The 72,089-nt window shown below is 40.2% G+C and overlaps 1 protein-coding gene across 1 annotated transcript; it reads right to left on the reverse strand.

The window, feature by feature from the left end:
* Positions 1 to 52,358: 52,358 nt before the first annotated feature.
* SODALDRAFT_310998 (Arginase/deacetylase) lies at positions 52,359 to 56,242 on the reverse strand. The gene is made up of 2 exons (XM_028609154.1): positions 53,673 to 56,242; positions 52,359 to 53,614 (listed from the first exon to the last, which is right to left on the reverse strand). Exons 1-2 carry the CDS (start codon positions 56,088 to 56,090, stop codon positions 52,646 to 52,648), a joined length of 3,387 nt encoding a protein of 1,128 aa, XP_028467269.1. The 5' UTR covers positions 56,091 to 56,242; the 3' UTR covers positions 52,359 to 52,645.
* Positions 56,243 to 72,089: the final 15,847 nt, after the last annotated feature.

Genomic DNA, 72,089 nt, shown 5'->3' on the forward strand with positions numbered 1-72,089 from the left:
CCTTCGCCGTACTAGATAGTAATTAGGATAAGGGTAGTAGTAAGGGCTTTCTTAAGGGCGTCTATAGTGTATTATTAAGGCTCCTCCTCCTTAAAAGCAGTATTCTTCCGTAATACGTCGGTTAGGCGTTTAGCGATAATAGCGAACTTATAAATCTAGACTTAGTTAAAGGTAGCGAGACCGAGGAACGAATAAACGTTAAAGACTATACTATACCTTTCCTACTCTCGGACCTTCGCTATCTTAGCCTACGTAGAGGAATAACTATTAGTACCGTAGATATAGCCTATAATAGTAGCTGCTTTTTAATACTACTAGCTTTTAATACCTATAATAATACCTTTAGCTAGCTCTACGTTAAGAAGCACTTTATCGATATTAGCGATATACTCGGCTATAAAACAGTGAATTCCAGGTTTAATTAGAGTATTCTTATAAGTGGTTATCGGTCCTTTTACTATAATATCGTTAATAAAAAGTCTATAATACTAGCGAATAAGGTCGTAAAGGATACTGGTTAAAATACGTATAAACTAGGCCACTAAATTAGTAGCCCCCTAAGGGAGGGTATATATCCTAAAGAGTCTAATGATAGTCGTAAAGGTGGTTAGATCTTAAGACTCCTTATTAAGGGTAACCTACTCGTAGCCGGAGAAAAGGTCTAAGAGGGATATAAGCTTATAGATAGCGAAATCCTTAGAGAACTCGTCGGCCCTAAGTAGTATAAAGGTATCTTATAGGGTTACTATATTAATCTTCGTAGCCGAGTTAATAAGCTATATATTATTATCGTTTTTCTTAACTAGGAATTAGGGGTTATAGTAGGCTACGTGGCTCTCCTCGATTATACCTTTCTTAAGGCGGTCCTTTATTATCTGCACGACTATAGACTCTAGAGCCTTAGGGATAGGGATCCCCTTTACCTGCTACGCCTTATAAGGAACCGCCTAAATCTTCTATAAAGGGGCTACTCGTTTATCGAGGCGCCTATACTTAATTTAATCCCACGTAAGAACTACCTCGCGGTTTAGGAGGACCTTTATTAGGAGCTCGTATTCCTTAGGGGTTAAGTAGTCGACGGTCTTTAGGATAGCGTTAAGTCTTTCGGGTATAAGACGTGAATATGGTATAAATTTAGAAAACTTTAGTATAATTAGACTAATAAACCGCTTATATTCTAATTCTTAGTCTTCCTCTTTAATTTCTATAAGGATATTCTTCTTCTAGTAGGGGTCTTTATTAGGGATATTTCTATTAGACGGAATATCGTTAAAAGAGTGAACCTTAGGAGCCTTAGGCTTCTATATAGGAAAGACGCCTCCGGGATTAGAGGAATAATACGCTTCTTTAATAAGATCCTAGGACTTCCTCCTCTTAGGCTATTATAGCCTTTTTATTATAACCGCGGCTATACTAATAATACTATCCTCCTCTTTCTTTGAAGCCTTTAGCGCTTTTATCTAGGAATTATCTTATATTATCCTATCCTTCCGAAAATATAAGACTAAGAGGTTATTAGGGTGATTAGGCTAATAGTAGTATAGAAAAGTTAAAAAAGATAAGTGGTTAGTATAAATTAGTTATTATTATATAGTCGTAGTTATTATATAGGAAGCCTCCGCGATATACCTCTTATATCCTTAGCCCTAACTCCGTGGTATCGCCCTTAAGACTATATAAATTCTCTGTGTTAAGGGCTTTAGCTCCTCCGTAAATAGGAAGGCGACTAAAGTAGTAGTATCCTTATTATCTAAATAAAACAAAATATTGTTATCACCTTTCTATTTCTCCTCCTCCGTCTCCTCCTTCTTTTTCCGCCCTTTAGTCGGGCGAACCGCTAGTCCTATCGTTACTCGATATTAAGGTAACGGCCCCAGACTAACTATAAGGGACGCCGTCCTCCCCTTACTATCCGATACTCTAATTAATTAAATCCTCCTCCTCTCGGCGTTTCTCCTTCTTTTTAAACTTAAGCTAGCTTTATCTATAAGGGCGGTTATTAACCTATTCCCTAGTAGCGATAAGGATAATAATACGGGTATCCCCGTAGGTAAAGTCTATCTCGATTTATCGATCCTTATAAGTAAAAAAGACGTGACTATTAAGTAAGAATAATAGGCTAAGAAGTATTCTAGGTCCTATCCCCTTAATTACTATAAAATAGACTTTCCCGTACTAGTCTCTAACCTAAAGGTGCCTTTGTAGATAGCCTATATAGTTTATCCTATTTATATTATTAATTTCCTTACTCGCCATATTACTTTTCTCTATATAGCCCCGTAATCCTAACTTCTCTATGAGGTTTAGCCGGATAGTATTAAAGACGGCTTCTATATCGATAACTACGTAGAAACGATCCTTTATAAGGTAGGCCTTAGCTATTCGCTTAGTTAGGCTAACCCGTATTATTATATACTTAGTGTAAATAGTAGGAGGCTTTAGTTTATTAATCGTCGGGGCGGGCGTAATAAATAGGGTATTATTCGGCGTAGGGGCTATAGTTATAGTATTCGCAAACTATATAGGGCGTTTAGGTCTAAGGGGTAAGGAGTCTATAAAAAAGGCCTTTTTAGGAGTTAAGCGGATAACTTTACGGGGCTTTACTTAGCTACCGATTAACCTTAGTATCTCCTTATAGTCCGCGAGGATAGCTTTATTAGTGGATAGGAGGTAAACTATAGGAATCTTAACCTCTATCTCTAAAAAGTGCTTTAGGCTTTTCTCACGGAGCTTCTATATAATAGCCTCCTAGTTAAAGAAATTAAGGGTATCTTTCTAAGCTAAGGCCCGTAAGGTAGGCCAGGTAATAGTTAAAGTAATAGCGGGTCTAGATATAGAAGCTATCGAATTAGGGGCTAGTCTGTCTTTTATATCGGCGTTATTAACTATTTTTATAACCCTTTAGGAACTTTTCGGAGTCGATAAGGTCTATTAAATAGCCTAATTAAGGGAACTAGCTACTTTTAGTGTAGGTTTACTAATTCTCCCGCTTTTAGTAGTACGAAAAGCGTCTTAGGGGCCGGTTAAAGTGTGTTAAGATATAGACGTAGTATATACTCTAGTAGTAATAAAATTAATAGATCCCGTAACCTTAGTGACTCTCGAGGCTTAAGTGGCTTAGTTAGCCTAACTACTTTAACCGGCCTGCTACTTTTATACCTGCTTAAGTACGTACTTAATTATAAGCCTATTAGTTTTTTTAGTGTTATAGAGGAGGGTAGCGGGCTAGAAGGTCTTAATATAGAGGTCTATAAGCTCCCTAAATCGGCTATAAAGCTTAATAGCTAGCTAATATAGTATAAGGCGTCGGTGTAGCCAGTACTTATTAACCTATAGCTCGCTCTTTAAGTAGGCTACCTAAGTACTAGTCTAATCTATTACTAAATACTTGGGGAACTACCACTTAACTAGTTTATAGGCGTTATCGTGGATTAGGATAGGGTAGTTATCTCTCTAATACCCTTCTTAGCTATAGTAGTAGTAGCGAGCTAGTAAGGGCTAGCTATCATTCTAGGCACCTCTCTACTATCCTAGGCGGTTATCCTGTTATTAGGTCGGGAGGTTATTATTATATCGGTTATTATATCTAGGGCGGGGTCCTCCATAATGAATCTCCTCGATATACTAAGTGTTATTAGGCTAATAAGCGGCACCGTTAGCCTAATTAGGGGTAACGAAGTATACTAAAGTAGTTATCGTAGGCTAAGGGGCGTGCTTAAGGACGGTATAAAAGGCGTTCTTTAGATTAGACTTTATAACGAGGAGGGCTTAGACCTTTTCCGTGCCTATCCTCTTAAATAGGGTAAGCACTTAGGTAGTAATACCCGTAACGCCTTTAGCTCCATTATAGATAAGGGAAATAGTATACTTCTTAAGGAGATTATCGAGCTCATCTATATCCGATTAAGAGCCTATAGACTCTTAGACTATAATAGGCCGCCTTAAGATTATAGGCTAAAAAGCGGTACTATTAGGCTAATTAGACTTAGCTATACTTAGTATAGCGTCTCTATCTATAGGCTTACCCTCCGCTTCCTAGATACCCGTAGACTACTCGCGTAGTAGATCCGAAAGTAGCCTATAGCTCTTAACTCTTTTTCTTAAGTCGGTGCCTTAGATCTTAAGCTTATTAGCGATAAATATATAGATATCCCTATATAGAATAGTAAGGACGATACCGTAGAGCTCGTAGTCCTTAATAAAAATGCCTTAAACCCGCTCTGCCTTAGCCTTCTAGATAGTAATTTACTATAATAAGTCCCTAACCTAATAAACGCTATTAATCTTATATATTTTATATTTTACCCGAAGCTAATAAACCTTATAAGAGAAGTTAAGTTAGTAGTTAGGATCTAGATAAGAGTACTCTTTAATAAGCTTCTTAACCAGATTAGACTAACTACCTTTAGCGGCTTAAACCTCTTTAACTAGACGTTTAACGGCAGGATAAATAGCCGTATCCGTGTATAGGTTAACGTAGGTGATCTTATCGGCTGTACTAAGGCGGTTAAGCTTAGTATAGTTATCGTACTATTAAAGGAATATAGAGAGGGACTTACTACTAATGCGGGGAGCTCTAATAGTGAGGGGATTTGGGGGTGCTCTTAATATAGTAGTAGTGGGTAATAGGGCTCTAATAACCTAGGCGATAATACTCTCTCGGTGACGGCTTATTAGGGCTTATAGTCGCTTAATTAGGTCTTTAGCGGTGGTAGGGGGTAATTAACGCTTAGGGGCGGCGGTAGTAGGAGTATTCGAAGCGGGCTAGGTAGTAAAGGCAGGCTAGGTAGGGGTAGTATTAGGGGTAGTTATCGAAATAGTAGTTAGAGCCGCGGTAGATATAGTAGTCGGCCTAGGAGCGGGCGGAGGTAAGGCTATAGCCCCGATATTATAGTTTCCCTAATTAGGGGTAGTAAAAGTGGCGGGCGTAAGAATAGGGGGAATAGCCGGCGAGGGAGCCTTATTATCGGAGTCGCTAATAACAATAACGGCGTTAGGCTCGCGGTACTAAGTCTAAGTATCTATAGTATTTTAGGTATAAGTATAAGGGGGTGGGCGAATAATAATAATAGGGTTAGGGCGTTTAGGGAGAGGTTCTTCGAATTAATTATCTAATAAGAAGATCCTATAGATATTCAAGATATTAGCTAGGTTAGTGTATATATTATCTTATCTTAATAAGAGTGATAAAGTCTTTAATAAGAGGGTAGTAATAGTCCTAGATTTTTCTCCGTAATATTTATCTTCGGGGTTAAGCTTTTCTAACTTACCTTAGAGGAAAAGGCCCCCCACGATTAGGAGATTACCTATTAGTAAAAGGACTATACTCACAAATATTAATATGAGTAATATTATACGCTAAGTCTAATAAAGAAGTATTATAACTTACTTATAGGGTCTATAAAGGTTTTTACTAGATTATCGGGTCCTTATATAAGGTATTATTATTTCGCTTCTACGCTCGGTATTAGTATTTTCTTTAGGTTATTCGGGGTTAATTACCCTAATCCGGGTAAACTATACTTAGTAGTCTTATCTTTTCTTCGCTATCGTACAAGAGTCCATGTTAATTAGTGGTAAGGGTTATAAAATTCTGATTGGGGTAACGTAAGTTAAATTGAAAAGATATCTTAAACGTGGAATAAGTAATCATAAAAGAGGATGATAATCGAATAATCGTCCCTCGATAGGGATATCCAGAGCCTGTCCTTAATATATATATGGGAGGCGGATCCGGCAGCCTTAAACAAAGGGGGGGTTATATAACCGGCTGCCGACACCACACTAAATCCGTATCTGCGCGGTTACAGTAGTAGCCTTATAGCCTTAGAAAAGAAGGGTTTCGTCTTCGCGAGTATATTTCTATTAATATACTAATAATATAGGATCCGGGGCACCTGACTTGAGTTTATATAGGCTATTATGGCGTTACGTAAGGCGAGCTCCCGGTCCGTGATAATATACCGTGGTAATTGTATTCTAGTAGCGAGGATAATTTCGGTTAAAACCCCGAGCCCCTAAGCGTATTAAGTCTTTTTTTCTCTATAAACGAAAATAACCGTAATAGAAAAGAACTTATAGAGCGGGGATATACCGCAGAAATTAAGTAACGGTATATTAAACCTATTAGTCTTATAGGTAGCGTTAATAATAAAGATATCGGGGGTATCTCGAAGAAGGGTAATCGCTAACTTAGGCGTAAGGAAAAGGTATTATATTCGGTTAAGGCTATCACGACGATCGTGATAGAAGAAGTTACCCTATAAATTAATTTCCTAAGAAATTAGTATACGATTAAATAATAATAGTAAAGAAAGAGGGACTACAAAAGAGGTAAACCTCGTAAAGCTATTAGATTAGAGTCCTGCCGGTAAGCCCTTCGCGGCGGTGCCTTATAAGAAGGTTTAATACGTCCTTTCTCGTTACTTAGAGCGGCTATTACTCAGGATCTTTAGAATTACGGAGGCTATATATAATCTCGCGGGGCCGTATACCGCTATTCTATATAGTAATAACCGTAAGCCGGCGTGTTTTTAGTCCCCGAGCTCGAAACTAGTAAAAGGTATTAGCCTTTATCTAAGAGTGGTTATACAGGCTAGGTTTACCGGTAACACGGCTAAGGATAGCTTTAACTACCTAGCTACTATCACAACGCCGGAGGCTAGCCTCAAAAGGGTAAGCCGTGGATTATATTAAGGTCTTCCGTTTTTTCGATTTATGACTCTAGGACGCCAGATCCGATTATACCCTTCCTTTCCTATACCGATATATAATACGTATCGGTTCACTACTATAAGGATACTATTCGTTAATAGTAAGGCTATAATCGTTTAAGTAGGCGTAGGAAGTAAGAGCTATATAGGCCTTATCTCTTAAAGTAACAACCTATTATAGGAGGTCGGAGCCGTAGTGTCGAATTTTAGCTATATCGTCGGTTATTACTATTATAGAACGTGTAACGTATAACTGCGTTTAATTAATTTCACGGTATAGACTTATAGGCGGATTAGATACGTAATAATATAATAAGTATAGTATTCTACTCTAGCGGTATATATAAATTAGGTAGTATACTTATATTCCGAAGTCTTATCTGTATAGCCCCACTTAAAAGTGGGTTTATATATCACTGGGATAGAACTTATATATCGGGGAGTCAGTCCCTAAAGTAATTAACTGAAGGCGATTACGTCTCTAAGAGCAAGGTCCTAATTACTTTCTTTTACGTTAACGATATTATCCTAATCTACCGAAAGGAATATTAATCTTGTACTAATAACCTAGTATAGCGGATACAGAAAAGCTTCTAAATCAGGGATCTAAGACTAATTAAGTAGTTCCTTAGAATCCGCGTAGGATACGATTATTAATAACGTAAGCTATAGTTATCGCTTAATAACTATATCACCGATAAGATAAAGGCGTTATAGGTGGATTATAGAGGTTATAGAGTTAAAAGCCCTCTTCCTTATCCTAACGTTTTAGAACTATCTACTATCGACCACTAAGCCTCCGAAGAATTAATCTATCTATATCTTCGGAAGGTCGGTTCTATTAACTACGCCGCCTATTAGACCCGGCCTAATATCTCTAAAGCCGCTTTAAGGCTTACCGAACTTAGCACTAACCCGTTTAAATAGTATCACGATACCGTAGATAGGTATTTAAAGTATCTCGGCTTCACGAGAATACTATACCTTTACTTCGGACCACCTAAAGACCACTAATACCCTATACTCTTTTATACTTCTAATACTGCTTTCGCTAATAGCCGTAAGACTCGGTATAGCTCCTAAGGCTATACTATATTATTATTCAGCGGTTCTGTAAACTGAAAGGCTAATAAGTAAATAAGCGCTATAACTTCTAATACTAAAGCTAAGCTTATAGCACTTTCTGCTATTACTAGGTAGTATATCGCGATAAGGCGTTTAATACAGGACCTTACTCTTACCTTTAAGGAGGAACCACTAACTATATACTACGTTAATTAATAAACTAAGTAACTGCTAAAGTCGCTAAGGCCTTAGATTACCTCGAAACTAAAGTGTCTCGATATCCACGCCGATAAACCGTTTAGAAAAGGACTATCTTAATTAATTAGATCGCTACTAACGATATAGTCAGCGATATATAGTATAGGCACACGGACCACGACGTAGTCTATAAGGGATCTATGCCTGACTAAGGGCTTTAGACCTCGGGGATCTCGGGTATTAGGATATATTAAGAGAGGATACTGGGAAAGACCGGATAGGATCTACATAATATAGTACCTACAATAGACATTAGCGGGGGTACTAGAATCAGAATTTTCATGTCTATATACCAGTTTCATGGTTACTATCATATCCGTTAAGCTTGATACCCCTAGACTTTATATAATATGCCTCGATTATATAATTATCGCATAAGTTCTGCATTAAATCATGTCAATATGATTATAATCATGGCAATATGCTTTAAATCATATATACACTAGGGACATCCATATTAAACGATAAACTAACTAGGCTAGTAGCTAATGGAATACGAGCTAAGCTAAGGCATATACCTGCCTCTATCTAGTTATTTTATCAGCATAGTATATAAGTGCTAAAGTCCTATATATAGCTAATTAAGCTTGAACGGTATATACATATATATATATGCATCTATATATCCACTTAAGTGCGCGAAATTCAGTATATATTCTAGTATATTAGCTATCTAGTGCCTATAAGAATATTAAAGAGTAAGTTAGGATAATATTAATATTCATATAGCTAAATGTATTAAGTGGAGTAGGGGCTAGGCCTGCCTAGCTATAAGTAGTGCCGTAATAGGCTAGGCTTAGATCTGCTTAGATGTAGCGACGGGCCTGTTGCCTTAGACTAGTACTCTCCAGAAGGGTGCCGGTAAGGGTGTATATAGTAGATAGAGTCTTAGTCTCCTCCTCCTTCTCCTCCCAGAAGTTATCTTAGGCGCCGTTATATAAAAACCCGAAACGCTACTTCTTTTTACTAGTAGACGAACGAGAAGTCCGTTTAGTACTACCCTATTAAGCAGCCGTAGGGGTATTAGAGCCAGTTTCTTTATGCTAATGTTAATTCTTCTTTTTCGTAGGTGGTTTTAAAGGTTTAGACTCCTTAGTCTCTATATCCGGTTTAGGGCCCGTATACAGTTAGGGGACTTAGGGCTTATAGGTGACTTAGGGCTTATAGGTAACTTAGGGCTTATTAGGGACTTAGGGCGTATAAGGCGTATCGGGTTATCCCTTAATATCTATATACACGTGTGTATAACCAGTCTTATCAGGATTAGTGCCATCGGGAAGGGGGATATCTTAAGCTTTTATCTAGGGTAAAGTATCCTAACCACGGTTCGAGTACATAGATCTAAACATAAAGACCAGGGGTTAATTAGGTGTATTATAATATCTTAGTATTAGGGCAGTATAATATACACGTAGTATAAGAGTAATAGACCTTTTAGGTTAGGATATAGATCGAGCTAATAGGGACTAAATAGGTAAGGGAGAGTAAGAAACCCGCTTTATAAACACGGAGGTAACTCGATCGTGTATAACTCCCTTCCCTTTATCCTTAGCCTTACCCTTAGTGTCCCTATACTATATTTCGATATTATTATTACCTTACTCTGTGCCCTAAAAACGTCGAATAGTATCGCAAGTGATATCGAGATCCAAAGAGTCTATATTATCCGAGACTATAATACCTTTATGCGTATAGAGCCACCTTAACGCTTACGGGCATTATCTCCTTTATCTATATCATTATCGCGAGTCAGCTACTAAGCCTGCTTCGAGGATATTAGCTAGTCCAGAAAACGGCTAGCGAGACGACGAGGCTGGTTAGGGTTTTAGTCCTAGCGCTATTGATTATATCGAGGTAGAGCAGGAGACACCTGGCTATAATCAGGTCGAGGTAGAGTAGGAGACACCTAGCTATAATCAGGTTAAGGTAAAGCAGGAGATACCTAGCTATAATTAGGTCGAGGTAGAGTAGGAGACACCTGGCTACTATAATATAATACAATAGAAAAGGTAGCGGTGGATGAATTTTCCTATACCTCCATCGCACCGATAGGTCTACGCCCGGGGTAATCGATAGATAATCGGTATCCTAGTAGTAGTAGAGGAGGGGTATTATCCTCTAGGCCCTAGGCCTCTCGGATAGTCGCTAGGATATTAGCCAGGCATGTAAGGCGCTTACGCTTTATCGGTTACGACTTAACCTTAAAGATAAAGAGCTCTTTCTCGATAGCAGAAAACCCTAGATAGTAACTAAGTAACTAGTATAGGTCGAGGATATCCTTATAGATATTTACAGCTCTTAGCCAGTTATTATCTTAATCCTTCTTCGAGCGGTGCTTATTACGCTCTTCTTTAATAATAATAAGCTCCAGCGTACAAGACATAAGGGTAAGGTAAACGGTTTTTATATAGTAAAACTAAAGGGAGCCAAGATTATTAAGCCGACTTGTAGTCTATTTAAGGGTATCACCTATATACGCCTAGATTATATACTAGCTCCGGGAGTAAAGGTAGCGAAGCACTTTAGTTCGTATAAATTCCTGTATATGCCGAATTAACCGTTACAATATATCGGATAGTAGCCGACCGGACGCTATATAGGTACTAAGCTTATTAACGTTGAATATACACATCCATAGTTAACCCTAGTCAGGATATCCAATATTAGTCCAGGGAAACTCTTTATAGACTATAATATTATCTTCCGCTAATATAAGCTTATAATATTCTCTAAGGCCCTCTATTATCTTCTTCTTATACTAACGGTGAATATCGAGTGCGCGGTCTCGAATATTCTTAAATATAGTACTATTAGTCGGTAGCCATAGATAGGCTTACCTAATCTCCTAGCCAATAAAGAAGTTCGATATATAGACGAATTAGTTAACCTGTAAGAGATAGTCTAGGCGGCTTTAATAAAAGTCGATAAAACCCCGGGGCACCTTAAAGGTAATCCTATTACCTAAACGGATAGGCTTTAGGTGACCTTACTCGTCGATATCTATTACCTTATCTTCGTTAAGAGAGTTATCGATCTTAATGATAGTAAGATACTATAGGAGCTTTATATAAGACGGGGGGTTATTCTCGGTAAGGTCTTAGAGGTTACGACGCGTTAGCTAGCGAAAGTGATTAGGCAGAAGAGCCTTAAGAGATCTAGTTAAGGGCGGCTGTGCTACCTGTATATATGCTACAGTCTGTGTATAGGGTCGAGGAGCAACAGAACCAGTAATAGTAGGCTATATAGGGCGAGTAACGGCGGAAGTAATAGGAATAGTAGTGCGATAAATAGGCGAATCTGCTACCGTAAACAGGTCCGGATAATCTAAAGCTAATACACGTCTCTTTTTCGTAGATCCGATTTTAGTCCCCGACTCTATATCCGAGAGGGGTTTATTAATATCTTCCGGATTATCTCGGTTAATCTAAGTTTCGTGTATTAAAGAATCGGGCTAATATAGGAGGTCCGGATTAATAGGCGGCTATATAATAGATGCCGGATAGGGTTAAGAGTAAGAGTAAGACTAAGACTAAGGTATAAAAGGGTGGATAGTAGACTAATACTGAGCAGGAGGACTAGAAAAAGTAGGATAACTAGTATAACTAGGACTAACTTAGCTAGGGGGACTAGTATAGCTAGGAGGTCTAATAGGATATCCAGGAGGTTTAGCAGGATAGCCAGGGCGAGGAGAACTAATATAGCCATAGCTAAAAGGACTATAGGTCTAACCACTAGGAGGATACGGCGGAATATACTAAGAATGATAATAATATATATAACCTTAAGGCAGAGAGGCGCTGGTTAAGTAAGCGATAGGCGTTGTAGGGGTAGGGGTAGGAGCTTTAAATAGCTCGCCTCGGATTATTTATTTATGGCCTAAGGCGAAATAGTGTAGCTATTCGGTTAGGTATTAGTATACGAACTTAATAATCATGGAATTCTAAGAACTAACCTAAGCCTTAGGAGTTATATAACCGGTTTAAGGGCTTAGACTATACTGCTAGTATATAGGTATAGAAGTAGCGGTGGCTTTATATTAATAGGGAGTTAGATTTAGGTCCTGGATAGATAAGCGAGAGGTAAGCGGTCGAGGCTAGCCTGATTCTAAGCTTAATATATTAGCACGTAGCTATTAATTATACTTAGGAAGTATAGGGTTCACGAACCTATTAGCGGCGTATTCTTAGGGGCTTAGTCGCCTTTAGAGATGGTAAAGCCTCCTCGGACTTAATTCTTCTTATTCCGACGTATTATAGGGTATAGAAAATCGGATTCGGATAGATAAGGCTAGGGAAACTAATAGCGTATGTTATCACTAAATGGTAGCTTAATGGATAGAATAAGAAGTGAGCTTTAGATACTGGCTAAGGCCCTGAGGGGTCTAGAGATATATTAGGAATTTAGGATATAAGGTAGGTAGGAAGTTAAGGTAAGTTCCGTTTATGTATAGGTGGCTATACGAGCTAAGATCTTACTAGTGGTTAATATAAAAGAAATCTTAGGCCGCGTAATAAAGAAATCGTTCGGCAGGTACGCGTTAATATTAATTAAGTGATTAAGGTGTGGTGTTAACTTAAGTCGTTGACCGTGTTCGTTAAGAGTAATAGTGAATTAGTGATACTGTCTTAGAAAATAAGGACACTATGCGATACTATTTAGTTTAGTAGAAACCTATAGTGTAAATAAAAATAGACCCGAACCTAGTATACTATACTAGGTATCGTTAAAGGGAGGAAGGCGTAAGTAGATACCTTATATTATATATAGGCTCCTTCCTTTAGGTGCCGCTTACCTGCCTACCTACCTACCTGCCTACCCACATACGTACCTTCCTTACCTACCTAGGTAGGTGCCTACCTATATAGATTAACTAATATAGTCCTCTTTTTCCGTTAACGCCTAACCTTTTCTCTCTTCTTCTATTCGAACTCTTCTACTTTAACCTTCTTCACTCTAATCGTTAGTATATATATATAAGTAACCTCCCGCTTATGCTTCTTAGCTCGTGTACTAACCTTTACGTATATATAATCAATAGCTAACGACCTAGCTATATCGAGCGACGATTAGGGAAACTTTAGGCTGCCTCGGCGGCCTTGTAGTAGTCGGATCTAAATAGCTGCTATATAATTAGTTGTGGACTAGTAGACTACTTAACGCTAGTCTTAATAGGATAACGAATTTAACGATAACCACGGCGACTATCCCGATCTAGATAATAGCTTTATGTATATGGATTTCGGTTATATACACGATGTTGATGCCCCTTAAGTAAGCGGCAGTGATATATCTATATAGGAAGTCTTAGGGACCTAGAGACTGGTAAAGGGTCTAGGAGCTAATAGTGATCGCTATAACGACGATAAAGGTAAGTATTTGTTAAATGTATATATAGTGATAAAATATACTAACCTAGTTATATAAAGTATTATCGACCTTACTAGTAATACTCTATTCCTTAGATCCGCCGGGTACGACCGTACTGTTCTGCTAGCAGGCTTTAATATAAGAGATATAAGCGCTACCTTAGACTATAACGAAGTCGCCGATTAAGAACCGACGGAGGTCCCTTTTTTAGAGGGTAACGACGAAGAGAGTGTGTATTCAGAAATCCACGTTCTCGGGCCCCGCCGCGTAAGTCCCGGGACTTTATATAACCCCTCTCAACTAGCTATATATTAGGCCAATAAACTAATAACTATATCTGCTTTTAAAATAACTCTCGGCTTATTCGCACACTTAATAGGCCTTAAACGAACTGAGTATACGGCACTCCGTGAGATTATATTACTGCTGCGTTGTAAACACTATAAAGAAGGTGCTCCTTAAGGTATGTATAGCGTGCTGCGTGCTTCCTAACGCACTATATAGATACTTAAACTAACGCACGGGTGCTTAAGATCGTTATCGGGATATAGTGATCTACGATATTACTCGGTTGCCTAATTAGTTAGCCTCGCTAAAGGACCGTGTATTAAGACGCCTTCCCCTGCTTAATATACGTATAGCGAATATTATATTACGACTAGAGACACTCCCTATAGCTCGGACCGCCGATAAAATCATAGATACTTCTATGTCTGCAGTATTAACCCCTGCCCTATCCGTAGCCCTCTAGTCGATCGATCCCACGAGTCTTTTCCGGGCATTTATACTATTAGAAATCGGCACCGAGAAGCTTTATCAAGGCCTCGGTTATTTCGTGGACTCGTCTATTAATATATGGGAAAGTATAGCCTAGCTATTATCAGTCCGAATAACCGGGGGCTAATTTATATATATCTAGTTATCCGACCCTTCCGTAGATAACTCTAAAGATTCCGATTATTTCATTAATAGCTCTATTATCTTTCTATCCGACTTTATAGTCTACTCCTATACAGATAAAGACTATCTATGTCAGTTAGCTAACTTCGAACGCTATAACCTTATATATATCGGTTACATTATCGCTATAGGCAGGGATTTCCGCAGTAAAATATATTATTACACACACAGCGCTAGAGATATTACGTTACTAATCCATAAGGCAGTTCGCCCCTATTAACTATCGGCCTTACTGCCAAAGAATCCTATCTCGCCGTAAGTGTAGATCCTAGACCGCTACAAAGACGAATTAATCCTAATCGATACTAACGTCTTTGTTCTAGAGCACTATATTATTAATATTATCCCGAGTTCGTCTATTTTACTCGATCGTATATAGGGGGAGACTCATGATAATCCTACTCCACGGAATAAAGTCCGTACCTACCTCCGACTCAGGACTCTAGGTATACCGGTTAGCAGGCCACCTAAGATCTACCGTAAATACCTATAGACACTAGTTACTAAGTCTATTCCTAGTCCTGATAGTCTATTTATACGGCGAAAAGCTATTAGTATCGGTGGGAATAAGACTTAGATAATTATACCGCTCTATGATACGGCTCTAATTGGGGCTAAGCTCGAGCTAAAGATATATAGCCGCCGTATATTTAAAGAAGAATAGGACTAAGCTAGGCCTAATGCACGACCTGTCTTATTATACTCTATAATAATATTCCTTGATAGATTTAGACTATACCAAAACGCCACGCGATCCCTTATCGATTAGTACGTTATACCTATAGGCCTGCCTCTAAGTGATTATAAGAGTCCGTCGAATATTTTCCCACTCACCTTATTACTACACGGATCTAATTTTAACGATATTATTCGGGCGATAGGAACTATAGGCGACCTCGATAAGGGAGTGTATATAGACCTCGATAGCCGGCCTAATATTATCCTCTATATACTAGTCCTTGTATACCTAGGTAATATACCCTAGTAGGCCGATAATTATAGCTTTAAGGGCCCCCGAGGTAATAAATTCTATCGGTTCTGTTTTATTAGAGAGTAAGCTATTAAAGCTAAAGATAACAGGACGATTAATATACTTAACTTTAATTTTATCACCCACGGCCGGTATCACCACTAGTCCCTACGAATACGTTGGTATATAGACTCTCTTATTATATAAAAGGATCGTGCCGGGTACGGAACATAATAGGGCATAAAGGAATGTCCTGCTCTAGTAGATATATCGCTAGCCCTCGACCTTATCTTATCCCGTCCTACTAATATGGCCTATTCCGAGTTCAATAGGTTAACTAACCTGATATATAGTCTGCTACTAGATATACTAATCACGGTAGCCAAAGGCGAATATACTAGGTAAGTCTTCGATATACCTAGGCACACTTAGGTATCTTTCTAACCCGTTACTACTCTAGGACACTTCGTTACTAGCCTTCCCCGCCCGGGTAGGGTCGACTATAGTCGCCTATATACTACCTCGAGAGTTACACACTTACCGAGTATACTTAATAGTCCGTTATCGTTCCTCCGTTACTACGGTCGTGGCTGCGAAAGTATTATACTAGCCTATACTTCTTCCACGAGGTCTAATAGTATCTTAGTATCCGCGTTATACCTCGTAGGCGAGGTCGAGGTCGAGGTCGACTAGACTAAAACTAATATAAATAGGAGGATAATAGTAATCTAGACTTATAACGTGCTCTCGACTCTATCGTATTATCCTTCGCTAAAGTCGCTAAGAGTAATAGCGTGCTAATAGGGCTATAGATTTCCCCTATAGATCGTGCTAACCTGTAATATATTATTATCGACGCCCGTTAACGATTTCGGATACTTTATTCGCTTATATCGAATTCTATAAGTTATAACCCTAGGAGCGGGAATAGGCCTTGTTATTTAATATAAACTAGCGGTCGGGTTCGTGGCGATAGTATATCCCTACGATTAAGATCTCGTTTCACTTTATCGGGCGGGGTAGGACTTAATAACGATAATATAGAAGACTCTATATCGGATACCGGAGATTAATTGCCCCCGATCAACCCCCCTAACGATTTCTATATAAACGCATGTACTTAGTAATTCCTCAACGATAGATCAAGACCTAATATCTATATAGGAGTCTATTATAAGTAGATAGCGAAGGAATATACTCTGCCGGTTACTATAAACGGGCTCCTCGGCGAGTACCTGTATAGGTCAGTATTCTAACTAAGGCGTACTATATACATAATATTATAAAGCGCCGCGGAGTTCCCTAATCGGGTCTAGTTATATTAGTCTCCACTCTCTACGGGACTCTTCTAGTATTAGTATATCTTTTCCTAGACCCTGGTTACTAGTCCCTAGTTCCTAAGGTCGCACGCGGTTTACAATAATCGATAAGGCTAACCGCTATATATACTGCTATTATAAGACCTTTTAGAAACGCGTGTACGAGATAAACTTCTCGAATATCGAGAAGCTTCTTCTAGGGAACTATACGTATAGATAACCACGAGCCTAATTATATAGGACAGCTTCTTTTTCGATAACCCTAAGCTTATATCTATATTAAAGAAAATATATCGCGATTACCTAACCGTGTTTAACGCGTTTATCGGCCCTCGGGATCGTAAAGCGGCCCTATAGGACGACTAGAATAATAAGATAGATATCTTAATCCGTATCTAAGGCGCCGATAGTTATCGACGTATTACGGTCGCTGGCAGGATTAGTCGAAGTGCCCTCGCGAATCTTATATATCCTGTTAACGATAATAGATCCCTACCGTTATAATATAATAATATATTATACACCTTCCGAAACTATGTCTAATAGGTATATCGAATACATTATAATAAACCGCCGATACTTTACTTTAGCACGAAGCCTATCTATTAGTATAATAAAGTCTTATCTATAGATACGTAAGTCTCCAACTTAATTCCTTTAGTATATGAGTGCTCTATACCCGCCGTCTTTAATATGTGCTCCGATCGGAATAAATCTACGCGTTAGAATCGCGCCACCCCGAGTCTTCTTCGTTATACCTAAATCTTCTTCATTATACCTAAGTCTTATCGTCACGAATCATAGTATTCTTTAATCTCGACGACCTATCCTCGACTTTATAACCCCGTATACGGGCAGCATAGTATATAAAGGAATAACAGTGCCTCGAAATAAACCTTAGGAGATACTAGATAGCACCGAGTTATATCAGATAGCACCGAGTTTCTATATATATTAAGTCCTTATATTTTATATTTATATATATATATATATATATACGGAGAGCTACCTAACGTCTATGTATATCTACAGGGTTAACCAATACTATATATTTAAGCCCGGCCACTATATTAAGCTCGCGTACGGCTCCTAATAGGAAGAGATATTCGCTCGGATCGATTATATATTCCTATATAAGTTATAGTCGGACTTATTTATTTTCCTAGTCCTTACTACTATTAGTATTAGGATTAAACGCGACGAAGTTCTCGACCTTCCGATTATCGAACACGAGACCTCCTATAGAATCGTCGGCATTAACAGGATTTAACCCTTTAAGCTCTATATCGCCCCGGTGGATATAACGAATAAAGTCTGGGTTAATTAGGAAGTCGAGTAGTGTTAATTTAGAGTTAAGATCTATACTCGCGTTAAGTGCGTCTAGTGCGTGATTTAATTAAATAAATCTAATACGTGGTATATCTATGTATATGTAGTCTGCTATCGTGCTATGTATCTTCCCTTGGGTATATACCTTAGGTATCTACATAGTATACTACCAACGGGTACATCCTTAATTCTATGCATATCATTAATTAGATACTTTAGGGCGCTATTTTACTAGCGCTATACTCCAGCGCATAATTATATCTTCTACAGACATAATTTATCTTAGAGATATAATTTTAATTATATTGCAATAATATTCACCGAAAAAATTGGTATTCTCTTTAAAATCATGTTATATATTAACATAGGAATCTAGGCCCGGGTACCCATAGTACTGGAGTCTTTACCCCCTAAATTAAGGGTATAAAACACTTATATAGATATAACTTAATATAATATATATATATATGATTTCTCCTCAACTTAGTTAATTATATAAGTGCTATTTAACGTGTGATAGTTATAAGCCCGGTGTATAATGCCTAAACGATAGATATTAATACGGCTACCCCTATTCTACTATAAAAGTAATTATATTTATATAAGCACTCTTAAATAACTATTATTAACCTAATTAGAGTAATTAAGCGATTAATTAACCTACTGACCTATATATTAATTAATTAATTGATTAATCGATAAGTAAGTAAAGGTATTTTCTAACGTATCTAACGTCGAATAAAAGGTAGCCACTACCCTTATTAACTAAAGGAATTAGGCGATGTAGGAGCACGCTATATATGCTAAATCTGCCTCTTACTAGAATAACTACCTTAATCTAAAGCTAAGCGACAAGGAGGCCGACGCTTACCTACTCCTTAAGCCTATACTACCTAACGCTTATAAGTATAAAGCCCTTATCATAGACCTAGACGCGGAGGAGGCCACGGCTATAGCCACCACGTCTTCCACCGTTTCGCTAGAGGGCGACGAAGCCACCGATACTATAAACGCCGTAACGGCCACGGCCGCTATTACCACGGCGGCCGGTATAAAGAAGACGGCCGCCGGCCGTAAGGCTACGGCCGTAACGAAAGAACCACCGATAAGGACGCCTATATCTATTAACGACCTCTTTAAAAAAAGGCCTACGCGCTACTTATAAGATCGCCGCGTATACCGCGAGGAAAAGGCAGACTATAAACCGTAGTAGAAGGAGTTTAAAAAAGTACGCTCGTATATCGAAGGGACTATTTATACCATGTTATATAACCTCTTTACCTAGCTATAGGATATTACCGTAAATAATCTATAAGGCTGGATTACTCTCCTTTACGCGTATATAGGACTAACCCCTATAGACCTCCGGAAGGAAGCTCTAATTCTATATCGATAATACACTATACCTATAAAGGCTATACCTAGGGATATAGACGGGTAGCTTAGAAGCGAGAAAATAGCGATAATATACTATAAATATATAGCCGTTTTAGAGCTATTAAGCACGGACTATTAGGCGGAAGACGCGTTAAAAGCTATTAGACTTATCGCCTAGGAATAGAGTAATAATTACCTAGTAAATAACTACGATAAGATTACGGAAAACAAGCTAATACTTAACGACTTTGTAAAAGATCTAAGGGCGCTTCTTAGTAATATAAAGAGCCTATAATCCGCTATAGTAAAGCCTAGAGCTAGGAGAGGCACCTTTAATACCCTTAGAACCTCCTCGATACTAAGGGCTCTACTACTACTAGTAATAAAGATAATAAAAAGCGTCCTCGTAGTGATATATCCGTAAAGGCTATCCCTCCTGTAATAAGGAGGCCCTACAAGATATATACGAATACCTATACTGCCGCCGCCTTTTAATATATAAGGCTAGATCTAGATATACGCCCTTATAGCTAGCGTGGCCGTAAAGATATTACGAAAGTTATAGGAAAGAAGATACGTAACTATAGTTTCAAAAGCCGCGTGGATACCGCGATATAGAAGAGGCGGGAAGCCTTAGGGGCTACTACCGCTAATAAGATAGAGGAAGTCTAGCAAGATTAATTCTATAATACTACGCTTATTATAATTATAGCTTTAAAAGACTTATCCGTTACCGCGATAGGGTAACTAGGTATCCACCCGACCTAAGAAGGGGAGGTAGCGCGCCCTTATACGACGATACTATTAAGATTATAATAGGAAGCGTTACTCTTTATTAACTAAACTAAAGCACTACTATAATATGGAATCCTAGACTTAGGATCGTTAATCTATGTCTTTAATAATTAAGGCTATTTTTGTCGCACGTCAAATAGACACTTGAATGATCAACTTAGTAGAGCAGAAATCTCGTGTGTGTGTATTATTAAGTTATATCTGGGAGAGTCTCTTATACCCTTAATTTGGGTGGTGAAGACTCTGTTATAGGTACTAAGTCATTTAGATCCTATCCGGTCTTTTCCGGTATCCGCCCCTGTTCTATCCGAAGCCCTTAGTTATAGCGTAGATCCCCCCTGGATCCCCTATGGACCACGTCGTGGTCCGTGTACATATGCGACAATTTTACGGCTATTAGACTACCCACTAATACTTTATCTTTATCCCTTTAGGTAGGTACCCATAAAGCTTCTATCCTCGGATACAGAGACGTTAAGCTACGTATATAATTCTTATCGGGTATAAAAAGGCTATTATGCCTGTATAATATTATATACTATAAGGAGTTTATTATTAATATTGTCTTAGAATACTAGCTACGCCTATAAGGCTACCGCTAGAATACCGTAAACGATACTATTATTATTATTATTAGTATTATTATTCGTACTCCGCTATCCTATCTAATCTATTTATAGAAGCCTAATTTAGATTATACGGTCCTTCTCGGGTGGCTATAAGGGGAAAAACCCGGGATCCCGGGGAAAACCTCTATACTTATCCTTAGTTAGAGTAATACCGTTACGGGGCCGATATAGCCCCGGTTCGCCCCGTCTACGTATCTAGATCGTACCTCTAGGCCATTAGCTAACGGGAAGGGTAGTAGGCTATAGTTCGGGTTAGCCTAGGCCGGTTATTAGTAAGGGGGCGGGGGCCGAAAAGGTGCCGCGGCGTCTCCGCTATATAGCGGCCGCGGTATACTAACTACGGCCTCCCTATATCCCCGGGGGCTATACCTATTATTCCTTCTATTTAATTAAATTTAATTAATAAAGAAAAGGCGAGGTAGGCGTTCCTGCCTCCCTTAGGGGGGGGGGGGGTGCCTTCTTTATCCGGTAATAGGTGAAAGGGTAGGGCTCCGCCTATACCCGAAAAATAGTAGATAGATAATAGAGATTAAGGTCCTTTTCCTTTTCCTCTTTTCCTTCCTATAATACTATAGATTAGGTTATAGGTATCCCTTATTATATTCCCGCTTACGGCCTTAAAGGCTTACTATCGCGGTATTATACTAACTAGTAGTATCTTCTAGTTTTTCTATTCTTAATTTATAATTTCCCGATTAATCTAGTACGTAATAGTTTATAGGTGGCGCTATAGTAGCGTAGGGATAACTAAGTAGTATAATAGTAGTAATAATAATAATTATAATATTAACCGTAACTAAAGTCACGATATAAGTATCTCTATATCGTAGCGGCGCTATAGTAGTAGTATACTAATAGCCGTAAATACCTCCTTCTAGTAATTATAATCGTTAGAAGTAAGGTAGTATTCGAGTTATACTGTATATATACCCTAGTAGTGCCGATATAGTATTATAGCGGCTAACCTATAGTAGTTATCTCCGTTATAATAAGCGTCTAGGCAGCTACCCCGATAACGTTTCTGTTTATACTAATACTACTAGAATAGGCGCCGCGTACTTCTAGTACGCTAATAGTCGATATCCCTATAAGGATATAAGCCGTCCCTATACTATAATAGTACCACCGGTATATTAAGGTAATCTAACTAGTTAATAAGTTCCCCCCGCTATAAAGAAGCAGTAATAATATCTTATAGACGTTTATAGTCTATATCTATTAGTAAAGGCTACTAATAGCAATAGTATCGTTACGGTAAATAGCCTCTTTTCGATATCGCGGTAGCGCCGTACTAATAACCTATTCGTCTAAGGAGCGCCTAAAAATAGCCGCTTCGTCTTTTAGATAGGCCGGCTCCCGGGCGTTACCTTCTAGTCGTGGCCGTAACAGCACCTTACCGGTAGAGGCGCTCCTGCACGATATCCTCCGCTAAACTCGCTATATAAAGGGTATAGTAGGTATCCCAATAAATAACTATAAACATAGTCCCTTTTTGGTTTCGCTACAGCGCCCCCGTGGTAGTAGTATAGCTAACCGGTTCTAGGACCTCGAGTACGTTAAGAGTAGTATTAGCGCCTCTAAGGGGGGTATGGATAAAACCAGTAAAGAGTAAAAAGGGGGGGGGGGGGGGGGCTTCGGCCCGATAACGCTTTAATACCGCCGGGGTCCCGGCTAGTAAAGCCCTATTTAATACTAACTAGACTATTATATTACATTTTCCCCGTTATAGTACCGCCGTGTTCTTATAGGCTTCTATAGCTTTAAGGGCGAGGCGAAAGTCCTTAAGCCTCTTCCGTTATAGGAACCACTTAGCTATCGCCCCGGCTTCTATATTATAGTCTAGTATATCGTATAGATCCCCTCTAGTTATAAGTAGTCTCCCCATGGCACCGAACAGCTCTTTACACTCTTCCTCGGTTATATCCCAGTACTAGAGTATTATATACTCCGTTATTTCTACCCCCCCATTGCTATAGAGGCACCGCGTTATTAGGAATCCCGGCACCCTCGCTTTAGCTAGGAAGGCTTATAGGCCTAGCTTTTCTAATCTATTTTAGTTGAGTACGGTACTTTATAGCTTTAGGAGTCCTTTATATTTCCGGAGGGCGCGTTATGTCGGGGGGCGGCTTAGTACCGCTACGGCGTAGGTATAGGGCCTTTATATGTCTACCTAGGTTCGGCCTTATTCCCTTATAAGGGCTTTCCTCGGGGCCGTGTTTCTAGTCTAGGTTATTAGGGCATTTATTTAGGCTATCCACGGGAGGGCCGCGTGGGTCCTATAATCCCGATTTAGTGCCGCTAAGGCTCTTATTACGGTATAGGCTACGGCTAATATCTTATCTTCGGTCCCCTCCTTTTGTATCCGGCGGACCTTCCGGGTATTTAGGCCTAAGAGGTATAGGTTAAGGGGGGGGGGTAAAGGTCTCTTTTTCGAGGACCCTAACTAGCGTGGCTTTATAGGCTCCGGCTACTAATCGGAGGCACCGGTTCTATACTATTATCCGTGCCGCTACAGGGCTATACCGGGGGCCGGCCCCTATCTCATAAATAGTTAAGGCGTAATAGGCGATTACTAGTTATATTACTACGAGGTATAGTCGTCTTATATCTACGAAGCTATACCCTTACGGTACCGCGCTAAGCCTTAAGAGGGCGTATATTTAGGTAGCTAGACGGCCTTTACCTTTTTAGTGTGTTATCGGAAGTTAAGCTTCCTATTAAGCTAAACGCCTAGGAGCCTTATCGCCTCCGCTACCGGTACCGAAGTAACGCCGAGGGGGAGCAGGGTGGGTAAGGGTTAGCGTGATTTTATAAAGGGGATATAAATATACTTAGCTAGTTTAAACTATAGCCCGCTCGCTATCTCCTAGTCTAGGTATATCCGCTACGCGGCGGTAAGGTAATGCCGTGTTTATACCTTTATTCTGCTAAAGGCGATAATATTCGTGTTATCGGTAAAACCTACTATTATCGTTTTAAGGACCTCTTTTAGTTCCTTATAAAGGGTAAAGATATAGAGGATAAAGAGGATAGGGGAGATTAAGGAGCCTGACGTTATACCCCTATAAAGGTGCCGCGGGGGGGCTATTTCGCTATTAAGTAATAGCTAGGCTATATGGTCTTAGAGGAAGCTACTAATTAGGGTAGTAAGCTACCGGGGAAAGCCTTTCCTTTTAAGTACCTTAAGGGGGCGAGAGTAAGGGATAGTATCGAATACTCCTTTAATATTTAGTTAAAGTATCGAAGTAATACCGCTATAAGCCTAACTCGCTCTTACGGTCTCTATAACTCTCTATACTACTATCTTTATACTTTACCCTATCCGGTTACCTATTTACCCCTTTAGGAGGAGCCGATACTCCTCCGCTACGGTAATAATCCGGTTAGCTAGTATCCCCTTAAGGACTTTACCTATTATACTAAGGAGTAATATCGGTCGCTAGCCTTTTACTATCTTATAATCGGCCGACGGCCGACCTTCCTTCTTAAGGACTACTATAATAGCGTAGCGGTACCTTTTCGGGTAATAGCCCGCTCTAAGGCACGCTATAAAGATAGCACTTAGTCTTTAGTATAGGGGGGGTCTATATACTTTTAGGAGCCCTGCTAAGAGCCTATTAGGTCCTAGTACCGCCTAGGGTTTAGTCTTCTTCAGGCGCCCTTATACGTCCGCTACGGTAATATCTTAGCGGATATTCTACCCCGGGGGGAATTCCGCGCTTAAAGGCCTAGGGGCGGTAAGGAGGGGGGGGGTGAAGAGAACTTCCGGTTAAGGACTTCGGCCTTCTCTATATACGTGGTTACCGGGTTATCGCTATGGTCTTAGTATAGTAATAGCACTAATAGGAGGTCCGGCGGCACTCCCCCTCTAATTTATACCTATTTCTATAGCCGCTAAAGGAGGTTATCGTTCTTCCCGGTTAAGTAAAGTAAGTGCCTTTAGTATAGCCGCTTCGCTACCATTACGGCTTTATCTTAGTACCTCTCCGCTTCCTAGAACTTATTCTATTAGTTCCGGGATCTCCTGGATATATATCTATAGTAAAGGCGCCTCGTTTCTTAGATAAGGGCGGTAAGCTCCGCCTTCTATTAAGGGGTAGGTAGGCGTCTAGGGGTACCCCCGCGGCGGCGCAGTATAGCCTTATTAGCTAGGGCTATAAGGTCTTCTATTAGTTTATTTAATACTAAGTCGATATCTCCTAATATTATAAGGGGGCTAGTCTATTATAGTTACGTAGCGGCGAATTAAAGGACCTAAGAGGGTGTCAGGTGTAGGATATAAGGAAGACTTAGGAGGTACGAGGATATGGCAGTGGACTACGCAGTGGACTACCGGCTGACTGATGAGTGGATATTTGTTATATAAGACGGGGAGCCGGACCATTCCAGAAGGAAGGGGTCAGCGATTATCTCTCCTCTACACTACTACCTACCTTTGAGATACTCTTCCTATTAACCACCAGTTGACTTATAGTTGGCCTCCCCTTATATAAGACTACGATCCTTGTCTGTCACTCCCTATCACCCTCTGGTCCTTGTCCCTACGGGGTAGACCCTGATCTCCTTCTTGACAGAAGGGTTAAAGTCTTTTTAGACCTAATAAGGCCTGACTCGGTCCTATAGTAGTATCGTGGTGATCGGCGTGATATCCGTCTTTATAAGAATTTAGGCTATCTACGAGTAATAGTCTAACCCGATAATAGTCTTATCGGGGCCGCTAAAGTCGTTGCGGAGCCTTTATATTACCTATATAAGGTTGATACTACTAGCATGCCGGCCCGGGCAGTACTATATAGTTATTCTAGGGGGGGTTACTAAGTCTAGGCTTTACCGGGTTATAAGGGTAAGTAGGGTATTAGCCCGGGGGTAATACCTTAGTGGCTATAACTATAAGGGGTAGTATAGGTTAAAGTCCCTTATAAGGATATATCGGCCCCGTAGCGGTGCCGTGTTAAATATATCTTATAGGGGTATATTCTACGGGATCCTAGCTAACTAGTAGTTCTTTAAGTAGATCGACTAGATTATAAGGGTATCGTCTCCGGTCCTAAATATAACCGTATAGGTATTATAGTAGGCCCGCCACGTCTATATTTATAGCGGGTATCTTTTATAGATATATAAGACGGCGCGGCCTCCTCCCTAGATTAGCCGGTATACCCCTTAAAAGGGGTAGGCGGGGCTTTTCGTGAAAGGGTTAAGGCTAGGTTCCTGGATTACTATCATGTCGTACTCGGCGTAGTACCGGAGTAGTAGCTCCCGCCGCGCCTAACTCCTCCCTATATTCTATAAAAGGACATGGATTTCTATTAATTAATAGGGGGGGGGGGTTAAGTTAATATACCCGGTATAACCGGGGTCTGGCTTTAGGGTTCCTACTATAATGCCTTACTAACCCTATAGAGGACTATATAGACGCTTATTAGGCCTAGTATCGGGAAGCCCTCCTATCCTCTAGTCCTTTTCGGGGGCCGGCCCATACCCCTATAAAGGGGTTATTCCTAGTCTTAGGCGATAGTAATCGGGGGCAAGATCTACAGCTACCACGGGTATACCGCTTCGGTCTAGCGGGTAATATTAAAGTCCCTAGCTTAGGACTTATACGCTTTACGGTTCTTCTTAGCCTCTTTCTTTAATAACCGGTATAAATTATTAAAGGTAGTATAATCTCCGGTATAAGCGGCGTAATAGCGGGGACGCCTAGGTATTATAGCTTTATAATATCCTAGGCCCTATAAGTAGGCCGATTCGGGCTTAGCGTAATAACGGTATACCCTCTTAGCCGTAAGGTAGCTATTTACCCTATAGCTAAAGTATAGGCACTTATAGTACCTTAGAGGGCTAAGGTTAGGGTTATATAGCTTATAGATATAGCTACCCCCCTTAAAAAGGAGGGTATTCCGGATAAGGCTTACTACCCCTTCTAGTAAAGCCGATTCGATAAGGAGAAGCGTTACCCTACTAATACTATAGCGGGGTACTAGCTATTATACTCGGATAATTTTAGCCTCGGGGTTTATATCTTATAGGGATACTAGTAGGTCTTCTTCGGATAAGGCGTTAAGGACCTCCCGAGGTATAGCCTTAACTATCGTAGGATAAGTATATAAGTATATACGGCTGGGGTAACTCCTTTACTAAAACCCTTCTTAATCTATTATTCCTTATAGGTCGCTTATTATTATACCCTTTCGGTAAAGATAAGGTATATATCCCCGCTTAGTAGCTTTTATACCGCTACGGTATTATATCGGGTAATTATAGCGTTTATAGCTTAGATAATTTCCTTTAGGGTCCTAGCTTTAAGGGGCTAGTCTTCGGGGAAGGTTCCTTAGCGGAAAATTAATTCCCGGTAATACTTAGCGGAGATTATTTTAGGGGGGGCGGGGTCCCACGGCGGTACCGCTATAGGAGCCTAGTCTATAATATTAACCCATATCTCTTTTATACCGCTTATTCCTTTTCGGAGTTCCTCTTAAACAACGTATCGAATAGAAGCGTATAGGTATACTAGCGGTATTATACCGGCGCCCTTATAAGTACTACGTATCGTGATTAAGTCTTTTCCTAGCTTTATAACCTACTCGATTATATTCCTAGTAGCTAGTAGGGCCTAAATTTCTGCCTTAATCTTAGTTACTCTCGGCTTTAGGGGGCGTGGTAGTCCCTTTTTAGTCTTATATCAGTTCCGCGCTATATTCTACTACGGGTAAGGGGGAGAGCGCTCATATTACGAAAGGTGGGTCCGTTACGAATTCTACGTAGTCGAGGTCGGGGCAACGCTATCCTACGTTTCTTCCGGATATACCGTAGCGCCGGTATTATAGTGCCGCTATAATAATATCCTAGGAGGGAGGCGGTAGTTATAATCTCTGTCTTAGTGGTTTTATTAATTTTACTCCTGTTACGCGCCCGTGGTTAATAGGAGTGTTGATCGTGTATTATAGGATAATAGGTTAACGAAACTATTATTAGCTCTACTAACGACTAGTCTATCTATAAGCTACTAGATATCCACGGCTAGTATATAATTAAGCGCGCGGAAGCTATAGCGGCTACTATGTTTACGGTTTCGGCTTAGTATCCCCGGGATAGCCCGTATAGAAGATCACAATAACCGCGGTAACCGTAGAGTATAACGCGTATAGATAATCGTAAGTACCTACGCAGATTAGGCGTATACTATCCCTCTACCCGTCAAGGCCCGGCGAAGCCCTAGCTATCGATTTTCACGACTTAGAAGAGGCGGAATCGCTAGGCGGCCTATATAAGTCTATTATATTCGTTATAGACGTGTTTATAGGATATACGTGGGATTACTACTTATAGAAAAGAGACTAAGACTTTATCCTTTGTACGTTAAAGGACGTTTTTGCCCTGCTTAAGACCTAGTTTAATATTGGGCTATATATCCTACGAGCCCATTTCGAGATATTTTAGTACTTAGAAGTCGTTACTTTCCTCGCTACTAAGGGGGTAAAAGGCTAGCTATTAGTACTATATTCATAGGATTAAAACGGCGTCGTAGAACGGATTAAAGGTATCGTTAAGAAAAGGGCGAGGGCTATAAGGATTAGAGCTAATCTGCGTATATCTATCTAGTCTAAAATCTCTAAGACTGCTATATATCTATATAATGGAACCCTATAATATATTAATAATTAGAAGACGCTATACGAAGGCCTGCGCGGTCGTTAACCTAACCTTACGCATCTACGAATATATGGCTATAGAGTCTTTATAAAGACGCAGGATACCTAGGCTAAAAGAAACCGCCTATAAAGACTAGAACCTCAGGTATAGATCGGTTATTATATTAGATACTATTCCTCGAATAGCTTCCGCGTATAGCTACTATACCTAACGCATAATATCACTATAAAAGACGTAAGCTTTAACGAAGATAAGACCTTTAACGGTAAGATTAAAACGCTATAAGCTATAGCTTCCGCTAAGGAAATTAGGGAACGCCCATAATCTATCTATATTATCTAATCTAATAATATAGCGACCGCGAATAGGCTATTATTAAGGGGTATAGCCGTAAACGTATTAGATCTTAAGTCGGAAGACACTAACGCTACCGCTATTACCACGGATAAAGGTAAGGCTATTATTATTACTATAAAAGAGGCTACCGCGATTACTACAGAAGAGGATACCGCTATTACTACGGATACTCTACGGTTTACTACTACGATGTTTAAACCGTTTGCTACGCCTCTAATATCCCCGGAAGATCCTGCGCGCGCGTTCCTTATAGCGTTAGTAGTGGTCTGGGGCGTTAAGGTAGAAGAACACGATAACTATTAACGGATAGCTATAGATACCCCTAGGGGGTGCCTATTAGCCGCGCGCTTATCGGCCGGGCGCTTATTACCCCCGCGCCTATTAATCGCGAGAACTATTATAAGCCTCTATAAGACCGAGAAGGTATAGAACGATAATGCCTAAAACGCGTTCTTTAATACTAGAAGGACTTATAACCCTATACGCGCGAGGAAGTAAGCTATTAACGATAACGATATCGGTGTTATAGATTCCCCTTATACCTCTTAGCCGCTATCGCGATTAACCCGCGAGGATCTCCCGCCTCCGCTAAACCACTACCACGATATACGCTTTTACCTATTACAGGAGCGGTGGTTATAGGCTAGGGGGAAATACCTTAAAGGCCACCAATAAATAGGCTGCTAGTAGGAGGTAGGTAGTTATTAAATGGGTAGTCGTAAAGAGTGAAAAGGTAGGGTCAAGCAAGGAACCAGGTATAATCACGATAGGATCATAATAGGGTCAGAACGTGGGTATAGCCAAAGAATCAGATTAATCGCTAGCCTCCCCCTTTAAAGGGGAGGCTCCTCCCCTCCTTAAGACTATGTTCCGCTACTCCTTAAGGACTACTTATTTACTTCCTCGAGGGCTACCTTATTTACTTCGAGGGACTATTCTATTTACTATATAATAACTGCTTTATTTATACCTCGAGGGGTCTTAGACTAGGCACGCCTAGACCCCTATAGGTTTATACTAGGGACCTATTATAACCACTACGATAAGCACCTAATATAGCGACCTCCCCCGGATACTCCTGTCCTTAGGAGCGCCTAATCCGTGCCGGCCCCTCGGCTCCTCCGAAAACCTAGCCTCCGAGTCCGTTCTTAAATCCTAAACCCCTTAATACCCCGAACCAGAGCCCTCTATAACAGGGCCCTAATAGGTTCCCGCTTAATACCTATATAGAGCCCCTTTAGCTATAGTTTTAAGCTAGGTAAGGCCCCCTCTCCTTTTATCTATTAACTAAGGCCACTTCCTTTTATACTTCCGAATCCGGCGCCGTGTACGGCTAAGCCCTATTAATTCACCTATAATCGTATTCCTACCAGAAACCTAAGGGGTTCCGGGGTAGGTCCTTCCCGGGCTATCGAATCTGCCCCTTTATCCTCGCGAATTATGCCATTAATCTATCCATAAAGACTCCCTCTCGTGGTGTTACGTGGGCCCGATATTACTCCTTCCGTGAATTTCGTGGCTTCCTTCTTTATACTAAAAATAGGTACCTATATAACTGCCGTAGGGGGATATCTTATAATCCTGCCGTTATTCCCTCTTCCTATTCTTTTCTTCCTCCTTTATATTTAATCTTTCGATCGTGCTGCCTTTTTCGGTAAGTTCTGCCTAATCCAGGATATCGTATACTAATAACTTACAGTCTTAATTAATTAAATAACCCACTACTATCTTATAAGTGCTTCCTAGCCTATCTCTAGTCTATAGTACTAGCTAACCACGCGATATAGTATAGTCACTATACCTTCCCAGGACAATAATAATACAAATAAGCGTATCGCCACCCCCGCAAGTATAACGCGGTCCTCTAAAAGGATTAAGATCGTGGTTACGGCGTTGACCTCGTAGTCCGCTAAGCAGTCTGCCTCGTAGCTAGCTACGCTAGAGCCTCCTACTTCCACTACGGCTACGTCGTTATCGATTACTACGCTGTCGGTCGCTCTCCGCTAAAAGGTAGTAGATATCGGTATAGGCGGGGATCTAAGGGCCCCCTATATACGTTATACGGGTAAGTTAGTGATGATTAAGTTTAAGGAAAAGACGCACAGTATTAAGGCCGAGACGTGCTATTACGCCGATTACGGTTAGCGTATAAATAAGTGCCATTACTTCTCCAAGCATAATAGCCTTAAATACCGCGTAGTAAGTCATATATCTTTAATACTATCCCTATAGCCCCTCCCTTCGTAGACTACCCCGTAGGCCCTATTAATCTAACACGTATAATAGCTCTTTATTACCGGTAAAAACGCTACTCAGTAGCTATAAAAGGTTTTGGTTATTACTATCGATAAAGGTAGCCTAAATAAGAGTTATCGCGTAAGTATTACTATCTATATCCCCTTATTAATCCTATATAGTACCCTTACTAATCCTATATAATATCGATACTAGGCTGTAGTAGTTCGATACTAGGTTATCCTTAAAGAGGCTTTAAGTTAGGCGACGCTAAAGGTTAACCGGTTATCTGCCGAGGAAGGTATAGCTACTCGGCGTTAAGCTAAGAAAATTACCGACGCCCGCTAGAAAACAGCGGAAGATATCCACGAGAGGCTTAATAGTATAGAGTCGCTCTTTAAGTAATTCGTCGGGCTATAGTAGTAGCGTCTTACCGTTAAGCAGTAGCGGCTTAATATCGAGTAGTAACGCTTAGTATTATACTAGCGCGATCTTACGGCCTAGGAACGTATGGCCGCTGCTTTCGAGTAGATAGCTACCCTTAACCTAGCCCAGGCTTAGGCCTAGGAAGACCTGCCTATACCCTTAGGGTCTGCCTTAGCCCCCGCGGGGGTTAGCTTTGCAGGTGACGATATATTTAGTAATAGTGGCTCTGCGTAACCTTAAGGCTCGCTATCAGGGGTTATAATACTATAAGGTCCGTAGGGTCTACTAGACCCTTACGAAGTGCCCGACGATAATAATATAGTACCGTCCTTATTAGTAAAGAAAGGTAAGGGGAAGAAGGCTCTAACGCCCTCGACTCCTTTATTAGGGAAGAAAAAGAAAAAGTAGAAGGCGAAAACGCCTTTATCTTTTCACTCTTCGACGCTATCCGCGGGTAATAGGTAAAAGGGGGTAACGGCTATTACCGCGGGGCAGAGCCAGGTATATATAGAGGGTAACGGCGAGGCGGTTAGGCGCGAGCCTACCCCTTTAGACGATGAGTTAATAGGGTTTAATGACGCCCTACAGGGGCCGTGATAGTATATATAGAGGAATAGTTATTCTTTTTTCAGCTTTTTTACTAGCCTTTGGGTTAGGGTTTTCCTTTTTTGTTTTAACTAGCTTTAGAGTATTCCTATCGCAACCCTAACAGTCCTAACTATAATATAGTATACTATATCGTCTTTAATTATGATATTCGTAAAGTGAAGGGGTAAGGTGGAAGGAGTAGGGATTATGCCCGGTTAGTACATTCGTAGGTCTCGATTAGTATAGGTAGGTGTATAGACATAGGCGTAAAGGGCCGTTAGCGTCTAATAAAGAAAATAGAGATCAGGAGCAGAACGCTTAAAGTAAAGAATAGAGGTTAAGAGCAAAACGCTCTTAAAGGACGAAAACAGCAATCAAGGCTATAATACTCTTATAGTCCCCGTCTAGATTAAGGGGGGGTCCCTGCCTAAGAAATTTATCTCTATAACCCACTAAAGGGGTTTACTAGGTTAATATAGCCGATATATAGGCCGTGTCTTTATTATATTCCCTATAGAAATAATATATAAACCCGTTAGGTTCCTAATAAGTCTCGCTATCCGTAAGGAGGAGGAAGGATAAAGTAACGCCCTACGTCGTGTCTATAATATTTCCTATAGGAATAGTGTATAAATCCGTCTAGTTCTCTAATAGTCTCGCCTTAAAATAAGCGTTGATAAGTTCGTTAGGGATATTCCGCTTCGGCTCCTAGGTATTTTCTTCGTCGCTATAACCGGCCTATTTAATTAGGTACTAACGCCGTTTACCCTAATATTAATAGTCTAGGATAGCTTCGACCTTATACTTATCCGAATCCAGTTCGACGTCGACCTTAGGGGGCTCCGGCTATAACCTATCGCGGGACCTCTATAGCTCTAGCAGGGAAACTAGGAAGACGTTATAAATCCTTATACCTTTTAGTAGTTCTAATTAGTAGGCTAGGCTATACGTGCCAACGATCTGAGTCACCTTATACGGCCCGATAAACGTATCACTAAGCTTCTTAGAGGGCCTCTTCTATCGGATATTCTTCGTGGACAGTAAGATACACTCGTCCACTCTAAACCTCCGCTAGGCACGGCCGTTATTATAGTATCGTTCGTAGGAGGCCTACGCCCTCTTAATAAGGTCTAATATAGATTAGCGCTAGGCTATAAAGTACTCTGCACGGCGCTTTACTTTAGCGGCACAAACCTTACCTGCCCTCAGGAGCTATACTTCGTTAGGGCCTCGGGGGTTATAGCCTATTAGGGCATCGGATAGGGTATAACGTATCGCGGAATACCACGCTATATTATAGGTAAACTCTACTAATAATAGCCGGTTAACCTAATCATTCTATTGCTATAAGTAGAAAACACGAAGATACTACTCGAGATTCTAATTTTATCGCTCCGTCTATCTATCCGTCTACAGGTACCACGCTATAGATAGGCGTCTTATAATGCCGAGGCAGCGATATAAGATTACCTAAAAATAACTCGTAAATAATACTCCGCGATTAGATATAATACCGTTAGGTAGACTAAAGGTACAGAAAACATAGTGCTATAAAGACTTAGCTAACCCTTTTACTATTAGGCTACTACTTAAGGGGATATAGATCGAGTACTTTATTAGGCGGTATACCACTATAAGGATAGCGTCCCTTTTCCTATCTATAATCGCGCTATAAACCGGCGGCAGGCCCGTGATAAAGTTAATAGATATCTTTATAAAGGGGCGCTAAGGTACTAGGAGACTCGCTAGCTCGCTATAAGGCTTATAGTACCGCGGCTTAGTGCGTTAATACACGCCGTAGATAGGTATAAACTAACGTATATCCTGCAGGAGATAGTCCTAGAAGTAAAAATCCGAAATCATCTTAACAGTTCTTATAACCCTATAATAACCCACGCTAGGTCTATTATAGAAACACTGCAGGACCTTTTAACAGAGGCTAGAGTAGTCTAGTATAAAAACGCGATTCTTAAAACGAAGGATACTACTACTCCTACACCAGTATCCGTATGTGGTATCGTTACCGTAGGCCTCACGCTATCTAGTATAAAAAGGGTTATCCGTTTACGCCTCTACTACCTCTTCTAGTAAGGTAGGGGAATTGAAAGCGGGAATACGATCAGGGGTAGTACAGGAACCACGCTAGTTCCCGATAAGGCCTAAAATAAACTGCCTTAATATAGGCTCTAAAAAAAGATTATCCGCTTACGTCTTAACCACCTTTTCCGGTAAGATAGGAGGAGCGGGCTCTAAAAAAAGGTTTTCCGCTTCCGCCTCAACCACTAAGGTAGGAGGAGCGGGAGAATCATAATCGGGGCTATTACGGGAACTATACTTATTCCCGATATAGCCTATAATAAAACGCTTCGAAAAAGACTCTACCGCCTTAGCCCGGTTAGTAACCAGGGCGCGCTTATAGGGCGTATATTAGGGCTTCGTTAATAATCTATCCACGGGGTTTAATATTCCCGGGCGGTGCCGAATCTTAAAATCAAACAGGGCTAGCTCCTTAAGCCACCGTGCGTGCTACCCCTTAAGCTTCGGCTTATCTAATAAGTAGCGATAGTTTAGCTAGTCTATTAGGACTACTATAGGGCTCTAACTATAGGCCACGTAGTAGCGTTACATGCAGAAAGACTTAATAATAGCTATAAGCTTAGAATCGGACGTGCTATAATTAAGCTTAGCCCCGCGTAGCTTACGGGATATAAACGCTATAGGGCGCTATAAGCTATTCTCGAGTTAGCTAATAACAGCGCTAATAGCAAAAGCAGAAGCATCTAGCTTAATACGTATCGGCAGAGCAGGGTTAAAATACCTTAAAACTAGCGCTTTCTAAAATAGTAGCTTTATTTCCTCGAACGCGGCCTAGGCCTACTAGGAAAGTATAAGGACCCCGGTATACCCCCTAGTAAGGCCCCCTTTAAAATAGTCTATAAGGGGGGCGGCCGCCTTAGAGTAGTTTCTAATCAAACGCCTATAAAGGCCCGTACAGCCCAGGAAGACCTGTATCTTCTTAACACTATTAGGAAGCTCCTAGTCCCGGATAGCCTTAATGCGGGATAGGTCTATACGTACCCTATTTAGACTATAGATAAAACCAAGGAATTCTACGCCCCTAGTGTTAAACTCGCACTTATCGGGGTTAGTATATAGGGACTATTACCTAAGCCTTACGAGGACCTCGCGGATATATACGCGGTGGGTGACTAAGTCCTTACTATAAATAAGGATATTATCGAGATAGACTATATAGATAGTGTTTATAAGACCCGTTAACGCCTAATTAATATAGCGTTAGAAGCTCGCGGGGGCGTTAGTTAACCCGAATAGCATAATAAGGTATTCGTAGTGGCCGTATTATATCCGGAATACTATTTTCTACTTATCGCCCTCTCGAATCCGTAACCGATAGTACGTATCTTTAAGATCCAGCTTAGTATAGTACTACGCTAACGATAACCGATCTAGGATTTCGTAGATTAAGGGCAGGGGGGTACAGTCCTTAACGGTTACCTTATTTAACTCTCTATAGTTAATATAGAGGCGTAGCTTACCACCATTCTTAGGAATAAATAGAATAGGGGCGCCGGCCGGACTAGTGGATAGTCTAATCCACCCTTTCGTAATGGTATCCTATAGATACTAGCGCAGCACCTCTAATTCCTACGCGGCGAGAGGGTAAATCGGGCCGTAAGGGGGCTTCTTCCCTTCCTCGATTTTAACGGCGTGGTCCTACTACTAGTACGTCGGTAGCCGCCCGGCGTTTTCGATATTAAAAACGTTAGCGAAATCTTAATACTATTCCGGCAGCGTAGTAGCGGGTGCCCCGGCTTCTAAGAATTCGTCTCTATATCCCACTAAAGGGTTTTCTATCAGGCCGATATAGCTAATAAGGCCGATACGTAGGCCCCGTATAGAACCTATATAGGTCAGAGTAAGGATAGACTTAGCTTATCTAACTACTCTACACAGCCCTCTTAGGGATATAACCACACTAAGCTCCGCGTAGGACAAGGGATAAGTCCACGTACTATACTACTAATTAACGCTAGGGCTAACGGCTATAAGCCACGGTCTTCCTAAGATTATATAGGCGCCCTAGGGGTTAAGCTGTATAACGTGGAACTCAGCGCGCTATACTCTCTTCCGACCCTAGTAGTCGGTAGTAGTGATAATCCTATAAAGGGACCTAAGGGTTATCTTCGTTTATCCCTTTATAATCCAGGACACCGGGATTAGGGCCCCCTTAGAAACCTAACTAGGTCCTAGGAGGGACCGATCCAAAAGGTTAATATCGGCGCCTCTGTTAAAGAGAGCCGCTATCTACACCTATTCCCTACCTCGGCGAAAGGAAACACATACCTCTACTAGTATAGTAATAGGGGTAGTCCGAGGCGGGTATAGTTCCTAGGGCACCTCGCCCGTAACACGGCCGACTATAGGGCGAGATATAGATACCAGTTAGGTATTCGGGTTACTATTACTTAAGCGCTATACCTAAGGGCCAAGGCACGTAGTAACGTAATACCCCTTTTAGTTATAGTTATAGTAAGTAATAGAGTCGAGGTACGATAACGGTCTAGGGCGTATAGGGTAGCTAGGAGTAAAGACTAGTATAAGCGTAGGGCCAGATATAGAAACAGGGGCAGAAACAGGGGTATAAGGAGGGGCACGCGAGCGGTAGCGGCGTTATTAGGTAGCGGACTAAAAGTCTATCCGAGCTCCGGCTAATCCGTTAGTCATAGTTAAGGCTTCCGCCCTATAATAGGCCGGGGCTAGGTCCTAATAGTTCTTAGGAGTCCCTATAGACACTATATAGTCCCGAATAGGCGTGAGTACCCTTATTAATACTATCTAAATCCTCTACTAGTCTAAGAGCTTACCCGGTAGTTCCGACTCCAGGGCTGTCTACCGTTATATAAACTTAGCGTAGGTCTCTCCCTCTCTTTAGGATAAGATAGATTTACTCTAGATCCATACCGCTACTTCCCGTAGGCGGGTATTATTATTATTAACCTAATAGAATAGCTAGGCCTATAAGGCGGCCTAGGTAACCCTATTAGAGTCGCTATCCTATTTATATCGTAGTTTAGCCTGCTAGCGTTCCTTAAGGTAATGGCGGAGGCATAATATAATAAAGTAGTTCTTCGTAGCGTTTATAGGAAAGAATTAAGAATCTAGGTTAAACCGCTAGTTAGTCTCCTAGATAAACGTGTAATACTTAGCCCAGGATATACTATCGTACTTAGGCAGGGGGAAATTAAACTTAGCCTAGGTAGTAAACCCGTGTATAAAGGATATCGTGGATATATCGTGGGTATACTAGGATCCCGATAGGGTTATAATAATACGACGTCGCGGTTTAGCTATACGATAGTAGGTAATATCGGCCGGGTTAGGATTAATAATAGGGTTAATAGCGGCCGTAGCAGTAGCGGTAACGGCGATAGTAGTAGTATCCGCCTCTAGCTTAGTAAGGTATACGAGCTTATACTTATAGTGGTTTTATGCCTCTATCTATTTAACGCGTTCGTCTAGTTATTCCTCTATTAGCGTGGCTAGGTTGATATTCGTATACGGGGGCAGATTAGGGTTATAAGCGGGTCCTATTATAGTCTTAGGAGGAATAGGGACGGTAGCAGGGGCAGTAATAGTGGCAGTAACAGGAGCAGGTATAGGGGCAGGAGTAGGTACCGGTACAGTAGCAGAAGTAGGAGTAGTATTAATTCCTAGCGTATTCCCGTCATATTCCTTATCGGTAGGGTCGTAGGCGTCTTCTATAAAGGCGGTCTCGCTATTACGGAGCTACCGCTTAAACTAACTAATAGCCTCGTTAAAATCAAAGGTAGGATCGTTTATTTCGTAATAGTTAGATATCTTAGTAACTCTCCTTAACGGTCTTCGCGCCCTTAAGGGTAAAGCGATTAAAAGATTAAATAGGTAGTCGTAAAGACTAAAAAGGTAGGGTTAAGTAAGGAACCAGGTATAATCATAATAGGATTATAATAGGGTTAGAATATAGGTATAGCTAAAGAATCAGATTAATTGCTGGCCTCCCCCTTTAAAGGGGAGGCTCCTCCGCTCCTTACGACTACGTTCCGCTGCTCCTCGAGGACTGCTTATTTGCTTCCTCGAGGGCTACCTTATTTACTTCGAGGGACTATTCTATTTACTATGTGATGACTACTTTATTTATGCCTCGAGGGGTCTTAGACTAGACACGCCTGGACCCCTATAGGTTCACACTTAGGGACCCATTATGACCACTACTATAGGCACCTGATAGTAGTGATTAGGCTAATAAGCAATAAGTCCTCGCTTATAGATAGGTATACACCTATATATTTAATAAGGAGGGCACCCTCCTTAAGTATAAGGTATACCTTATAGTATAAGGGAATTAATAAAAACGGTTAGAAATAAAAGATACCTACACCGCTATATTAGCCTCACGGTCTTTCTATATACTAAGAGCGATCACTACCCAATTTAATCTAGAGATAAGGTAGTTCGATGCTATTAACGCGTTTATTAATACTAGCCTTAAAGAGGAAGTGTTTATAAAGATACTATAAAGCTACGAAATACTAGGTAAGGTCCTGCTATTACGGAAAGCCCTTTTCGGCTTAAGGGTATCGCTACTACTATAGTAAGAGGAATTGAGCGGTACGCTATAGAAGATAGGATTCACGGCTATACCTAATAACCCCTATATTATAATCCGCGACGGTTTAATCCTTTTCTTATATATTAACGATATCGGACTTATCTACTATAGAGATTATAAGACTAACGCCGACGACCTCGAGGCCGCCCTTCAGCGAAGTTATAGGTTATCGGGAGACGAAGAAATCCGGTAGTTCCTAGGAATTAAGGTCCTAAGGGATAGAGCTATATATAGGCTGTAGCTATTATAATCCTTTTACTTAGAGAAGATCGCGGTTAAATACTACGTAGATATCCTTTACCGACAACCACTAAAAGTCCTATTATTAACTATAAAGCTGCTAATACTACGCGACGATATACGCACGTTAATTTCCGACGTCCGCTAGTATTTGGGTATAATCGGTTTCATCCTGTATACCGCTATTATAATACGACTCGATATCGCCTTTATCTATTTAAAGCTTTCCTAATCTAACGTTAACCCCTCCTCTAACTACCTTAAGAGGGCTTAATAAGTGCTGCTATTTCTATACTATATAAGGCACTACTACCTAGAATTCAGTGAGGATAGACTCTTCCTAACTATAAGCGACGTATCTTTCGGGGAGAATCTAGACCGTAAGAGTTTACAAGGATATACGATAAAGCTGTTCGGCGGCACTATTAACTACAAGGCGGATAAGTAACTAACGGTTATAACGTCGTTAATAGAATCGGAACTACTCGCTCTTATAGAGGCCGCTAAAGACACATTATTCGTTAGCCGGATATTAAGAGATTTAAAGCTTCGGTTAGAGTAATAATCACTATAACTATACTACGATAATTAGTAGACTATTAACCTTATTAATCTCCTAGGCGTCTAGCTTAATAGGAAACTCGACTTCCGGCGACATGCAAAAGAGGTAAAGAACCGACTAGCCACCTAAATATACGCCCTCTTAAGGCTTCGCACGGTAGCGTAGGGGTGTAGCTTCGTAGACGTAAGAAGGCTATACCTTATAGCAATAAGACTAGTAGTTACCTATTATGCCTCGGCCGTTTCTAAGATAGGGGCCGGCCCCTGGTAAAGCCCTATAGCGGTACTTATAGCGGTATAGAACCGATACCTCTAACTAGTAGCCGGAGCCTATAGGGCCATGCCGGTTAGTGTCCTCGAAAAACAGACCTTTATCCCCCCTCTTAACCTATACCTCTTAAGCCTAAGCGCTCGAAAGATCCTTCGGATATAAGAAGAAGGGACCGAAGATAAGATATTAGCCGGAGTATACGCTACGGTAAGAGCCATAGCGATACCGAATCGGTATTATAGGACCTACACCGCCCTTATATAGATAGTATAGCTTACCGCCCTAATAACTTAGGCTAGAACCTCGCCCCCGCGGAAGGCCCTTATAAGGGAATAGGGTTACGTCTAGGCGGAAGTATAGCGGCCTTATACCTACGCTATAGCGGTACTAAGCCGTCCCCCGATATAATACTCTCTCCAGAAAATATAGAGGACTCCTTAAGCTATAAAGCTCCGCACTTACCTAGATTATATTAGAAAAACTAGGCCTACGAGTATTCCTAGCTAAAGCGAGGGTACCGGGCTTCTTATTACCGCGGTACCTTTACGGGGATAAAGGGGCGGAAATAGCGGAGCACGTAGTACTTTAGTCCTCGAGGTAACCGAGGAGGACTATAAAGACCTCTTCGGTGCCGTAAAAAGGCCACTTAGACCTAAAGGGGATTTATACGATATATTAGAACACGATACCGAGCCCGGGGTAGTTATAATATGGTTCTTAGAATGGAAGAGGCTTAAGGACTTTCGCTTTACCCTTAAAGTTATAAAGGCCTACGAAATTAATAATAATACCGAAATAAGACCGCAACGGGGATAGAATAGTATAACGAACTAGGTAATTATTAATAGGGGTCCTATAAGCCGGGACCCTAGCGGTATTAGCTTAGCACTAATAAGGCGCTACTAATTATTATTATCTTTATCGCCCTTAATAACGCTAATACTACACTTAACGTACTTAAGGCCTTATAAGGACTAATTAGCTAACTACTATCGCTAAGGGCTATAATAGGGCCGAAAATAGGCTACTTATAAGGTATTCTAAAATTAGGTCTATCTTACCCTCTTACCGCCTTATCTAGCGAGATACCTCCTATACCTCTACTAGCGTAGTACCGCCGCGGCCGCGACTAGAAGGTAATACCCGGTTTAGGGCCTGGCTAAAAGACCGGGACGCCGTCCTTAGGCGCTCCTTGGCCTAGAGCGTATTAGTAAAGGGACTATTACAGTACTAAAGGGGGACACTTATAGTAGCGATACCGTTATTACCGGCGGCCTTTACCGCTATATACGCCTTATAAAGATCTATAAAACGCTATTACTACTTTTTAATAGCGGAGGGGACTTACTAAGACGACTAGAATATACTACTACGGTATACCTATAGCGCCACGATAGCACCGGCATAACTTATATCCTCATCTAAACGCCGGCTATTAATATATTAAAAATAGGCTATACTAGTTCTTATAGTATCAGAGTAAGCCCTTTTTATAATAGCTACGATTAGTATTAGTATTAGCGTTATTACTAGGAGAAGATATCTACGACTATTAGCACGCTACTGTAAAGGCATTACGACGCCACAGAAAAGACTTATATCAAGCTACTACTATTAATTACTTATATATATATTTATAGATCGATACTATACTACCTAATTAACCCTATACTACTACGCTACTACGATACTACCCGCGAGATACTTATAGTAAAACTATAATAAGAATATAATAAGAAACCTAAAGGGGTTTACTAGTTAGTATAAGCTAGAATGATAAACCTATAGGACTATAAGCGGGAATAGATTAGGAGGAAAACCTATAATAACTTATTAGCGTTATAAGAGAAAGAGGGAGGATTAAGGTATAAAGGACTTAGGGGATATTAACTATCTAATTCTTATAATAGGGTAAAGCCTTATCCCCCGTACCTACCGCCGGATATAGCAGGAACCCACTTAAGGGAGGTAAGAGGCGCCTACCTCCTTTACTCTTTTTTTTAACCGAATAGAAGGAATAAAAGGCACGATCCTTAAGGCACGCAGGGAGACTAAGGCTAAAAAGCCGTAGCCGCCGTATAACGGACGCGCGGTAACGCCCCCTCGGCCCCCGCTCCACTAATAGAGATTAGCTTAGGCTAACTTACCTAACCACTAGCCTACTACACTTCCCGTTAGCTACTAGCCTAAAGGTAAGATATAAATACATAACAGGGAAGAACCAGGGCTATATCCGCCCCGTAATAGTATCTCTCCACCTAAGGAAGTATATAAAGGTTTTCCCCGGGTTTTACCCGGGTTTTCCCCTCTACAGCTACCCGAGAAGGACTGTATAGCCTAGGAAGGCTCCTATAGATTAGTTAGGATAGCGGAGTAAGATCGATAATAATAATAATAATAACCTTATTAATAAGAAGGTATAACGTCTACGAATAAGGCTACGGTATATCGATATATATAACCAGTAGGCGCGCTAGTTAGTATAATAAGGCCTTTTTAAGGTTATATACGTTAATATAAAGGAAGAAATCGCGGACGGTTTGATAAAGGCACTACTGGAGGCAGGGATTAAAAGACTATAGTAATAGCTTAATTTAACGGATTAAAAAGATCGTATCGAGTAGTCTAAACGACTATATAAAGAGATTAAACGCGCTAAAGCCGCGGCCGTAGCGAAGACGAAGGACCCCGAGGATGTAGTAGATCCGATAGAGGTGGATCCGATTAAGCAGATCCGGTTAATCAGGATCGAGGAACTAATTAAGATAGAATTAAATTAAACGGTTAAATAGGGCGGATTTGGATTCTTTTTACGAGGGCGTTTTCTCTTAACTATTAATTTTATAATAGAAAAGTTAAGAGCTTTTAGCTTAAACCGAAGCCTCTGATTAGTTAGTTAACCTTGGAAGACCCACCTTAACTAAGGGGGTATATCGTATAGGCACACAGACCACGACATAGTCTATAGGGGATCTATGCCTAACTAAGGGCTTCGGACCTCGGGGATCTCGGGTATTAGGATATACTAAGGGAGGATACCGGGAAAGACCGGATAGGATCTAAGTAACATAGTACCTATAATAGAGTCTTCACCACCTAGAGTAAGGGTATAAGAGACTTATATAGATATAACTTAATAAAATATATATACACGAGGTTTCTACTCTACTAAGTTGATTATATAAGTGCTATTTAACGTGCGATATGATAGTCTTATAAAGGTACTACGCCCGTAGAAATACAGGCCGTTTATATATCTACTTAGTATAAAGGTTCTGACTAAATAGGATTAAAGTAATTAGTAGGGACGTCGTCCTTCTATTACGTTTTAATAAAAGGACAACGGTTAATTAGACCGTTATTTTACGTGTTTTTATACCTCTATAGACTATTATGTAGGTATTAGTTTTAATACTTTTAACTGCTTTTTAGCTTTAATACTTATAACGCCGTTAATTAATATCTAGGCCCGATTTACCCTGGATTTTAAGTATTAATTAACGAATAGAATAGTTAGGATTAATCTTATAGTTCTAGGAGGGTATATTAGATACTATAGCCATCTTATCGGGGTGTGATAAACTATATTATATTAAGACGTGTAGAGTACCTCGATCCTATATATCCATAGTTATTTCCCCTGCTTGTCCCCTATAGTTAGATATGGGTAGAAAGTATCACAAACTTCACTTAGATAAATACACACATAATTCCGCGTATCTTAATTGTGTTCTGATAATTAGGGTTGCGCTGTATTTGACACCTACAACCACGCGTTTTATAACACGTTTTGTACAACGGTTTACGGCTTCAATACGATGAATTTAGAACCTCTCAATCTGACCGTTCTTATCGTATTTACTCCATTACGGTTACGCTGTATTTGATATTTTCCGGTATCCGCCCTTGTTATATCCTGATACCCGAGGTCCGAAGCACTTAGTCAGGCATGGTCTGCCGGGCATGGTCTGTGCCTATGCGATACTAGACGGTCCCTTAGTTTATTCGGGATCCGCAAGTACTTTTGTAGAGACAACCAACTATAAGGGTTAAACTAGTAATGTATAAAGCTAAGCTAAGCTATGCTAGTGCCCGAATAGGCTATAACTGATATATATAACTAGTGTTATACGACCCTGTGTGTAGACTCTAGTGGCTGATATAGCCGATATAGCGGGGCTACGCTATATTACCCCCTTAAAGTATGAAATGGCGTCCTCGTTATCCCTAACTCTTAATATGCCTATTATATGATTCTTATAGTATCCACGTCTCCTGAGTTCTATACCGCCGTCTCTGTATCCTTATTATCTTATACTAGTAGTGTCTTACTTATTAGGTTAAATTAGCGGTAGAGCGCGGTTATCTAATACGTTAGTGTTATTATCTAACGTTAGAGTCCCGCTATAATACTTATAGTGCCTTAATAGTTATAGCCGGATTATTAGGTAATCTTATGTGTATACTCCACTATAAGTTTTATCGACTGGTTCACGTAATTGTTGAACCTTTCGGTACTTTTAGTGTGATGACTTTGGATAATACCGAGGGTATTATAGACCGTGTAAGATAGGATATTAAGGCGCCTAATAATATCGTGATATTAATTTGTTATTAGTTTACCGGTCTAAGGCTATTAGTCGGCGCTTTCTCCGTGCGGCTAGTGGTTATTTTCTATATTCGTGCTGTGTGCCGTGTTCTGTTCTGTGTCTATCTCCTGGTGTTAACTATCTTATTTATTCTTATTAGTCTAAGCTATCGTATATACCGGGGCTGGAATAATAAGTTACTCGGGCGAGTGATTAGTCATGTGAGTGAGTATCTAGTGAGCTTGTATTATGTCGGGTATGATTTCCTTTAGTTTATATGGATATTTGAAATCTTTCCGAATCTATTAAGGTAGGTGCGTCGTTATTCGTCTTAATACCTGAATATACTTAGGGTTTTAACGGAGTCGAATAGGGATTTCTAGACCTCGGGGAATAGTGTTAATAACTATCTACGCGAGGTCTCCCTTAGTGGGTTCCCTTCCCCGGGTCACTTAGTGTTAGATTCTTATTATACCGGGCATATTTCCCACCGAGAACTTACTAGCTTTAGCTCGGGTAAGCTTTATATCCCGAGTTTTAACGTTAGGGAGTGGCGTATCGTAAATAGCGTGGCGGTTATTATCGATAACGTTAAATAGCTATCTAATACATTGAGTAATAACTCTATTATCCTCTTTAGCCTAGTCCTAATAGTCTCCGAAGAAATGGTAGAGTTTTATCCTGGCTTTAGTAATATCTTTAGTATAGTCGGCGAATACTATCCTCACCTTACCTTAGAAGGGTTCCGTTCTAAGACGCTAGCGGTATTAATTTAGCTAATTAGCCGCGGCGTGGTCTATATTCTTTATCTATATCTTAGTATAATCTATTACTTCGGTCTATATTACTTAGTATAGAGTGCCTAAGGTTTCGCTAGTCATTATCTTATTCCTCGTAATCTAATTATATTTATCTATTTTACTATTCGTTATACTTAGGGGGTTAGATATCTAATACTGGTTTTCTTCTTGTATTTAAGGGTAAAAATAAGCTTGAAACGACGGGTAATAGATAGGAATAGTAACGGTCTGGTTCTAAAGGTCGGAATCGCTAGAGGAGTAAAGAGGGGAAAAATAAGATAGGTATTTTCAGTTCGGCAGATATAATATTACTATCGGTGGGAAGTTTCGACTTAGGAAAGAACGACCCTGGGTAGGTGCGATTCCTAGGCACCCTTTAAATGTTACCCCCTTTTTTTTTGATTTTGATTTTAGTATTATCCGTCTAGTAATTCGGCTGTGTTAGACTGCTGCTGAATTATTATATAGGGCACCTATTAGTTATACGCCGGTGATAAGCCGCGAAATCTGACTAGGTAGTTATAACCATCTTTACGTTATTAGTTTAACCTAAATAATTGTTTGGATTAGGAGTTCTTCACCGATAAGAGGATATAGCTCTAGCAGCGTGCAGCTATACGAGTCTATACTCGCTAGTTCTAAATACTCGACGGAGATAATATCGTGAATTCTCTAGCTCCCTAGCATATTTAATCGGGATACTAATTTACCTACTTATTCCTTAATTTTAAATAGCCCTACGAATTATTAGCCGAGTTTTATAGTAGTTATATGGGATACTTGGATTAAATATCCCTTATTAAGTCGTAGATATACTCTAGAACCGAATTTAAAGAATTTAGGTATATAACGCTCATCGTAGTGTTTTTTTTGGCTATAGCCGCTTCGGCGATAGTATCCGCCGCTTTTAATCGCCCTATGAGTGGAGTGTCCGGATAGCCTGTAATGGCTATTACTGTGTTATTTAGGGTAAACCCCTTAATAACTTCTATAGGGCTATAGATAGTGGACGCTAATCGGATTATATTATATTCGAATTATAAGCGTAGTAGAGCTTTCTCCTAGAGTTCTAGCTACTTTAGTCCGTGGATATAGAATCTTATAGCCGTTTTAATAATCTGAATAACTCTTTCGGTTTATCCGTTGGTTGAAGGGTGATATACTATAGCGTAGAGTAATATAGTGCCTAACCTTTACTAAATTCGTTTCTATACTATAGCCAGGAACTTTAGATTACGATCGGAGAGTATAATTTTAGGTATTCCTTAGTTAGAATCTAATAGAGTATCGATTAGGATATCCGCCTATTATTATATAGTATAGTCTTTTCGCCCCGGCGCTATCTTTAGTTCCATAGAAAACTTGTCGATAATAGCTATTACTGCGTCGGATCTATTTAGTAAAAGCGGAAGCCCGAGGATAAAGTCGATAGAGATTATGTAATATAGGTAAGGTGGCGGGATAATAGGCTAAAGACTACTATATGGTTTATGATAGGGTGTTTAGTATATTTTATAGAGTGGGTAAGCCGTGAGATACCGCCTAAGTTCCGAGTATCCCTTATAGATCTAGACATGATGTAAAAAGAGGCTTAGCTTAGTATATCCGAGATAGTTACCATTATGTATAGTATAGTATTAAAGATGTCCTTCTAACACGTGCGTGGAATATATAGTCTCGGAAGGCTTTCTGACTTATGCTAAATAAATCCGTTAGGGCGTATCTTAAATAGAATACGTGCTTTATTATCGGCTAATCTGTCGCTAGAGTGGATAGTCTTAAGAATGCTATTCTAAAAGGGGTCCTCTATATAACCTGTTTTAAATCGGTTTTTGAATTCTGGGGATATCTTAACTAACGTGGCCGTTACCTATATAGTATCGGGACCGGCAACCCTGCTTAAATACGTATATATAGTTATAACACGGGTTAGGGGGGTTATAGGCGTATAGATAGTAGTGCTGTGTAAGCTATAACCTAGCGGTCCTAAGGTAGCTTATCTAATTCTCCTGGAGTATCCTCTTTAATTATAGATTATCGGACTGTAGGAAGCCGACTAAATACGTCCGGCACGATATAGTCTTTCCCGGGCTTACGTATAATATTGACGTTAAACTAGGAGATATATTCTATAGCCCTTAGGATTTTCTTATTAATACTAGTTCGGGAAGTAGTGTTGGCGATGTCTAGCTGTTTGGATAGTATAACTATAGCCTGATAATCAGTAAACACGATAGCCGGACCGGCTTATATATTATTAATCCAGTATACTATCTTACCGAGTATCTAAATATATTCCGCTAGTTCTAATTCCGTTACCTAGTATCTTTTCTTAGCTAGGCGTAGTACGCGTGAGAGGAATATAATTGGCTAAATAGCTATACGCGGAGGGTATACTACCTTATCTTAGTGTAGTATCTTACCTAATATGGCTTTATCGATATAGAATACCTGGACTCCGATACCTTTAAGCGAAACGTTAAACTCGATAAAGAGCTTAATATAGGGGTCGAAAAGGGCGAGTATAATATTTTTATATAGGGCATATTTCACGTCCTTAAATACTGCGATCTCCTTAGCTATTAGTAATAGCACGTTAACCGATTATGCCTAAGCTATACGGGCCGATTATAAATTCCTCTTAGCGGTAAGCTTTCTGATATAGGTTTCTATAGTGTTTATCTATACCCTACGATATTATTTAAGGAGATTAGCCTTCCGTTCCTTAAGTGGCTCTATCTTTATAGTAAAATAAGGAATATAGTGTCTAAGCGAGTTAGCTACCCTGATCTAGTGCTCTAGATTCTTAAGAGTTCTCGGGAATACGATATCCCTGATAGCCTTAATTTTATTTTCTAGTGTAGATAGGCTTTACGTATCCACTATCTTACCTAGTACTACTACGGAAGGTATTCTAATAAACGATTTCTTTAGTCCGATCGAGATATTACATCGGAGGAATCGTGTAAAGATTTCTCGCAGGTGTTATAAGTATTCGGCTAAAGTATGGCTGCTGATAACGATATCGTCGTAGTATGTTACTGCCTACGTCCCGAGGAGTAAGTTATTTATTATCCTCTGGATATACGCGTTTAATTTTTTAACCCCTATAAATGGATACTTGAATATGAATTATCCGATCGGTGTGGAGATCGTGAACGCCTATCTATGATCTGGGTAAACTTGCTATTAGTAGTGAAAACTAATAGCGTCTAATACTGTAATCTATTTTTTCCCGGAAATATATTAAAGGATCTCCTCCTATATCCGTATAGAGTATATATCCGGTATAGTAGCATTATTAAGTGGTCTAACGTCCACGACTATACGTCCCTTATATTTACTATTCTTAACGTTATAGATGATAAAGACTGGCTAAGAGAATAGGACGTGGTGTATAGTGCGATAAGCCTTATTGTCGGTGATAAGCTTCTTTATTATATCCTTAATTACTTCCTTATCCTCGGTGTTTACGGGGTAGAGCCGATATCTTCTGGGGATGCGGTTATACTAATCGGGTCGTATTATAATATGTATATACAGGTCCTTTGGTACGCGTGCGAAGCCTTTGTCCTGGAATACCTCCTAGAACTCTAACACAAGTTCGTCTAGCCGTTTTATACCGTTGTATTTATATATGTGTACTCCTATCGAGTGTACTATGGTGATTTGATTAAGCGATTTAATATCCCTTATTACCCGTTTAGGTTCCGGTATACGGGGTAGTGCGTGCTGTTCGACCTAGGGTTCCGATATATCTTCGGGTATCCGCTCTGCGTTAAGTGCTTTGACTATCTACGCGGTGGATCCTAGTTTAATTAAAGTAAGATAGCTAAGATATATGCCCGGTGGTATTACTGCCTCGGATACGGATTTGTTATGGAGTGGAACCTCCCGTAACTCCGCGTTGTATAGTAGGGTATATACCTTGACCGGGAGACCGGCCGGTTTAAAAATATAATCTTAATTAGGTGGTGCGGAGTGAAGGACCTAGATAACGGTTAACGCGTGTGGTGCTAAGGTTATTTAAGTATAAGCGACGACCTTAATATAGTGCTGCTGCGATCTGTTATAATAAGTTATAGATATCGTGACCTGATAACTCTTAATATGTATAGAGCTTATACTATTCAAAATATCGAATTATTCTGGTGCTATATAATCTATGCCTAAGAGTAGATTAGCTCGTAAACCGTTAACTACTAACGCCTCTTAGGTGAATTTAGTAATAGCTGGTCGGTCTCTATGTATTCCCTTAAACCGAAAGAGGAGTAATACGTAATTCTTTATAGAGTACGCGTTATCTTTAATGTCTTAAACCGTTAACGATATGGCTCTGAGTCGAATACGATTATTTAGGTAGTGTTAACGGAGGAATACACGATCTATTAACGTAGTGGAATATCCTATATCGGCGTATACGTCGACCTCCGTGTTAGACATGGTGTCTAGGGTAATCTTGCACTTAAGGTATAAGTAGGAGCGAAATCCGTACCCCGTGCTAACGTCCTTAGTGGTATTTACCGTGGATTAACGAATTTTAGGGCCTATAGTGTCCGGTATAGTGGTTAATAGTAGGCCTTGAATTATAGATTCGGTGGTATAAAGTGCTATACCTGGCTTTTAATGCTGTGTGCGAATATAGTAATGAAGTTTATTGTTACTAGGAAATATTTGATTATAGTGTTTATAGATTCGTGGAATTATAACTGGGGGGCTTGGAGTTATGATAGTGTGGTAATTATAGGTTACTGGTATATCGCTTTGCTCCTTAGGTTTAAGCTATCTATCCTCTCTATATTCGAAAACGTCGTTGTCTGGGTTATCTAACGGGCCTTATTTAGCTTATGTAAATTGGTCTGTGTATAGGCCGTTAAATTATTCCGGTTATCCCTTATCGATATGGTCTGGTTCGTTATAGTAAGCCAGTATAGCCCTGGGCTATTGGTTGGGCTAAGAGACTGATTTAGAGTTAGACTCTTTTGTGGGGTTCTGATTAGGAGGTTATATTTAATAAGTATCGGGTCCCGGAGTAGGTTAGTTCTATTTAGCCTTCTAAGGGCGTAAGGGGCCTCCGTTATTATTTCTACCGCGAGTATACCTACTATACGAATTATTCTAGTATTATATAGGCAGGTAGTTCCTATTATACGACCCTCTGCCGCGATATTGATTATTTGGAGTTATACCGTGGTTAGGTGTGTAAGCGTGGTTAGTATACGAACGGTTATCCTGTGGCCGTTTATCGTTTATACGGTTATTACTAAACCGATTATCTCGGGGATATAACTAATACGGGGCCTCTATTAGGGGTGGATTAATAAGCGATCGGAGTGTGGTATCCTTATACTGGATATAGTCTATTTATTCTGTGTAAGTGGTGGACGTTCTTAGTTAGTTAATGATTCTCTTGACTTCCCGGTCGAATATATTCTAGATATAGATAAGCCTGCCTTCCTCTATAATAAAGGCTACTTTGGCTTCGCGGATTATATGCTGAATATAGTCTTCGAGCGGTTTACCGGCTATAATATCCCTGATACTAAATCGGCTAGATAGCTAGCGGGTTATAGCCATGTCGACTAAAGTCTTAAACTTCTTAATTAACTTAGTATAGATATTATGAATCGGTCTATTTCGTATAAGGTCCTTATCGGCATTAATAAGGGTTCTAGTATACTAGGTGAGTGCTCTGCCTAATAGGTATATAGTCTATACGCGTCGGACTTATTCTTCCTGGGTCTTAGCTAAATCCTTAAGGCGATCTGTGAATACGTATATATCCGTGTAGATTATAGACCTGCCGTTATTAAGAATCCCTCGCTGTTTAGAGTCCTTGGCGTCCGGGTTATATATACCAATATCGACGGGGCGTAGCAGAGCGTCGAGTAGGAAGTTGAAGTTATGATGGTGAGCTTGATTATTTTGGATTTATGAATATTATGTCTGTGCTATGGGGTTACTTATTGTTCTGCTCCTGGATATAATGGCCTCCTGTCCGGACCGGGGGGGATTAGGAGCTTATTATTAACTTTGGTGGATATTATTCTATAGCTGTTTAACCTGTTATTATAGGGGTAAAATGGCCTGCTGGATAAGATATAAAAATCGGGCGTCCGTGTCCTCCTACTTATTAGACCGGTCGTGGTATAATATTACTCTGCCCTGTTTAATAGTGGTATTATCTAGGATTAGTGAGTCTGGTAGCGGAGGCAGACTAATAGACTTAGTGTGTTTAGCCTGGATACGGGATAGAAATTATAGGGATAAAATCTCTAATAACGGTGGGTTAGTGCGTGAATATAACCAAAGTCGAGATAGTGCTAGGGGAACCGTTTATTTATAAGTAGGGAGTTAACGGGGTGTGGATAGATACACTACGTTTAGTGCGATAGTTATAGCTTCCGTGTCCGGGGTGTCTTATATAGAAGGTTCCTGCGTTACTGATAATGGTTCCTATACCGGTTAGTCCCGCCGAGGGTAACGTGTTAGGTATTCCTACGCTAAAAGTGCTAGCTTATCTAGAGCGGGGTAATCGTGTACGTTATAGAACGTTTCTGCTTATTTTCTAAACGCCTATAGAGTAGATTAAATCGTCGTAGAACGAGTAAGCTAGAGATATAGATATAGATCCTCTGTGTTATAAATGTCTTCGATATATACCGCGCGATATTACGGGACGAAATACTATAATATAGCGATATCCGTTAGTGTAAAAAGATTAGTAAACCTGCCGTGGGCCTTATAGTATCGAAGGAGCTATCTTATAAGGAGTATATTAGTTAGCCATATCGGTGTGTTTATGCCGATAGTCGGTAGATAGGATAGAATACTAACTCCTAATCGAGTAAAGTAGTCTATTATCGGCTGTATAAAGTTTAGTATAGTGGATTTAGCGCTATCTTAGCTCTAGTATAGAGGAGGCGTTAGGGGACGGGTCTTACGCGGTGTGTCTGGAATAACTTAAATTACCCCTTTTATGCTTCTTTAATACGGAAAACGCTAGTCTTAGGAGATGCAATTAATAGTCTTATTTCTCTAGTATCGGACGAGAACGATAGTTACTACCACTATGGAGGTAACTAACTATAAGGGTTAAACTAGTGATATATAAAGCTAAGCTAAGCTATACTAGTGCCCGAATAGGCTATAACTAATATATATAATTAGTATCACGTGACCCTGTGTGTGGACTCTAGTAGCTAATATAGCCGATATAGTGGGGCTGCGCCACAACTTTACACATAATTAAATAGGGGTTAGAGTGTAGAATTTACATATAGGCAAGGGTATTATAGCACGTAGATAGGAAAAAAAAACCAAAGAGACACAATACAATACAACGCGCACATACATAGCCGGAGCCTACTAATCGACACACACAGAAAGTAGATATATGAGATGTGGTTGGGTTTATGCCGCTAGCAAAGCTCTCAACGCATCCTAACCAGGATTCAGATATTCGGCCTTTATTCAAGGCTTGAATTTCGCTTCACTGTCTTCCTCCCAGGAGCCGTACGTTTGTGGCGGGTCAAATCGAATGTTCGACGTCGAGGTAAACACGGGTAAATCATTTCCCTTCACCGCAGTTAGAGTAGATTTGTTCGGAGGCAACAATCTGTAGTCGTCGCGTTGCGGTGCTTGTGACGGGGTTGGTTCGACCGCCTGACAGTGGTCAACAGAGGTGCCGGAGATGGCAGGCACGGCACGCTCAGACACCGGCCCGGTGGAGTCGATTTCAAGCACCGGAAGCGACGTGGGAGATGGTACCATTTGTGCTTGGCCGGGAACTGGTGTCGACATATCAGGGTGCACTGTCGTCTGAACCGGTAGCGGTTTGGGTGACAGAGGGGCATTGCTTTGCTGGAAAGGAGACACGGCTTGCATCTCCGGCGAGACGGTCGCCACGCCAGGTTGATGGTTCAAGCTCTCATATTTGGCCGATTTTGTCTTCGCCGCGATCGCTCTAGCGGCCCGGGCTCTGTCCTCCTTCTGAGACTGGGTAATCAGATTTATCCTGATTTTCTTCATACCCGTCGTTATCTGTTCCACACCATCATCGGTTGAGTGGTGAATTTGACCAGTCGGTGGTTCGTCGCCGCTAGATGCGGATACACGTGGTGGCTCCAGTGTTGGACCGTTTGCTGCTGCCGCAGTTTTCTTGCTCCCTCGTAATGCCCTGGCTGTCCCTCCCCGCGAGGTGGCCGGAACCTTGGTTTTACGCACATCGGTGGCGTTACTTTTCGGGATGGCAGCATCCTTCGCTGGCGCTGATCCCCGGCGCAGGCTTGTTCCTCCGGGTTGCTGTTCCCTAGCAGCCCCCGCCGGGCCACGTGACGACCCTGGTATAATGGACGAGTTGGACGATGTCGCACTAAGTCGTCGTACAGCCCTCTTCCCCTGGCCGGGGCCGCTGAATCCGGACACCGTACCAGCCGTCGCCTTGAGACTCGTCAGTTCTTTGTCAAAAAGGACCTAATACGGGGATGGTGACACCCACACTTCCAGAGCCTAATACTGGAGATCCAACTACAGTCTTTCTCCTTGTCTTGTCTCGCTCGGCATCAGCTGCGACTATGGGTCGCCGCTCGTCTGCCGCATGCCTGGTTGGTTTGCGCTCGCGCAGGGACATTCGTGAAGTGGTAAACCTCGGCGCTACCGGTTCTGGGGGTGGTACTGGCGGGTTGAGCAGAGACTGCTTGTTTCTGCGAGCCCGCGTCGCCTCTGCATTGAGATCCTCAGCTTTGCAACTTTCAGTTTGACGATCGCTAGGAATTAAGAGGTTGCTGAGCTCATGCACTGCCGTTATCCACGGCACGTCGGGGGGCGGAGGCGTTGGCGGGCGTGAAACCATGTCATTGAGGAATGAGAGACCTGATATGCTCCGCGGTTTTTTCATGGGCTGAACGATCTTTGCCGTCGAGGCCTGGGTCGGAGATGAGTAAGTCGAAGGTGTGCTGCGGCGAGACTTCCGCGACTCCATTACGTCCCCCGTGCCAGCTTCAAGATCGTCGAGCGCCGTGCTGGACCACCAGGAGGAGTCGTAAAACTGCAAGGAATTATGTGAAGCAATTGCCTGGATACCGAGCTGGCCGTCCTCTGCGGTTGTTACCTTCTGGCCCATCAAACTGCCATGGGTCTGGGCCTCGGCCGCTTTGGGTTGTTCGCCGCCGACCAGTCCACTGATATGGCTCAAGACGCCGGATGACAACGCTCGGTCACTATAGCCTCCTTCGAGAACGCTGATTACCCGGCCACCAACCTCTAAGCCCTCCTCTGCTGCCATTTTAACGACATCCTGGGTTATCCGAGCATAAAACCCAGTGGGTACATTCACGTTGTGACGTTGCATACCCTTCATTTCCCACTCGCTGGCGTCAAAGCCGGCTGAGAAGAAGATGGCCGCCTTTGGGTGTTGCTGCGCCGCACGCAAACGAATGGCTTGTTGCCTGAGATATACTCGCGCTTTGTCGAGAAGGACGGCATACCTCGTCTCATACATGTCCCAGAACTCGGCTTCCGTGACCCACGACTGGAGGTGCACATTCCATATAGTCTGACCATGTGCGTTTTCAATGCACAAGCTAGCATTCTTGACTTTGTCTTCGTCTCCTGCTTCGCAGGGGTACGAGTTGATGTCGTGGATACTGAAGTATCCGATGGAAGCCTTCTTCCACGCCGCTGAATTCTTCGATGCCGCCGAGGCCCTTGCGTTTTGCTGCCATGCGATGGCCTGGGAGCCATCTCCGTGATGAAGGTCGAAGTCGATGATGGCCGCATGTGTTAAACCGTGATGGAGGATGGCATGCATGATACCAACATGTACATTGTTGATCCAGCAGAAGCCCGACGGAAACGACGCCGAGCAGTGATGACCAGGCGGTCGGATGGCAACAAAAGCACGACGAGGGCCTGTGGTGAAAACGCGGTCCACGGCCTCGCACACAGCACCAAGAGCCCCCTCCAAGGCATCCAGAGATTCCGCACACAAATACAGGTCACCCTCGTGGAATTTTGCAGGAGCACCCTGGTCAGACCCTCGATTCATTTCAGGTCTTTGTAGCTCTTTGCCACCCATTGCCAGCTTGTTCTCGGCCGAGGTGCTCATTATTCTGAGCTCCTCCATCCATTTGGCGCCGTGAACATTAGTCACAACAGGAGACATTAGCGGTAGCCTGCGGGCGGTCTTCAGAATCCGAAAAGGTATAGGAACTGTTCCTGGATCCAGTTTAGGGTGGATAGCATATGATCCGCCGCAGTGACGCTGTCCCAGCCGGACATAAGCCATGGCAACTCCCAATGCGCTCGCCCTGATCCTCTCGGGGCGCTCAACGATGGTGCTGAGGGCAGCCCTCGAGGTCTTCGGGCGGGAGTATCGGTGGCCGTAGCAGGCATCATGTAAAATGACGGCGACATCAGCGGGTGTAGTAGAGTCGGCGCCGTGATGGATTTCAAGTTCAGCCTTGAAGTAATCGCTAGCAACAGAGCTAGGAGTCGGCACGGACCTCGAAGTGTGTTCCGAGATTGCCGAAGCAAATGGTGACTTCGGAGTGGGCGAGGAGGCTGCGACCAGGCTGGAACGACGTGAAGGCGGCTGACTGGGAGCCCTGCCGTTGGCGGACCATAAGGAGCTGGTGGAAGCCTTGCGGAGGAGGGTGGGGGTAGACGACCTTGATCGCGGCTGTCTATTCGCAGGACTTCGTGGGGACGGTCGGACTCTAGCCGTGGACGGGGACGTTAGGGGCAGAGAAGCACTGTGAGGTGACAAGGCGCCATGGTCACAGGGTGCGGTAGCCTGTTGGACTGCAGGCGAGGTCGATAGCGAAAGATTCTTGAAGGACTGCGATAAGTCGGGGTTTTTGTTCTGAGTTACCGCGTCCTGGGGCTCCGGAGGTGGCCGTTCATACATGGAGGGCATGGCAAGATTCTCCGGCGCATATGTGTGTGGGAAAGGGCAGAGGTTACGTGAAGCTGTGTGGGAGGGGTAGAAGTTATCCGTACTCCGTAGACAGCTCTACGAAGACGGGTGTGGAATGAGGATGACATGAGCGCGTGGATGGGGCTGATGTCAGATAACGCGTAGTCGAAATCGTTATAAAATAGGTCAAAATTAATCAAGGCAATTATGTATAATTTTAACTGTATAAGGACTGTCAGAGAATTCCTGCCACCGTAATATTAGTCGTAAAGATTCTGCAGGTGTCCACCCGGATTATAATCTCGGCAATACGGCCCGTTACGTAACTAAAAAGACTATAGTCTATTCGATAGCTAATAGGGCTATTATATATTCTAAATAGCACTGGAATGATAATTATAGGGATTAAGCATATTTAAGTAGAAATGTGGTGTGTGTATTATATTAAGTTATATTTATAAGAGATTCTGCCTTTGGTTTAAGTAGTGTAGATTCTATTATAGGTACGATATTATTTAGATACTACCTAGTCTTTCCCGGCGATCTGCCCTTATTATATTAGAGAGCCGTTATTCCGACTATAGTAACCGGTTACTCCGACTATAGTTCTGTTATAGATCTATAAATTTCTTTTTTCGGAATCCTATCTTCTATATATAACTATAACGTATATACGGTTATAACTGTCGTATAGGCACAAAGACCACGACGTGGTCCCTAGGGGATCTATGCCTGACTAAGGGACATCGGATCTCGGGGACCTCGGGTATTAGGATATAATAAAGGAGAATAGCGGAAAAGACCGGATAGGATCTAAATAATATAGTACCTATAATAGAGTCTTTACTACCTGAATTAAGGGTATACAAGACTTATATAGGCATAACTCAATATAATATATATATACGATATCTCTACTCTATTAAGTTAATTATATAAGTGCTATTTTAACGTATAATAGTTATAAGCCCGGCTTATAATGCCTAAACGATAGATATTGATAAGGCTACCCCTATTCTACTATAAAAAGTAATTACCTTTATATAAGTACTCTTAAATAACTACTATTAACCTAATGAGAGTAATTAAGAGACTAATTAACCTACCTATTAATAAGTTAACCGGTAAACGATAAACCAGTAAAGATATCTTCTAATATATCTAACGCCGAATATAAGGTAGCCGTTATAACCCTTATTCACTAGAGGGATTAGGCGATATAGGAGCATGCCGTGCGGGGTAAATCTGCCTCCTACTAGGATAACTATCTTAATCTAAAACTAAGCGATAAGGAGGCCGACGCCTACCTGCTTCTTAAGCCTATACTACCTAATATTCGTAAGTACGAAGCCTTTATCGTGGACCTAGACACGGAGGAGGCCACGGCTACAGCTACCACGTCTTCTACCGTTATGCTAGAGGGCGATAAGGCTACCGATACTATAGACGCCGCCGCTACTATAGCGGCTATAGCCGCTACTACCACGGCCGCCGGTAAGAAGAAGACGGCCGCTCGCTGGAAGGCTACGACCGTAATAAAAGAAGTAATAATAAGGATACCTATATCTATTAATAACCTCTCCGAAAAAGAGCGTACGCACTACCTATAAGATTACCGTGTATACCGCGAAGAAAAGGCCGACTATAAAGCGTAGTAGAAGGAGTTTAATAAGGTACGCTTATATATTAAAGGGACCGTTTATGCTATATTACGTAACCTCCTCGCCTAGTTATAGAACGATATCGTAAATAATCTATAAGCCTAGACTGCTCTCCTCTACGTGTATATAGGACTAATCCCTATAAATCTCAATAAGGGATCCCTAGTCCTATATCTATAATACACCACGCCTATAAAGGCTATACCTAAGGATATAAATAGATAGGTTACTAGCTAGAAAATAGCGATAATATACTATAAATATATAGGCGTTTTAAAGCTATTTAGCGCGGACTATTAGGTGGAAGACGCGTTAAAAGCTATTAGACTTATAGCCTAGGAATAGAGTAATAATTACCTAGTAAATAACTATAATAAGATATTAGGGTCCTCGAAAAAGAGACCTTTATCCCCCCTCTTAACCTATACCTTTTAAGCCTAAGCGTCCAATAGAGCCTTCGGATATAAGAATAAGGGACCGAAGATAAGATATTAGCCGGAGCACACGCTATAGGGAGAGCCCTAGCGATACCGAATTAGTACTATAGGACCCACGCCGCCCTTGTATAGATAGTATAGCTTACCGCCCTAATAACCTAGGCCGGAAGCTCGCCCCCGCGGAAGGCCTTTATAAGGGAATAGGGTTAAGCCTAAGCGGAAGTATAGTAGCCCTATACCTACGCTATAATAGTACTAAGCCGCCCCCTAATATAATACTCCCTCTAGAAACATAGAGGACTTATTAAGCTATAAAGCTCCGCACTTACCTAGATTAAATTAGAAAAACTAGGCCTACGAGTATTCCTAGCTAAAATAAGGGTACTAGGCTTTCTATTTCCGCGGTACCCTTATAGGGATAAAGGGACGGAAACGGCGGAGTATATAGTACTCTAGTGCTAGGAGGTAACCAAGGAGGACCGTAAGGACCTCTTCGGTACCATAAAGAGGCTATCTATAACTAGAGGAGATTTATACAACGTATTAGAATATAATACTAAGGCTAGAGTAATTATAAGGTAGTTTCTATAACAGAAAAGGCTAAAGGACTTTCGCCTTGCCCTCGAAGTTATGAAGGCCTACGAAAATAACGATAATACTAAAGTAAGACCGGCGCAGGGATAAAATAGTATAAAAAACCAGTTAATTATTAATAGGGGTCTTATAAGCCGAGACCCCGGTAGTATTAGCTTAGCACTAATAGGTTACTATTAGTTATTATCTTCTTTATCGCCCTTAGTAACGCTAACACTACTCTCAATATACTTAAGGCCCTACAAGGACTAGTTAGCTAATTACCGCCGCTAGGGGCTATAATAAGACCGAAAAAAGGCTATTTATAAGGTATTCTAAAATCAGGTCTATCTTACCCTCCAAATGCCTTATCTAGTAAGACAACTCCTATACATCCTCTAGCGTAATACTACCGCGGCCACGACTAGAAGGTAACGCCCGGTTTAGGGCCCGGCTAAAAGACCGGGACGCTATCCCTAGACGCCCCTTAACCTATAGCTTATTAGTAAGGGGATTACCACGGTACTAAAAAGGGACACTTATTGTAGTAATACCGTCGCTATTAGCGGCCTTTACCGCTATATACGCCTTATAAAGATCTATAAGACGTTATTACTGCTTAAGTAGCGGAGGGGATTTATTAAGACGATTAGAATACGCTATTATAGTATACTTACGGGACTATAACGGTACCGGTATAACTTATATCCTTATATAGACGCCGGCTATTAGTATATTAAAAACAGGCTATACTAGTTCCTATAGTATTAGAGTAAGCCTCTACGTCGTCTAAGTATATACCTAAGCGCTTACTATAACATATATAACTACCCTAAGTTAGCTATTATAGCACTGCCTTACTACTACTAGGGTTTATATACGGTATAACCCGAATTAAGCCCTTTTTATAATAGCTATAATAATTATTAGTATTAGCATTATTACTAAGAGAAAATATCTACGACTATTAGTACGCTACTATAAAGGCACTACTACGCTATAAAGAGAACTTTTATTAAGCTATTGCTATTAATTACTTATATATAGATATAGATCGATACCCTACTATCTAGCTAACCCTATACTACTACGCTACCGCGACGCTACCCGCGAGATACTTATAGTAAAACTATAATAAGAATATAATAAGAAAACTAAAGGGGTTTACTGGTTAGTATAAGCCGTAACGATAAACCTATAAGACTATAAGCTGGAATAAATTACGAGGAAAACCTATAATAAACTTATTAGCGTTATAGGAGGAAGAGAGAGAATTAAGGTATAAAGGACTCGGGGGATATTAACTATCTAATTCTTATAATAAGGTAAAGCCCTATCCCCCCTACCTATTACCGGATATAGCAGGAACCTACTTAAAGGAGGCAGGAGGCGCTTACCTCCCTTACTCTCTTTATTAACCGAACGGAAGGAATATAAGGCATAATCCTTAAGGGATATAGGGAGACTAAGGCAAAAGAGCCGTAGCCGCTATATAGCGGAAGGGCGGTAACGCCCCCTTAGCCCCTGCTCTACCGATAGAGATTAGCGTAGGCTAACTTACCTAACTACTAGCCTACTTTACTTCCTATTAGCTATTAGCCTAAAGGTAAGATCCAGATACGTAATAGGGAAGAACCGGGGCTATATCAGCCCCGTAGCGGTACCTCTCTACCTAAGGAAGTATATAGTGGTTTTCCCCGGGTTTTACCCGGGTTTTCCCCTTTATAGCCACCCGAGAAAGACCGTATAGCCTAGGAAGGCTCCTATAGATTAGTCAGGATAGCGGAGTAAGATCGATAATAATAATAATAATAATAACTATAATAAGATTACGGAAAACGAGCTAACGATTAGCGACTTTATAAAAGCTCTAAGGGCGGTTTTTAGTAATATAAAGAGCTCTAATCCCCTGCTATAAAGCCTACAGTCGGGAGAGGCACCTTTAATACCCTCGGGAACCTCCTCGATATTAAGGATACTACTAATAATAAAGATAATAAGAAGGGTCCTTATAGCGATATATCCGTAAAGGCTATCCCTCCCGTAATAAGGAGGCTACTACATATATATACATAGCTATCACTACTATAGATACATAAGTTACTAGACAGTAGAGGTATATTAGATACCTCTGCTATTGAGCGCTACGAGCTTTTATCTTAGCTTAGAGACTATCTTTATATCTTTATATGCTGATTATTTACACGCCTATAACGCCGTATCCGGTATATTAATAGTAGTAACTATTTAGTACGACCGTTTACTATACTATACCTTTTTCTATTACTTTTACGTATCTATATTTTCCGTGCGTTTATCGACTAAGTTGCCTAATCTATTATCTATCTCGTAGATCCTTTAGTATATATCCTGCATCTCAATAGTTCTATAGATTAGTGGCGCTAAGCTATAGACGTGTAGCTATCTTTCTCGCACTTTAATAACTTTCTAATACTACACTGAAGCTGGCCCACTTTATCGTTCGGCACTTCTTGGCAGCCTGGCGTTTGTGGTAGTACTACTGCCCGGGCCTGTTTGTCGGCTTTTTGCGCCGTTTTCCAGATGACATGCCTCCTTAGTATGTAGCTGTACAGCGCGTATTCCTGTGTACTTTCGTATAAATGGGCTTTGGTACGTTTTTAGGTGTATATAGTAACAAAAACAGTGTGAATTATACGTAAATTGAACGACTATACTATATAACCATATACCGTGCGTCTCCACTACTTACTAATAGGATAAAATAATAGAATGCCAAATAAAAATAATATTGAAATAAATATAATAAAAATGATATAAAAAGTTTATAGAAAATAAGATATAGTATAAGTAAGAAAAAGTCTATAGTATAATAATAATTATAGAATTTATAAAGATAAAGTCTAGATACAAGATAAGATAAGGATATAAGATAAGATAAAGATAAAGAATAAGATAGAATATAGAACTAGAATATATGTATATATATATAGGGCCCTATATATAATATAGTATATACTACTAAATATAAAAGAAATTAAATCTAATAGAAGTACTTTATATACGAAATATATTATATATTAAGAAGTAAAATAATATATAAAAGCTTTATATATAATTATTAAAGATATAAGTGTATAAGAGTCTGTTTTAATATTAAGTATATAGAGTTTCTAGTTAATATACTTAAAATATTAATAATTATTATATAAAATACCTTCTATATAGAAGCTACTATAGCTTATATATACTATTTAGTGCAGGGATATCGACTATTAGCGCACTGGAAGCACGCGGTGCCTATTCTGGTAGTATTAGTATAAGCGGAGACGCTATCGGGGTAGCTACCTAGACGCTTACTATAACGGAGGTAACAACTATAGGTTAGCCGCTATAATACTATATCGGCACTACTAGGGTATATATACCATATAACTCGAATAGTACCTTACTTATAACGATTATTATTACTAGAAGGAGGTATCTACGGCTATTAGTATACTACTACTATAGCACCGCCACGATATAAAGATACGTATATTATACCTTTATTTATAGTTAATATTATAAATATTATTACTACTACTATTATACTACGTAGTTAGCCCCATGCTACCGTAACGCTACCTATAAACCACTATATACTAGATTAATCGGGGAACTATAAATTAAGAATAGAAAAACTAGATAATACTACTAGTTAGTATAATACCGCAACAGCAGGCCTTTAAGGCCGTAAGCGGGAATATAATAAAGGATACCTATAACGTAATCTATAGCGTTATAGGAAGGAAAAGAGGAAAAGGAAAAGGACCTTAGTTTCTATTATCTATCTACTATTTTTCGGATATAGGCGGAGCCCTACCCTTCCTACTTACCGGCGGATGTAGAAGGCACCCCCGCCCCCCCCTAAGGGAGGCAGGAACGCCTACCTCGACTTATCTTTATTAATTAAATAGAAGGAATAATAAGTATCGCCCCCGGGGATATAGAGAGGCCGTAGTTAGTATACCGCGGCCGCTATATAGCGGAGACGCCGCGGCACCCTTTTAGCCCCCGCCCCCTTACTAATAACCGGCCTAGGCTAACCCGAGCTATAGCCTACTACCCTTCCTATTAGCCACTAGCCTAAAGGTACGATCTAGATATATACACGGGGCGAACCGGGGCTATATCGGCCCCGTAGCGGTATTACTCTAACTAAGGATAAGTATAAAGGTTTTCCCCGGGATCCTGGGTTTTCCCCGTTATAGCTACCTAAGAAGGACCCTATAGTCTAAACTAGGCTCCTATAGATTAGATAGGATAGCGGAGTAATAATAATAATAATAATGATAATAATAATAATACTAATAATAATAATAATATAATACTATTTAGTTATTACTTATATATATAGATTCAAATTAACAGAGCAGGCTATATATAGAGCTCTCTATAATAATAGCGTTATATACGTACTCTAAATATAGTATAGAAGTATATAATAAGTTAATAGATATACTTCGAAATAAGATTCAAGATAAATTTAACGCTATAATAGAGTATAAGATATAAAAATAATCTTATAAAAGGATGGATATAAATAAAGCTTAGAGACTTAATATGCTATAAAATACGGTATATTAAATATCTTAAAGAATTAATATAAATATAAAAAATGGAATAGTATCAGTAGAGAGTATAATAAGTATAACTATATAGATATAAAGGTTTTATAAGCCTATTAGAAGTTTATAGTTTTAAAAACCCCTATTATTTATAGCTAAGAAATTTACTATACTTATATTACATTTATATCTAACTTTCCTTTAATAATTATTATATATATATATGTAAAAGAAGTAAAAGATAATACGATATAATTAAAAGATATTATATATTATAATTTAAAGTATATATAATACAAACAGTATAAGTAATAGAATTATAATATACCCTTTTAAGTAAGATATTAAAGGCTTAGCCTATTATTTAGTACCTAAGCAGGGCCCCCCCGCAGGGGCGAGTATTAGGGGCTTGCCGTAGGCAAGCAACTGAGCTCGTAACGTCTACACTATTATACTCTTTTTAAAACATAGATTAAATGATTTTATACCCTTAAACTTTTTCTATATATCTCGCCTTTACACGCTTACGAGTATAAGGCGTTTATTTATATCGCGTTGACCCCTCTTTTTATTAACGTTATCAAGCTATCGATAGTTCACGATACGATAATTATACCTCCGCACCGAACTCTATTCTTAGCTATAGATCCTCTTACCTTATCTATAATCCTGCAGAGTATACCTACTATTAGGACTTTTCTCCTACCCTCCCCTATCTTCCTCCTACCCTCCCCTGCCTATAATAGATAGACCTAGTATCCCCCAAGGAGAAGGAGCTATTCTATATTCATAAACTTATCCAGGTATACCCCGACTAGGCGTAGAAGTAAGACCTACGCGATAAGAGCTTATTAGTTATCGAATGTAAAGGCTCCCTCTTATAATAGAGAGCCGAAGCCGAGTTTTAATAATAGTAGGTAACTACGAGATCCGCTGGATACCGCGCTAGGAGTTAATTAGTTAACTTCGGTCTAACCTTCCAAGTAGCGTTGTTAATAGATTAGTAGTAAGTATAAGGAACGTTAACTATAGTCCTTAAGTTCCTTAATATTACTAGAAGTAGATAATCCAGCTAAGTTATTTTTTAATAGACTAGCGAGGCACCTTAGTCTTTACCTTAGTAAGTATTATGATTTTCTTAATAGACAGGTAAAGTGTTATAGTCTTCCTAGTAGAAACATAGATGTTAGAACTTATCCTAGTATTTCGAACTCTAGCCTTATAAGCTATTTAGCTTTACTTATATATCTCTAATAGATTCCGTTAATATTCCTTATTCGTAAATCCCCTTTAGATTATATCCTCGCGTTAAAAAATTATACGACTCTGATTTGGTATAATCCTCGTCCTTTCCTTATTAGTCTTAGGAACCGTCTACTAATATTAACTCCGAGCTAGCTACTATCCTATAAAACTCTATAGATATAGATATTAACTCGACTTAGGCTACGTAGCCGACTTCGGGCTAGTAATAGTAGTAGACCTAGTAGTAGTCAACCAAATAGTAAGTAATATAGGAGTAATAGCATACTATACGCTAGTAATAGTATACTATACGCTAGTAATGGTTAGTAAAGGAATAGTAATACTATACAGAGTAATAGTAACGGTAAGCTACATAGCGATATATCCCGTAGTAATATTATAACCGCGTCGATGCGGTTTTAGTATAGTATCGGCAGCCGGTCATATAACCCCCTTTTTCAAGGCTGCGGGATCCACTTCCGATATATATATTAAGGACAGGCTCCGCACATCCCTATCAAGGGACTATCATTTAATTATTATCCTCTTTTATAATTACTTATTCCACGTTTAAGTTACCTTTCTAGTTTAACTTATATTACCCTAATCAGAACAGTAACCACCGATCTACTTCTTCGCTAAAGATTATAGCGGTATTACTTATATTTTGGTTATATATCGTGGTTTTACTAGACTAACCTCTTTATCTAATCTTGATCTTAACGATTTAGTGCTACTATATCTTTATTAGGTTATAATATAGTGTTCGGAGGTGGATTTATTCGACGTCCTTAAAGTATTCTAACCCTAATTAGAGTAATAGAGGCGCTTAAGGGAGGTTCCGGCCCTCCTAAATAGACGATTAGTTAATAACCCCTAAAGGATATAAAGAAAACGACCGAATAAGGATTTAACATTTTAAGACCGAGGTGAGATTTACCCTAATAGATTTAGAAAAAGAAATCACTATGTAGGTATGATAGGAAGCACCTTTAGCACTTTTAATTATAAGACCCGCCGCCGCGGAGGTAGTAATTTTAGGAACGAAAGAAACTAAGTAGATCGCGATAGAGTTAGATTCCGGATATAAAATAGATTTAATAAGGGGCTTATAACCCCTACTACCACTTAAAATAGACTCTTATATAATAGTAAAGAAAAGATAAGACCGCCGAGAGTAACTTACCCGGATTAGGGTAACTAACCCCTAATAACCTAAAGGAAATACTAATACTAAGCGTAGAAGCGAAATAACGATACCTTATATAAGGACCCGATAGTCTAATAGATAAGACCTTTACGGACCCCGTAAGCAAGTTATAATACTTTTTTATAAGACTTAGCGTATAATATTACTAACATTAATATCCGTGAGTATAGTCCTTTTACTAATAGATAATTGTTACGACGGCTTCCGGTCCTCTATAGTATAGCGGACGATAGGGGACTGGCGTCGAGGTTTTAGTTCAAAATAAGAAGAGGATGTCAACTAAAGAGCAGTAACTGTCGTTCGTAGTGTCTGGTCGTAGTTGCGTCGTAAAGACTAGGCGTCTCCTTCACAAGGTAGAGTCAAGCGTAGACTAATGGTCCAGGTGAAGACTTAGATTGATCGATGTCTTGTTCTCTAGTAGAAGCAAGACCTAGGATACTCTGGTATATATATGTGTTTCCGGTGTCTGGATCGATACTTTTCCACTATGATCCTTTCGGGATTATGGGCTGTCCTGGATGATCCCTTCGGATCATAGGGATCATCTGTCGAGTCCTTCGATCCGGTGGTCACGTGTCTGCGCACGTGACCCGCGTTCCTCCTGACTCAGCTTGCCCTCCGTGCCATAGTGATATTCATACTTAAGACCCAGGGTCCCGTAGTAGGCCCGGGCCGGGCCTTGTCTTGCTGGCCGTGATAATAATCTCCTGATTATAGAGGGCCTCTTCCTTTAAGGTAAGTTAGAAAAGCTAGACCCTTAGGATAAATATCACGGAGTAAAACCTAGGACCGCTATTACCCTCTTATTAAAGACTTTATTACTCTTATTAAGATAAGATAATATATATAATAACCTAGCTAGTATCTAAACCACTTATAGGATCTTCTTACTAGACGATTAGTTCGAAGAACCTTTCTCTAAACGCCCTAACCCTATTAATATTATTCGCCTACCCCCTTGTACTTATACCTAAAATACTATAGATACTTAGACTTAGTATCGCGAGCCTGTACCTATTATTATCGTTAGCGACTGCGATAATAAGGCCCCCTTTCCAGCTATTCCCCTTATTCTTAAGCCCGTTACTTCTACTACCCGTAATTAGGGGAAACACGATATCGGGGCTAAGTATTACAGGTTAACCCCGATATAGAGGATCCGGCTATACTCCGGACCTTCCTAACTACGCGCTTAGTTAACGGACCTATATCGCTAAGTTATCGCTACCTTATAGCTAGCCTAGCGTTATAGACTTTTCTCCTTTTTCCTTCTTCCTTCCTTAGTTCTAGATAATCTATTATTACGACCTTATTTAGTGCTATAACCTATAACTAGTCGTTTATATATCTAAAACTTAGCGATACCTATATATTACGCTAGCGATAGATTAGGATCCTAACACTACCGTCTAGTAACCTATTAGAATTAAATAGGTCGTAGAGTGGATAAACTAATAGTTCGAAGAAAATAACTAAGCCCTAAATATAAGGCTAGGCCCTCTCTATAAATAATATCCCGATATTAACTTAAGGCTCGCTCTAATATAAGAATACTACTCGGAAATGCCCTAGTTTATAGACTAATAACGCGCGAGAGAAAAAGCCGATAAGCGATAACGCTAGTTAGTCGAATAGCTTATAGCCCGGCTCCTAGGATTACTTACCCCGTAAAACCTAATACCGCTTAATCTAAATATTCCGGCTCTCTTATAGACCCCGATAATCCTTATACTAATAGAGTCTACCCTATTACCGGTTTTATCGCTAACGCTATAGCCGATAATAATAGTAGTCGCCCCGACCTTAACGGCGATACTCTATAAGACTATTAATAGCCCGGCGAAGTTCTTAGGGAAACGAGTATACTATAACGAGTAGGCCTACACGATACGGTAAAAGCTTATAACAGATAACGACTTATTCTAGAATAATATATAAGCTTAGTATATAATCTATAATTACCTAAGGCCCGAAGTATAATAAGTCGTATCGGCCTTCTATAAAAGTAATAGGCCGGGTAAGCTTATATACCCTAACGACTTTATAGCGTATCTCGATTATACTTACCTTAACCCTATAGAATAATCACGGGCCGCCTAAGCCTTACGCACGATTCGTTAATAAACCGATAAGTTATTTACCGCTTTCCTGCCCTATTTTAAAAGATAGATGACCCTTACGGGTAGTACTAAATCGGAAGCCACCGTATAGATCTTATTCCTTAAAGTAGTAATTACTTCGTGACTTAGGGATAAACTTATCTCCGCCCGAATCCCTACTAACTACTATACTATATAGGTTAATAGCGTGTAAAAGATCGCCGGGAAACTTAAAGGCTATTAGTTCGAATAAAACTACGATAAATAAGCTTAAGACTATATAACCGCGAAGAAGGATACTAATAGTAATACGAAGATAGGCGGAGTAAACTATATTAGCGATAGGTAGGCGAAGTAAAAGACTTGGACGTGCTATAACTATAATAGGAAGGGGTATATCGCGCGGAACTATAAAAAGCTAAAGGAAAACTAAGACACGGTCCGGAAGGTTAAGAAGACTCGTATAAAAGATTACGATAAGAGCGGGGATAAGTTAACTAGTAAGGATAACTCGGAAAAAGAGTAGCTCTAACGCGAAAACAGGCGTTAAAACTAATAGCCGCGATATAGCGGGAGTAAAAGGCGTTTAAAGTATATACTAGTAATAACCCGGTATTTATAGTAGCTAGAGTGAATAAATAGCGTATCCTCGCCCTTATTAATACTGGTTATAACTACTATACCGCTATAAGTAAATAGTTTACCTAAAGAATTTAATTATTATTAGTCGATAAGATAAATCGACTACTAAATCGCTTCTCGAAAGCTACTAAGACTATTAATAGCGCGGAGATCGCTATCTACGAGCTTAAAATCGGCGGTTACCCGTAAAGGATATTCGTATATATAGTGCCCGGGCTTAATTAAGATATATTCCTCGGGAAGCCTTAAATAGAATAAAACGATATAATATACTACGCTAAAGATAAACGGCTTTACTATAAAGTAGCCGGATTCAATATACGACTTTATCATAAAAAGGAACCTACTAGAGTATAAGCTATCCGCGACGCCTATTTAGTCATAGGATCCATATTCGCGGGTATTATTTAACGACTATAATAGAAGGGTAAGGAGGTCTTAATCTAAGGAGTAAGCTTAAAGGATATCGAAAAAGAGTTATATAAGAAATAACTAATAGACCCGAAGGACTTTATGCCTAAAGAGTTACTATAAGAATTCGGCGATTTATTCGCGCCTAATAAGGCTAGTTAATTACCGTTATACCGATTAGGAGTTAACTATAACGTAAACCTTATACCCGGAAGCGATAGTAAATAATTATCGCTTCCCTAAAGGCCGTTTTATAATATATCGAGAGAAGAACTCTTAGTATTATGGAAAACACTTACCGACCTAATAGATAAAGGATTTATCCGTGCTAGTAGTTCAGAAGCCGCGGCTCCTATTCTTTTTATAAGAAAGCTAGGCGGAGGACTTTAATTTTATTATAACTATTAAGCATTAAACGCGATTACTAAGTAGGACTATTATCTACTTCCCCTAATCGCTAAGATACTATAAAACCTAAGCTAAGTAAAATAATTTACGAAGCTTAACGTAGTCGCCGCCTTCTATAAGATTAGAATAGCCTTAGAATATAAATATAAGACTATATTCCGAACTCGGTTTAGGCTCTTCGAATAGGTTATCTACCTATTTAGCCTAAATAAGGCTCCCGTAACTTTTTAGTAATATATTAATAAGATATTATAACGCTTCTTAGATAACTTTATTACCGCTTATATTAACGATATCCTAGTTTACTCTAGTAGGAGTCAGGCCGACTATAAGGCGAAGGTAAAATAGGTACTCTATATACTCGCGGATACTAGCCTAAACCTAGATCCGTTAAAGTATAAGTTTAGCGTAAAGATAGTAAAGTACCTAGGATTTATAATTACCGCGGGGAAAAGCGTGTTTTACGACCTAGAGAAGTTATAAGCTATTCGCGAGTAGGAAACGCCTATAACGGTTAAGGGCGTACGAAGCTTCTTAGGGTTTACGAATTATTACCGAATCTTTATTAAGGATTTTTCGAGGATCTCGGCCTCATTAATAGCACTAACTAAGAAAGACTATACCTTTTAATAGGGTCCTAATAAAGAAGCGGCCTTTAGCGAGCTAAAGACGAGGTTTTAGAAAGGACTAATACTACGATAATAGAACTTAGTAAATAAGATATTTATCGAGACGGACTACTCGGGGTTTAGCCTTAAGGGTAGCCTAATATAAGAAAACGCGGACGGAAATCGCTACGTAATCGTATACTATTCTTATAAACTTAATAAAGCGGAATATAATTACCTAATCCACGATAAGAAAATACTAGCGATTATAAGTTATTTCACGATATAGCGGGCTAAGCTTATTAGTTATAGGTAGTTTATAGTCCTCTTTAATTATAAAGCCCTTAAATACTTTATAATAAAGCGAACGCTTACTAAGCAATAAAGCTAATAGGCCGGCGAGCTTATATAGTTTAACTTCGTACTTAAGTATCGGAAAGGAAAGGATAACACGATAGCGGACGCCCTCTCGCGTTAATAGTAAGATAAGCCCTAAGATATAACGGATAAATAGGAGTAATCTTATTATATTTAATTAATTCCCGATACCGCGATTCTACTTAGTATTCGCTATATTAATAGCGGTTAAATAATCTTTAAGGCGGACTAAAAGCTATAATCATTATAGAATAAGACGCTTACGACTAACGAATAATATTAAGGAGCCTTATTTACGGTTACCGAAAAAGAATAATAATTCGTATTATTATTAGAATTAAAGCTATAAATAGCTAAGTACTTAGTCTTTACGATTAGGTTACTATTATTCCGCGACCGAATTTAAGTGCCCGGGTCTACTAAAGGGTTAACATTATAAGGGAGGATTATCTAGTTAATTCACGATTTAGTAATCGGAGACTACCCCGGATAAAAAAACACTATCACCTTAGTAGCGCGTCGCTTCTTCTAGCTAAGGATAAATAAGGATATCCGATAATTTATCCGGAATTATAATATCTACGGAAAGGGGTATATATAAAGAAATACCAAATAAGGCCTTTTACGCCCCCTCCTAGTACTAGAACGAATATAGAGCGACCTATCGATAGATTTTATAACGGACTTATTATTAGCCGGTAAGAAAAAGGCGCGCTACCTCTAGGTTATTATAGACTATCTAACTAAGGCTATAATAGTAGAAGCGATAAAGATAATAGAAGCCGAAGCTTACGCGGAATAGTTCTTATACTATTGTTTCTAGTTCCACGGAATACCTAGGTCGATTATTAGTAACCGAGGCTTAAACTAGAGAAGTAGGTTCTAAAAGCACTCTTACGAGCTCACACGGATATCGCGTAAGCTTAGTATAGTATACTACCCCTAAACCGATAAAGTAATAAAGCGTATAAACTAAGAAGTATAAGCTCATTTACGAGCCTTTATCTATTACGCTTAGAATAACTAGGATCGCCTATTACCCGTAGTATAACTAGCCCTAAATAACCGTAAAAGCTCCGTAACGGAGTTTAGTCCTTTCTTCTTAGAATATAGCTACTACGTTAATCCGATCTAGATAACCGAGGAGCCCTTTTTAGAACCTAGAGTATTAGCGGCCTATAACCTACTATATTACTTAGAAGAAGCGACCGAGTTCGCCTAAGCCGTGATTATATTAATATAGCTTAGAAATAAGGAGTCTACTAACTAATATTATATACCGGTTAAGCGTTTTAAGGTTAACGACTTAGTCTAGTTATTATTAGCTAACTATTCGACTCCACGATTATTATAAAAGCTTAATTAGCTTTATCGTAAATACTAAGTTATACAGGTAATTAGCCTATATATAATTAAGCTCGCCGTGCTATTATAGATCTACCCTCGATTCTACGTAGACTTATTACGTCGCGCGGGCGATAACCCCTTTCCGGGATAAGTAGTAAATAACCCTTAACCACCGCCTATTTAAGAAGTGACCGATAGTAAAGAATAGGAAGTTAAGGAAATCCTCTACGCGAGGACGAAAAGTCGAGGTAAAGGATTAAGACGTAAAGTACTAGTATAATAGGTAGGATACTATAACCCTATATAGGAACCTTTAGAACTATTAGCGTAAACGCGGGTACTTAATAAGTTTAAAGGGAAATTCGGCTTAGTAGTAACGAATAATAGCCTA

Source organism: Sodiomyces alkalinus (assembly GCF_003711515.1).
Source record: "Sodiomyces alkalinus F11 unplaced genomic scaffold SODALscaffold_4, whole genome shotgun sequence".
Lineage (NCBI taxonomy): Eukaryota > Fungi > Ascomycota > Sordariomycetes > Glomerellales > Plectosphaerellaceae > Sodiomyces > Sodiomyces alkalinus.

Bases quoted from the DNA above. Each gene is read 5' to 3' on its own strand.
- SODALDRAFT_310998 (XM_028609154.1), bottom strand. From the start codon at position 56,090: ATGCCCTCCATGTATGAACGGCCACCTCCGGAGCCCCAGGACGCGGTA. The intron at 53,615-53,672 runs GTGGGTGTCACC...ACGAGTCTCAAG, and splicing joins CAGTATTAGGCTCTGGAAGT to GCGACGGCTGGTACGGTGTC.